General features: G+C 34.8%; 1 long non-coding RNA gene across 1 annotated transcript; it reads left to right on the top strand.

Moving 5' to 3' along the window:
• Positions 1–7,951: 7,951 nt before the first annotated feature.
• LOC130231681 (uncharacterized) lies at positions 7,952–33,844 on the top strand. Its single transcript, XR_008838068.1, has 4 exons — positions 7,952–8,060; positions 10,164–10,229; positions 12,118–12,361; positions 33,311–33,844. It is a non-coding gene; the product is annotated as an uncharacterized LOC130231681 (long non-coding RNA).
• The last annotated feature ends 21,963 nt before the right edge of the window (positions 33,845–55,807 follow it).

The raw sequence follows: 55,807 nt of genomic DNA, 5'->3' as shown, positions 1-55,807 counted from the left end.
TGTATATCATAATATGGATTTTTGAGAGAATAAACTGTATCCTTATACCAAAAAAAAACAGATATTTTTACACAGAGAGAATATATTTGCACATGCAATAAAAGATTGAAATTTGACAAAATTGAACCTAAACTCCGGGTTAAAAAATTCCGTACCCACAAAAATAGGCTACAAATGTTTGACAGTGCTCTGGTTTACCCCACAGTCCAAAAACGTGTTATGGGTGAATTGGACAAACTAAATTGGCTGTTGTGTATGTGTGTGAATGAGTGTGTATGGATGTTTCCCACTACTTGGTTGCAGCTGGAAGGGCATCCGCTGTGTAAAACATATGCTGGATAAGTTGGCGGTTCATTCCGCTGTTGCGACACCAGATGAATAAAGGGACTAATGAAAGAATTAATAATAAATATTTTATTAAGATATATAAATAAGCACATTTGTATATAGTAAACAAATAAAACATTGGGTTAAAAGAGAGTAATAAAAATATAGTAAAAGGTCCATATTGGCTGCACGGCGGCGCAGTGGGAAGCACGTTCACCTCACAGCAAGAAGGTAGCTGGTTAGAGCCTCGGCTGGGTCAGTTGGCGTGGGTTTCCTCTGGGTTAGGGTTAGCTTTCCCCCACAAGTCCGAAGACATGCGGTACAGGTGAATTGGGTGGGCTAAATTGTCCGTAATGTATGTATGTGAATGAGTGTGTATGGATGTTTCCCAGTGGTGGGTTGCAGCTGGAATGGCATCCGCTGCGTAAAACAAATGCTGGATAAGTTGGCGGTTCATTCCGCTGTGGCGACCCCAGATTAATAAAAGGACTAAGCCGAAAATGAATGAATGAAGATCAATATTGTTAAATTAAACAATGTGGTAATAAAGCATTAAATTAATTAAAAATATATACTATATTAAAATTACATTTGCCTTTGTTTTTTCCCCTAAACACCCAAGTAGCACTGAATTCTGGCCCAGATTTGGCATAAATCTGGCCCAGCAGGCATTCATCCGGCACTGGCATACATCATGTGGGCCAAACATTGCTCTGGTTTGGCAGAGGCGGCACAGAATACTTGGGATGTAAAATGTAGTAATTGGCCCAGATGTTAATAATTGATATGTGGGCCATGTTAAGTTTAGCCTATCTTGACCCACATTTAAATACATTTTTATTATTTTCAAATAAAGAAAAAAAAAATTCTACCATTCAGTTCGCTTCAAGAAAAAGCACACCCATAGCACGCCTAAACTGCAATGAATCATGGGTTTACGAATTTCATTGCAGTTGTGAAACACCAACATATCTGGCCCAGTTCATGCTCAGTTAACTTGGCTTCCAGACTTCCAGTCATGTACCGTAATTCAACTGTGGCATGTGGGCCAAGTAAAAAATAATTGTGTGGGCCAGAGCCGGCCAGAGATATTTTGCTATGTAGGTAACAGAATTATAATTTCGGTTTAGTACCTTTATTCATGAGTCGCCACAGCGTAATGAACTGCCAACTTGTCCAGCAAATGTTTTACACATATACACACTGTTATACCCACACACACTCATTCACACACACATACACTACGGCCAAATTAGTTTATTCAGTTCACCTATAGCACATGTCTTTGGACTGTGGGGGAAACCTGAGCACTCAGAGGAAACCCACGCCAACGCGGGGAGAACATGAAAACTCCACACAGAAATGCCAACTGGCCCAGCCGGGACTCAAACCAGGTTGCTGTGAGGCGACATGCCAACCCTTAATTGTAAATGGTCCGGAAAAGATTAAAATTATGTAACCTCAAAAATTAAACCTCAACTCAGTGAGAAAAATTACGTGACAACAAATGAAGAAGGCTACAAATCAATAGCAGACAGATGTTTGCCTCGGATTATTTATATGTAAATTACAAGATGTTGTTGCATAAATAACCACCAGACGGCGACATAACATCACAGTTTAATCGGTTCTGATCTCCACCGCTTTATTAGAACGTTAAAACCGTTAGATTTTGAAGCACTTTGGCGTCTTTCGTTGTTCAATTTCAGTTTAAAATAGTGTTCGAAAACAGAAGGTAATTATTTCGATATAAAAGCCCGCGAAAATTATGTTTAATTCTGATTAAACTGGCTTTACTTGAATTATCATCAGATCATTTAAGAAACCAAAACCGTTTTATTGTTGAGGGGAAAACGGGTCATTACGGATAAGTATTCGATAAAATGTTATATTTACTGTGGCTATTTTGGGGTAGGACTAGCCTGTAGTGTTTTATACGTAGGTCTAATTATCACTATCCGGTTCATTCATTCATTTAACATGCTTTGGATGTGAAACAATACTAGGACTGACCGCAAAATTAGAATATTCGTTTTGTGATAAATTGACAAGTAAATATGTAAAGAAAATGAATAGGCTATTATGAAAACGTAGACATAACCTAGACATAAGTCAAATGAACGCAACAATTTTCAAATGTGTAAAATCGACTTAGCCTATATTGAGAAAAAGTGAAACAGAAAATGTCAATGGCTGATTTTGCTGTATCCTCTTTACATATATTTTATATATAAATGCTGTTTAAATGCTGGTGAAAAATTAAGAAGCATTAAATAAAATGCATAAATTATTGCGAATCTTTTCGTTGGTTTTTTTCGCAAAATGATTTGAAATTAGGATGTAAACCAACTACAAAAAACCTAACATTAAAATCCATGCAATGAAAATAAATAATCAAATAAAATCCTACAATAGACTATAACTACACAAGCAAGATTAGACTGAAAAGACATTTGTTACAAAAAAGGGCAAAAACCCACTTTTAAAGCAAGAGAGTTCAGCCAAATAGGAAAATTTGTCACCAATTACTCGCCCTTCACTTGTTCAAAACCTTTGGAGTTTCTTCTGTTGAACACAAAAGAAGATATTTAGAAAAATGCCCCACCCATCACCCATTGACTTCAATTGTGGTCAAACGATTTAAACCACAGAATAACTTGAGGTGATTTTCCTCTTCGTGTGTACTATGTCTTTAAGCTTGTAGCTTTTTATTAGCCCAAATTTAATGATTGAAAGATTACTTTCATAAGCCCGTGAATTACCTGAATATACTATATTTTCAATTGAAAATACGTCAGTATCTAGGCTACTACACGGCAGCGAAAATATGCTATTTTAGACGTTTTCAATGTATAATAATACACACAAACATGAAAACTGTAAGTTTTCACTCAACTCAACCTAACCCTTTCAAGTAGAAACTTGTGTACAGTGTAAAAAAATCCACTTAAACGCGAAAATCTACCGCTAGGTGTCGCTGTTGTCAACACTGTATGTTGCAGACGCTACATGCGCTTCATTCAGCGTTTCGTTAAACTTGCTCACATGGTTACAACCGGCCTTGCAACATTTTGTCCACATGTCTAGATAATGTAAGCAGCAATAGGATAGACATATATTTTTAAGTCTTAAATAGGTTCACGCATTAGCATTCGTATAAAAGCCTATGTAACGTGGAGTGAGATGATTTAAAAATGTAATAACTTAGCCACTAGCCCATATCTTTCAAAGTCAGAGAATATATATATTTAATTATTGTCATTAATACTGTATGCAGTTTTAATATGTCAGAAACGCTCATCTACGGTTAATGAACTGACTTAAAAATACTATGGCAATGTAGTAGTCTTAATAGGCCTAGTATAGTATTTAATATATGGGCTAATTAACTATAAACACAACACAGCACTAAACTTTCGACAACTATAGGGTGTTATAGCGAACACACCACAGTAGTAAAAACAGGCTACAGTATGTTTATCAGTTATCGGTGTCATAACAGTTTAAGGGATAGTTCACCCAAAACTGAACATTCTGTCATCATTTATTCACTTGTTCCAGCCCTGTCTGTATTTCTTTTTTCTGTTGAACTCAAAAAGAAGATAATTTGAAGAAAGTTGGAAACCTGTAACCATTGACTTCCATTGTATTTATTTTTCCTCATATGACAGTCAATTGGTACAGGTTGAGCTTTCTTCAAAATATCGTTTTTACACTTGAGGGTACAATGTAGGCTAAATAGTGAGTAAATGCATTTGTTTTTGTAAAAAAATCCCATTAATATAGCCTACAGTGTGCTGTGTAGCCTTCATCTACAATGTGTTGTAAAGACTATCCTATATCACTCTATAAATGCCAAATATGGACGAACCCAGTCGTTTGGTTTAAAAGTGCCAATATATAATTAATAAAAATTAACTCAACGATGAGTTTGTCCATATTTGACCCAACTTGGGTTGCAACGGCAAATTTTTGAGTAATATAATACACTTTACTGGTATGATTTAAAAGCAATAGTGTGCTTCTTATGTTGGAAGGCTCGTTGTCTCTCGTCAGTGGTTTCAGAAAAACATGACAGCGATAAGTCTATAATGCATGACATTCACAGCTGCACGACACGAGACAATTCGGTCAACAGAGTCACAGGACATTCATTTAACCCGAGTGACCTTTGTGAATGATGAGAGTGGACCCTTCACTTAAAACGCACTTCATAACGTGTGGCGGGGTCAAGCAAATAACACCATTTAGGCTCCATCCGCTGTCGCAGTGGACATTAAGCAATCAGATGCACACATTCATTTTTCATTGACTGATTTATAGCGAGATAAATATGTGTGCGCGCGCATATCATTAGGCTACTGTGAAGTTATTTTAATTTAAAGTGTTATAAAAAAGGATTGCTTTTAAATTATCTTATAATCGGTATAAAAAAATGAGATCCTGATAAAACTATATAGGCCAATAGTTGAAGTAATAATTTAACAACAGTTCTTGGGTTATAAGAATTGGCGCTCAGAATGCCACATTGCACAAACAATAAGGTAGATAAAATTGAGGAATGAGGAACAGAAATGAAGTGCGTATTTGAAATATATTTGTCCAACGTGTAGCAAAAAAAAAATACACATTCCTTCTTAAAAAGGGGGAAAAATAAAGCATCGATGGTGCAGCACCTTTAACATCCACAAAGCCTACAGAAAATCCTCTTTGGACACTCTTCGGAGAACTTTTCACTAGAAGGTTTAGAAGGTTCTTTGGTGGACCAAATGATGCGATTCTTCAAGGCACCTTTATTTTTAAGTGTTGACCAATCAGAGCACAGAAATGCGGTGGATTTTATAAATTGGTTATTTTGGCTAAGCAATTTCCAAATGAATGAAAATACGCGCACCATAATTAATAATCCGAAAATCTACACTCTCAAAAATAAAGGTTTCAAATTGGCGTTCAATATACAGAAGAATCAAAGTTTGATAACATTATTTAAAACCCTTTATCTTTGTGCAATGCCAATAGATGCTTTTCGTGCAATCATCAATGCACCTTTATTTTTAGGTTGCGAATCAATCAGAAATAAGCTCTTTAGCAATACAATATCTAAAATATCTGCTTAAACTGCATTAAACGGTAAAAAATAGTGATGCAATTTAACAATAAGGAATGCACTTTTCTGTTAAAGTACAATGCAACGTTTTTTTTTAATAAGACTTTATGTCAATTTGTCCAAAAAGGTCGTCAGAGGCAGAAAATATTATCATCATTGTATATCAGCATTCTCCTATAACAATATTAATCACAAAATAAATATCATATATAGGTCTATACATATTTTTTTTATAAAGAACCATTGTACATACACTCCTTTATTTTAGGCCAAGATTCAGCTTTATGACACTTTTTTTCACACACTTGATTTACAGAAACTTCAGCGCGAATTAAGGGACACATAATAGCATGTAACAGATTGCATGATCCGCATAATGAGTTATACCGATTATATATAGCTAGATTTGTACGAATATAACAGCTATATAATACTCTCTCTTGTCTCGTTTCTTAAAATGTAATAGCTAAACCTCTTACTCGTTTTACTTATTTTCTTTAACTTGCTATTTTAAACATACAGATATGACTTGTAACTCATTTTTAGGTTACTATAGGAACTCTGCAACATATAGGCGACACTCTGGCGCGCGCGCACTCGGTAAACCGAGAAAGAGAGAGGAGAGAGAGAAACGGAGAAAAGGAGCACGCGCGTGTGCTTGTGATTGGCCGCTCGGCTGCCTGCTGCTGGAGTGACGTCACTGCAGGAGAGAACTGCCAGAGGAGGATGCATTTAGTCAGAAACTAGACTCTCTCGAGCTGGAGAGAGACAACATCGCATCCACAGAGCGCGCAGGAGGCAAGGGAACGAGAGCATCGCGTGCAGGTCACACTCGTGCGCGGTTTTCATAAAGTAAAGCACGCGTCAGTGCGCGCACGAACACCGTAAGCATGCTTTTCAAGGGATGAAATCCCCATCTTGGAAATTAAACTGCCCGTTCCGTTCTCTGGATGGCTGAGACGCAATATTCGATGGCCGAATACTTGAGGACTGCGAGTTTTTGAATGGGAAAACGCGTCGCCGAAGAGATGCACTGAAGAGTTTGGCTTTTGGCTATAGATGTTTCCAGATTTTTTTAGCGTCATGTTCTTGAACGGGAACCTCTATTTGTCCCCGACACACGGCCACTCGTAGTTTTACTTTCTGACAGAGAGGAATATGTGCGTCAATTGTTAAAAGTAAGATTTTTAAATTACCTAAATGATTTCTATCTATATATCTTTGTGCGTTTGTATTATTATTATTATTATTATTATTGTACATGAACTGACTCGTTTAACTGTTGTGGTCACAATAACTTATTGCAATTATAGACAGTAATCATTAAGATGACTGAACGCTAAATATATTATGCGTATTTGTAAAAATGCATGAATCTAATGTTTTACGGGAACTATTTATAACTGACCCTATGATAGACAAGGCCATGTTCAGTGGTAAGTGCATGTGGCCCTCTCAACACTGTCTATACACTTTGTACACTCTCTCAAGGTGAATCTTTAATATCTGGAACATTTTAATGAAATGCATAGCATGCGTATATGTTCAACAGTAATATGACTGCGATATAGAAGCTATATAACCTATAAGAAGTTATTTTGTGTTATATAAACTATACACGTGTTTTGTAGATCTAGATCTTAAAATTTAGAGGTTTGTATTTTATGCTGAAGCGTAATCTGTTTATTGCATTACTGTTGTTTAATCTGTGTTTATTGGACAATGGATGAAAATTAAGCCTACATTGCGCGTTTATATTTTATTACATGATACATGATGAATATACTTGTTTAAAAAGCGTAATATGAGCTTTTTTGAATACAACAGCATGTAGATGAAGTAGATGAAGTAATATGACAGTAGATGAAGTAATATGACGTCACTATACGTGAGGGAAACGTGGGCTCAGTATATAGCCAACTTTCAGAAAAGTAAACTATTGAAATATTTTCCAAACGTTCACCCTGGTTAAATATCAAGTATTATTAATATTTTTCTTCGACTACTTGGGTATTAAGGCGAATAATTATGCGGGAAATAGGGTACAAAGAGTTGGACGAAAGCCCTTGTTGCAGTCTACGGAAATATAATTTAAAATGCACGACTTGAAGATATATTTATGCATGTGGAGGCCTAATAATGGCCATTATTATATCTATTATTTTTTTAAGATTATGAATAAGCTTAAGGGACATAATCCCTTTTAAAATCTGGTTGATGAATGAAAACCCCGGCAAAAACCCCAACTGGAAAAGCATCCAGACGGAACCCGCAACTTCAGGCCTGCTATTGTGGATTTATAGTGTCTTCTTCAGCACGTGCTGAAGAGCTGGGGAATCTCTCAAGTCCATTCAGCACTTGACTTGTTAACAGCATTTACAAGACTATTAAAAGAGTGACTGTAATTTATTTATTGCGCATTAACCCTGTTTTCGTTTATCAGGTCAACTTTATGAGATGTTCCACTTTTTAAAAAGTTTTGACAGGAGGTAGTTGCTATCTTTGGTTATCTAGCTGTATGAGTGTTTATCTGCCTTCATAAAGCTAGATAACCGAAAGTAGAAACGTCCTCCTTAACTGCATACAAGTTGAATGGGAAGCAATGATCGCAGGGAATCTGCATGAGGTAAGCAAGGCCTTCTGTGTGAGTCATACAGCCAGTTTAATTCGCTGCAATGTAAAGATCGTGTGTGTCTATAGGCCACAAGGATTGTTTCAAGTTTAATCATTTTAAATGCACATTTTGGACAGGCGTTTGTTCGTGGACATATGTAAGATTGCAATACGAGAGCATTTGTTAAATATAGCGCCTCTATAATTAACATATTATTTCCAAATATGATATTAATGCTTGGTTTATTCATTAATTGTTTTGTGAAGTTATACTTTGATGTTTATGAATGTTGGTTTTTATTTCAAGTGACTTATTTAGTCTGAGAATGAATTATAAAGGTATTAAAATGTGAGAATAGCCTAATATAATCGTCAGATTAGTAGAATAGTAGCACATTTTAATGACAAAACTAATACTGTATATTAATTGCACACAAAATAAAACTGTTTAAAATTATTCATATTTGTTTTAGACTAAATTGTTTATATATGTGTTTTTAGTTTCGTGTAAATGAAAATATATTTCTCTACATGACAAGCATTGTTAATCTTTATAAAAAGTTTAGGAACTTTCTAGCTATTTCCCAAACCTTCTTCCACAAATCCCCATATAGACTATCTTTACCTGACACAGGTAAAAAGCCATTGCTGCTGTTATCCAGCCTCTGACGCGGGTAAACGAGGCCTCTTTTAATACGCCTAGCTCGATCTCGTTTTGATCTATTGTGTATTTTGAAACTATTCGATAAACATTCGAGGATAAATGAGCTCCTAAATCAAACTCTGCTGACAATTTCTTCATCCAACACGACTGAGAGGATGGAAAGATTAAATGTTTTTGTCATGAGTCAACAAAATGGTTTTCTTCGTGTTGGTGCTGTTCACACTTATAAGTTCGTTTACCGACAAAAAGGCAAAAGGGTTTAAATCGTTAGCTTTAGTATTAACATCAGATCTTGAAAACTTATATCACTACTTTTCGTGAGGCTTACTTTCTCAGTCTCTTTACTAGACAGACGTTTTTTAAGCTACCAAAATTTCCAAGTGTATTTAAAACATAAGATTAATCATAGTTTATTTAAATAAGGACACGTTTAAATAATTTGCATGAAGTTCCTTCTAATTCTAATTGCGGCTTGAACACCTTCGGTCTGGGGAACAAACAAATATAATAATACGTGACGTCATTGACGGAATCACAACGCCTTAGCAATGACATCATGCTGAAGCAGCTTCATTATGATTGGCTAAATTAATCTGGCTGTACAAATCAGAGATGAAGACAAGAAGCGGAATATGCTAATTTTGCATGTGGCCTTTTGTGGCATACTTATTATGAAATAGCACCACCATTCCACTGTAATAATACAAAAACAAATATTATGAAAGCGTTTACAATTCAAAATCATTATAATCATTATTGACAATCATTATATAACGTTTATGGAGCTCTGCGACACACACACACACACACACACACACACACGCACACGCACACACACACACGCACACACTTGTTATGCTCTTCAGAAATATATCAAACCTTTTTTTCTGTTTATCTTTAAATTAAACAATAGCATAAATGTTTCTGGAAACAATTACATAGTATTTAAACAATTACTGAAATAAATGGTGTGTGTACATGAGGTGTAAGCCAATTTAATCTAAAACTGAAGTCTTTTTTTTTTTACTGGTAAATGCTATAAATGCATGCACTAAATACACAAGATGCAAAGTTTTATTTTCATAGAAAGGTGTCCAAGCCTATAAATAGAACAACAGGATATGCAACTCCTCTAAGAGTGCCAATTAAAATTAATGAAGAGAGAAGGAAATAGTGTTCATGAGCTTAAACATTATTTAAATAAAATATGAATAGCAAAAAGAATGTTTCAAGCGCTGATTTAGCATTCTTTCCATCATTAAATAAATATCTCACATGCCATGTGTGACTTAAAAGCGCAAATTAGTCATTTCCTAAGCATTTCAATCCAAGGCTCAATATATGGCTGTCATTTATTTGTTTGCAAATCGCCAATAATTTGAATGAGTTTGTAAAAGACCCAAAAATATTCTGATAAATGTAATTATTTTCATTTCTTTCAACTTATTGTAGCCTCTCAGACTGCAGTGTCTTTGTGAGAGACAGGAGGACTGAAGTTAAGGGAGAAAACGCCATCTGGTAAGTGCAATCAAAGCAACATTGTAATTAGAACAATTAGTTGTATAGAGTTAATCTGATTCAAACACACAGCAATTCATGAAGTATATGCTAATGAATGCATGCACTTGAAAGCAGCCAAATGCAAATAGTAATCCCCAATCAAGCCCAAGACACATGCATTACATAAATCTTTAATTGGAAAATCTATATATCGGTTTATATGGCTATACAAGCATGCATATTTATAAAAAGCTTTGTATTGGTCGTTTGCATGACCTATAGATGCTTTTTATATTTTTCCACAAGTGGATTTTTATCTATTAAAATGCCAAATATCTTTATCTGAAAATCTAAATATCGGTTTATATGGCTATACGAACATGCATATTCATAAAAAGCTTTGCGTTGGTCATTTGCATGACCTATAGATGCTTTTTATGTTATACAAGAGTGGATTTCTTCTATTAAAATGCCAAATATCTTTATCTGAAAATCTAAATATCGGTTTATATGGCTATACGAACATGCATATTCATAAAAAGCCCTGTGTTGGTTGTTTGCATGACATATAGATGCTTTTTATGCTTTTCCACAAGCGGATTTCATCTATTAAAATGCCAAATATCTTTATCTTAAAATCTATATATCGGTTTATATCACTATCCAAACATGCATATTCATAAAAAGCGCTGTGTTGGTCATTTGCATCACCTATAGTTGCTTTTTATGTTATACAAGAGTGGATTTCTTCTATTAAAATGGCAAATATCTTTATCTGAAAATCCATATATTGGTTTATATCGCTATACAAACATGCATATTCATAAAAAGCTTTGCGTTGGTCATTTGCATGACCTATAGATGCTTTTTATGTTAATTCATGAGTGGATTTCTTCTATTAAAATCCCAAATAAAGCTATAAAAGGCTAATATTATTTTCACATTTGTGCTTTAGCTAGCTAACACTTTCTTTACAGCAAAGAGCAAGTCATAATCTCTTTAAATTCCGTTATGCTCTATGGCTTGTTTATTTTTGCTGTTTAAATCATACAGTATTATACAGATGTTGTGCATTTCCAAACAATCTGAAATTATATATAAAGAAAAGCTTTGCTACAGCTGTTAACCACAGCAAATAAAAAAAGCAAAGCACATAATTATCTCAAGAAAAATCTCTGAAAGCTTTAAACACGACCTGCATAAAAAGAAAGAAAATAAATCTAAATCAAAACCCGTTTCAACATGGCTGGGAATATGTGGTTAGCATGACTCCAGGACATTAGGCCAAAGGCTTCAATGCGATAAATGATCGGAGAGAGGAAATTATATGTCCGTCTCCATCTCGATAATGATACGAATGTATGGGCCACTATCACATGGCATATTACTTTATGTAAAATTAATGCGAGCAAAGAAATTCTGTCATCATTCATTAACAATGATCTTTTCCTGCTAAACTGGTTACCTAGCCCAATCCAATAAGGGTTATTCAATGAAATTATAGGTGGACAGTAATTGATGTGGGCTGATTCGGTATACCTACAGTGACCAGCAATGGCGAAAGCCAGACCTGCATGCCTTTGGACGATTGGACTATTTACATTTCTAACACCCCCCTCTCCCGATTGTCTGTCCCTGATGAAGTTACTCAGCGTGACACTGTCGAGAAATTATAGTTGCCTGATAGCGTTTATATTCGCTAAAGAAATAATATATAGCAGTTGCCATGACATCTGCTTTGGCAGTGATAAAAGGGCCTTTTTTGTCCTTTATTTTCTTGTTTCCCCTTAGCAACTGCCAGCCATTTACACTGCCTTTTTGGAGAGAGGGAGAGGGGGAAAATGGTGCAATTGTCCAAATGAAAGAAAAGAAAAATAATAGTGAACCCTCATCCTTCTTCTACCAGCTCCCCTCCCTTCATCGTCAACGGAAGCATTTAGTGCCATCTGTGCCCCCGGAGAAAAAAAAAAAGAGGGGAAAAAAAAAGAAAGAAGCGAGAGCCTACATCCCAAGTGCCAATGGGGACAAAGAGGCTGCCAGTTGCCACGGACCACCAGATGCTGGAAGACTGAATGAGGGGTGTGCTTTCAGGAAGCCATCTTGATGGAGAAACTGGCTGCTGCTCCCTAAAATGGCTGTGTTGGCATGAGGTAAGCTGCATCGTTGCTTGTATCAGGCTAGCTTATTATGATTGGCCGGGTCGTTTGAAATGTAAAGCGACGCAAAAAAAAAAAAAAACGATTTGTTGGTAGCTTTTTTTGGTGCAACGTAAGATTAGGCCCCACATCATTTTTGCATTAAAAAATCATGCTCACATCTTTCCCGACTAATTAGCACGTGAGACGTTATCTATATGCACACACTCTGATATGCACAAAGAGCTTCTGATTTGTAGCGAGCCTTGAACGCTAATGAATCCCTGGTTCTGCTGTGTGTGTGTTTAAATAGTTAAAGGGATAGTTCACCCCAAAATAAAAATTTACTCATTATTTACTCACCCTCAAATGGTTCCAAACCTTTTTTTATCTTAATAATAATAATCGGCAAGACTTGTGCTGTTGTCAAACTGGTGTTTGCACGATTTTGTACTTACTTAATACATAACACAACTTCCAATCAATTAAAGGGATAGATCAGCCACAAATTTACTCATTATTTACCCATCCTCAAGTGGTTACAAATCTTTCTTACTGTACATATTAATAATAATAATATTAATAACAAATTGGCACGACTTGTATTGTCAAACTAGCACAATTTTGTATTTACCTAATACATAACACAACGTCCAGTCAATTAAAGGGATAGTTAACCCAAAAATGAAATTTACTCATTATTTACCCATCCTCAAGTGGTTACAAACCTTTCTTAATGTACATATTAATATTGTTAATAATAATATAAAAAAATTGACAAGACTTGTGTCATCATACTGGTCCAATTTTGTCTTTACCTAATACATAACACAACTTCCAGTCAATTAATAGGATAGTTCACCCCAAAATTAAAATGTACTCATTATTTACCACCCTCAAGTGGCTCCAAACCTTTATAAATCTACATATTAATAATAATACTAATAGTTAAAAATTAGCAAGACTTGTATTGTTGTCAAACTGGTGCACTTTTGTATTTACCTAATACATAACAACTTAAAGGGATAATTCACCCAAAAATGAAAATGTACTCATTATTTACCACCCTCAAATGGTTCCCAATCTATATTTATCTAAATAATAATGATAATTAAAAATAGGCAAGATTGGTAAAGATTGTTAAACTGGCGCAATTTTGTGTTTATCTAATATATAACAACTTCCAGCCAATTAAATGGATATTTCACCCATAAATGAAAATGTACTCACGATCGAGTGTTTCTTTCTTCAGCTGAAAACAAAAGAAGATCATTTGAAGTGTGTTAGAAACCTGTAACCATTCACAAATACTATGGAAGTCAATGGTTACAGGTTTTGAGCATTCTTTAAAACATCTTTTGTGCTCAACAGAAGAAAGACGTTCAGGTTTGAAACAAGTGAAGGATGAGTAAATGTTGGGTGAACTATCCCTTTATTTGACTGGATGTTGTGTTGTGTGTTTGGCAAGTACAAAATCATGCAACCCAATACCAAATTTGACAATAACACAAATTTGTATAATTTTTTTAGATGAAACCAAAAAGCAAGAGCTGCTTGAACTCACTCGAGAGACTAAGTTAATTGACATACAGCGTCCTCTTGACCAATGCCACAGAGTCGACCTGTACTGAAGAGCACTTTTGTTTCTCCAGCTTAATGATACGCCAAATTACTGGCACAAAGGTGCCAAGTGCCCCTCACCATGCTTACAATAGCATGTGCTCTGCCCTGCCCAACTTTAATGTTAGAGAAGAGGTCTACCGGCTCCCACACTGTGCCATGCTTTAATGATGTTTGCTGCCTCTTAAAATAGCCACAGTTTGTATCATTAGCTGGTCAAAAGGCGAGAGGTGCAAAACATAACATTGCCCGCTCGGTTCCCTAGGATGTTACGTGGTAAACGGAAACGTACACGCAGGCCGCTTGGTTGCAGTGAGCTGCGTGTTATGTCATTGAAATGGATGGAAGATGCTGAAATGTACTTCACAAAGGTGACTGGTTGCGTCATAATGGATTGCTGGTGATATGCAGAGCTGTGCTGCAAGGAAAAATGATTCGAATAGGTGGAACACAGGCAATCGGAAAGCATATTTGCTCTAGGATGACAAATTTGCCTTGCTTTTTTGCGCTTAAACCAAAACAACACGAACGAACAGAGCGTAAATATTAAGAGAAATGCATTGAAATGTATTAAAATGCGAAGACGAGACAAATGATGCGTCATCTATTGAATATTTAAAGCCACTGAATCCTCCTCGTAATAACAGAAAACCGTTTTTGCATACTTACTGAGCGTGGAAACCCTGCGTGCCTAAAAGACCTCGTTGTCCATAAATGAGCATTTAAAGAAAAAAGAAAAAAAGACTGACATTTTATCCTAAAAGAGGAGGCTTGGCAGAATAGCCCATCAAAAAAGACGCGTAAAAAAGATCACTGGAGTACGGAAGGTGCCCGTGGAGCTTACAAATAAAGGAAACAATGATGCAAGCGCCTCTGTTAATGAAAAAGACCAGACAAGCTCTGCATATTAACATAATTGCATAGGAACAAGCAGCGAGGACTGAGCCCCCAATTAAAGGCACAGCAGCGCTTTAACAACGGCACGTGGCAGCCTTCTATATTTCGAACGTTTGCATTTAAATTTGAATTCAAATATTTGTATTTCAAAGACACTTTGATGTCGTGTTCTGTCTGTGTTCGCAATTGCTGTTTATTCCTGAAGAGAATTATGCAGTCTTTGTATGCCTTCTAGAAATTTCCAAGGGATGAAGATGCACTCAGAAACAAGTCTGAATGCAAACACGTGATTTTGGAGATATTTAAGCAGAATTTAAGCTTTTTCATGTTTGCGAATGACAGACAAACACAAATGCTGTGCATATGTTTAAAGGAAATAGCTAGAGGTAGTGTGATTTAGCATTTCTCACAAGCCTGTAATAGCAAAGAAATAAATAAATAAATAAATAAAATAATAATAAGATTACACACAGTGAACTTGCTGAAGATGTAAGATTTAACACAGCACATTTGTGTCAATACATAAATAATATATGGAAATGTTTATATATATATATATATATATATATATATATATATATATATATATATACACACACACACACACATACATACATACAGTTGAAATCAGAATTTTTTAAACCTCATGAAATATTAGCCCCCGTTTATGTTTTTCCCCAATTTGTTTAACGGAGAGAACATTTTAAACATAATAGTTTTAATAATTCATTTCTAATAACTGATTTATTTTATCTTTGTCATGATGACAGTAAATAATATTTGACTAGATATTTTTCGAGAGAAGTCTATACAGCTTAAAGGCTTAACTCAGTTAATTAGGTTAACTAGGCAGGTTAAGGTATAATGATGGTTTGTTCTGTAGACCATCAAAATATATATATAGCTTAAAGGAGCTAATAATATTGACCTATCATTTTAAAAAAATAAAATAAAAATAAAACAAGTAAGACTTTCTCCAGAAGAAAAAATATTATCAGACATACTTTGAAATTTTCCTTGCTCTGTTATACATCATTTGGGAGATATTTAAAAAAAAATAATTTAATAATTCTTATTTCAACTGTACACATATATTTATTTTCTTGTAAATACACAAAGCACAACCTATTATTCCAGACAATCAAAACTGAAGGTCTCCATATTTTTAATAAAAGGCTCAATTTAAACTCGTCCTTGTACAAAATAGTAGCCTGGAAATGAGAAGCTGTACCTTTAATAGAGAATTTCTAATTAGGCTGTTGTATCTTGCTGTGAGGGGGAGGGGTTTCCTCTCTCTTCATCTCTCTGGGTTTTATGTAAAAGACCTTCAGTGCTTAAATATCTCAGATAGGGACACAAAACTCGTTTTTCTTCCCCCTTTTTCATCCTTGAGCAGAGAATCTATTGCAATACTCTTACACAACATTGCATTCGCCCCAAAATGCACATAATGGTTTAAGAGATGTAGACGGTTTAACATGAAATGTGCTCTTTGCAAATGTACAGAAGCGAGAATAAATGTTCAGGTTTGCATTTATGTGTTGCTGTTGTGTGTGTGTGTGAATATAAGCGGTCGAGCAGGGGGAGTGGATGCTTGTCAGAGCATAATGTGACTGCTGCAGAGCAGTGGCTGAAAAGTGTTAATTATGCCGCTTGGCACGGTGCCAAACCCATACCAGATTTTTCCAGTTTTCAATATGCAAATCATGCGCTGAACTGTGTATTGTTTTTGTGGTTTACCAGTTCTTTGTGTTTTCAGTCAAACAGAACGCATACGGTTTGAATCCATATGCATGTACGAGTAAAATTAAATATTTGTTCTGTCTGCACCGAGCAGAAGAGAGAAAATAATGCTATTATAAATTCAGTTCAAATGCATACTTGATGAATACCTCCAATTAAAATAAATATTACTTTAAGCACTTAATGCACGTTGTGGATGTGCAGTTTTACTTCGCTATGACTATAATAATATCTTTTTTGCCAAAAAAAAAGGCAGAAAGACCTCTTAAGGTGTCTGGTACAGCCATCACTTCCACATGAGGTCATTTGCATCTCAGTTTATTTATCATATTAAAACATTTTATTTTTGACACGTATCCAAACATCGATAGCAATACCCCAAATGCTGAATTCTCATAAATCTTCCGCTGTGTGCTCTGTGTTGGTAAACAGTTTGATAGTGCCCACATTATTATTCCAGACCCCTCTCCTCTTCTACAATGGCAGCATTGTACGGCGAGCACTTGACGTGGGTTCGCGGTCCCCCCTGTTTCCCACCATTGTCTGTATGGATGGAGTGCCAGAGACAGCGGAGGGTAATAAGCTGAGAAAGATGCTCAGGCCCAGACAGGGCCAGATGCCTAAATTAGCACCGAAACCCTAAGAGACTATCCTCAGGGAATGGCTTTATTTCGTGCGGCTGCGTCGAGAGTGTTTTAGCACCATTGTACACTTGTACGGTCAGGAATCGCCCTCATGCAGTAGATGTGATGTATTTTTGTGGTGCATACTAGAGCGGTTATACAGAATATTCACCAGTCGTGTGATGCAAGGGAAGCATTTTATGTTGGATCACTTTTAAAAAGAAATAGTTGGTTGCTTAAACTTGGTTGTTTAAAAGTTTACGGGTTAATCTTTTAAATAACATTTTTAACCCAGCCTACATGAAAAAATACTATAGTAATTTCTAGTAAATATGCAAAATCGTCACTGGTTGTTTAATATAAGAAAAAGCATTTTATGTTGTATATCTTAGTGTGTGCATTTAAAAAGAAATAGTTGGTTGCTTCAACCCAAAATTTAAGGGTTAATCTTTTAAAATAACATTTTTAACCCAGCCCACATGAAATAAATACTTACTAGTTGTAAAAGGGAAGCATTTGAAAAAAATACTATAGGAGTTTATAGTAAATATGCTAAATATTCACCAGTTGTGTAATGTAAGGGAAGCATTTGATGTTGTCTATCTTAGTGTGCACTTTAAAAAAAATATTTGGTCACTTAAACTCAAAAGTTTACGGGTTAATCTTTTATAATAAAACACTTTAATAATTTCTAGAAAATATACAAAATATTTACTAGTTGTATAATATAAGGGAAGCGTTTTATGTTGGATATCTTAGTGTGTGCACTCTATAAAACCCAATATTAAGGGTTAATCTTTGAATAACCTACATGAAAAAGTACTAAAGTTATTTATAGTAAATATACTAAATACTTACTAGTTGTATAATATAAAGGAAGCATTTTATGTTGTATATCTTGAGGGTTAATCTTTTAAAATGACATTTTTAACCCAGCCCACATGAAAAAATACAATAGCAATTTATAATGAATATGCTAAATATTCACCAGTTGTGTAATGTAAGGGAAGCATTTGATTGAATAACATTTTTATCCCAGCCCACATGAAAAAAAATACTATAGTAATTTCTATAAAATATACAAAATATTTACTAGAATAAAATAAGAGAAGCATTTGATGTTATATCTCAATGTGTACACATTGTGTAATTACCTACATGAAAAAATATTATAGTAATTTATAGAAAATATGATAAACATTTACATTGCGTAATATAAGGGAAGCGTTTTATGTTGCACTCTACATAACGCTGGGTTGCTTAAACCTAAAGTTTAAGGGTTAATCTTTTAAATAGTTAAGTACTTGAATTAATCTGTTGTGGTAATTCAATAGTTGCTATGGCAACATAACAACTATAGTAATATAAACAAATGACCCAATACTGTAGTTTTTACAACTATAGGATATATAGTTTACTGTAGTAAAAATGTAAATATGTATTAGTTCTTCAGTGCAGTAAAGTTAATACAACAATAAGCTGTAGCATTTATCAACAAAGATTTGTATATAATATAATATAATATAGGGTGTCACGGTGGCACAGTGGGTAGCACGATCGTCTTACAGCAAGAAGGTCGCTGGTTCGAGTCTCGGCTGGGTCAGTTGGTATTTCTGTGTGGAGTTTGCATGTTCTCCCCATGTTCGCGTGGGTTTCCTCCGGGTGCTCCGGTTTCCCCCAGAGTCCAAAGATATGCGCCATAGGTGAATTGGGCAAGCTAAATTGTCCGTATGTGTGTGAATGAGTGTGTATGGATGTTTCCCAGTGATGGGTTGCAGCTGGAAGGGCATCCGCTGTGTAAAACAAATGCTGGATAAGTTGGCGGTTCATTCTGCTGTGGCAACCCCAGATTAATAAAAGCACTTATATAGCCGAAACGAAAATGAATAATATAATATAATATAATATAATATAATATAATATAATATAATATAATATAATATAAAATAAAATAAAATAAAATAAAATAATATAAAATAATATAATATAATATAATATAAAATAATATAATATAATATAAAATAATATAATATAATATAAAATAATATAATATAATATAAAATAATATAATATAAAATAATATAATATAATATAATATAATATAATATAATATAATATAATATAATATTAATATAAAATAATATAATATAATATAATATAATATAATATAATATAATATAATATAATATAAAATAATATAATATAATATAATATAATATAATATAATATAATATAAAATAATATAATATAATATAATATAATATAAAATAAAATAAAATAAAATAAAATAAAATAAAATAATATAATATAATATAATATAATATAAAATAATATAATATAAAATAATATAATATAATATAATATAAAATAATATAATATAAAATAATATAATATAATATAATATAATATAATATTAATATAAAATAATATAATATAATATAATATAATATAATATAAAATAATATAATATAATATAATATAATATAATATAATATAATATAATATAATATAATATAATATAATATAGTTCAATATCTAAATGAATATACTATTTTGTTCATGTGGGAGCTGTTGGCTTTGTCAATATTTGACCGAATTTTAAGTCAAAGCAACTCATCGTTTTGTGTCCAGTTTGTTTGTTTGCTAAAATGTACGACGTGCATCACAAATTGAAAGCGTTCAAGTTGAATTTGAAGGACAGTTCCTTCCTCTCCCCCTTCTGCCAGGGCACAGCGGTTGGGCAAGCAATTAATTAAAGCTCCATTACAATATATTACCCAGTAAAATGGAGGCAGTGATACAGAAAACCACAGAGAAAGTTTGCACCACGACAGCATTTCACAGCTGTCGCAAAAAAAGAAAGGAGGAATTATTGATGTGGGATGCACTAAAAGAAGTATCTGATTGCTGAAACTGAGGATTTCTAATCTCAACACCAGCACTGCAGAAAAACAAATGGGTCGAGATAAACAACTGATGTTAAGAAATACATTGAACAATAAGATATTCAAGGACAATGTTAAATACAAACTCACTTCATTGGCAGTGCATCATCCACACACACATCTATATCTATATATATATATCTCTCTCTATATATATATACATATATATATTATATATCTATCTATATATATGTATATATTATATATCTATCTATATATATGTATATATTATATATCTATCTATCTATCTATCTATCTATCTATCTATCTATCTATCTATCTATCTATCTATCTATCTATCTATCTATCTATCTATATATATATATATATATATATATATATATATATATATAAATAATAGTATACTATAATAGTGTTTTCTGTTTATTTACAATTGTGAATTGCATTATGGGAGCTTGATCTCTGCTCTATCGATTTTGATGGTGAAAACTCAACTCTACAGTTTAACAAATTGACTTCTATTGAAATTTTAATAGGTTGAAATAATATATAACAAATAATACACAGAGAAATACATCTGTAAAATACCAGAAAATGTGCTAGCAGTTTATTACAAGATTTTTGCAGCGTAATACACAACACCAACCCAGACAACATATCACTTTAAACTATTAAAGTTGTCAATAATAGTCACTTTTTCCAACTTTTCAAGGTTAAAGGGTGTTGGAAGAAAGATCAAGGTCCCATAATGCAATTCAAAAGCATAAATAAACTAGGAAAAATAAAAAGAAGAATCACAAAATACGGAAAACTACTTATTTATGGATATTTTTGTGTGTATACTGTCCACCCTATAACACCTTAACCCTCTGATTTTGATTGTAATGTAATAACACACACTTTTATTACATTGATTATTATGAAAAGCGTTATACAATTAAGCTTGAATTGAAAAGATATGGAGGAAAAAAAAGTGCAGTTTTGGAGAAGAGCTGTGGGATGGGGGGAGGGCTTTTACTGTCTGGATCTCAGTCTGTGGCCCCATGTGGCAGTTGCTGCAGCTGGCATGTTAATATCAAAGGCCTATGGGAGGTTTGCTATCTGGGAATATTTGTCTGGCATACTAACAGTTTTCTCCCTGTCATATGTCATCTTTACGTCCGGCGTTATAGGGCTTCACGTATTTATTTTCCGAAAGAGCCAGCTCTGTGAGATTTCATTTCTCTCTCTGGTGATAAAAACTTTGTGTCAGATTAGATTTGGAAACGTATATTATATGACTGCAGCTGTAATGGAAACCGCTAGTTCTGCTTTCCAGGACAGTTCACACTTGTGTTGATATTTTTTAGGGTTTTGTATTGAAGTCAGTTCACATATGAATTATATATTTCGCTTTAAGATTAATAATACCTGTGATGTTATTATGTGTATTATTATGTATTATTATTATTATTATGTGTGTTATATAATCATGACCATACAGCGGATAATAAATGGTTGTTTAGCTTCTTGTGCTTCTTAAGTTCGTTAATAATAATAATAACTATGATATTAGTAATATTATTAGTAGTGTTTTATATAGCTTCATAATTCAATTCACCTTTATTTGTATAGCGCTTATACAATGTAGATTGTGTCAAAGCAGCTTCACATAAAAGGTCACCGTAAATAGGAACAGTGTAGTTCAGTTTGTAGTGTTTAAGTTAATAATTGATTATCATTTATGGTATTGACTGTGTAGGTAAATACCGTTATATATTGTCATGGATGGATGGATGGATGGATGGATGGATGGATGGATGGATGGATGGATATCATAAACACATATTTTGTCTATATATTTGCATGATGGGTAGGTAGGTGGGTGGGTGGGTATATGGATGGATGGATGGATAGATAGATGGATATCAAATATATAGCAGATAGATAGATATCATAAACACATATTTTGTCTAAATATTTGCACGATAAATAGGTAGATATATAGATATCATAAACGTATATACTTTGTCTATATATTTGTTTGATAGATATCATAAATATATATAGCAGATAGATACATATCATAAATTTATTTTGTCTATATAATTGTATGATAGAGACAAATGGATAGATATCATAAACATTGCAGATAGATATCATAAACACATTTTGCCTATATATTTGCATGATGGATAGATAATTTGTATATAAATTTGTACGATAGATAGATCAAACAATATTATGTAAAATATTATATATATCTAGGTTAGATAGATAGATAGATAGATAGATAGATAGATAGATAGATAGATAGATAGATAGATAGATAGATAGATAGATAGATAGATAGATAGATAGATAGATAGATAGATAGATAGATATCATAAACATATAGCAGATGGATATCTTAAACACATATTTTGTCTATATATTTGCACGATAGATATCATAAACATTGCAGATAGATTTTGTCTATATACATTTTGTCTATAACATTTTGTCTATATATTTGCACGATGGATAGATAATTTGTATATAAATTTGTATGATAGATAGATCATACAATGTTATGTAAAATATTATATATATATATATATATATCTAGGCTGTGGGTAATAAAATATTATATCTAGTTTGTGTAGTCATTTTGTGTCATGGCTTGTTATAGAATAATACTTTTTTTTTTTTTTTTTTACATTTTATTAACCCCAGGTTGATAGTGGATAGAGTTAATGAAGACACTTATCAGCAATACGTATCATTTTCATCTGTGGTCATAGCTGCGAAAAGAACAGTGGCTGAAAACCACTCTGAATCATCTCTTGGGTTTGCGTTAAAGACCATTGTGTGTGTGTTTTTTTACGGTAAAATTCCCCTTGGATACCTCAGCTGTCGATCTCGTCTTAATCTTGGGATAAACACGATTATCCGGCAAAGGGTTGTTCTCAGCTTTGTATCAGCTACGGGGGAGCTTTCAAATGGTTTCCCCCGCCTTTTTTCCCCCTCTCCCTGGACGAGTGGCCCTGAAAAGCCTGGGATTGGGATTCCCGAGCAGGACTCGGGCTGGAATAACAGGCTGCAAAAAGACCCACAGTCAGCAGAGAGCTAGATCTAAACTCAACTGTTCTGGTAATCCAGAACAACAATGGAGACACTAAGAGCATATCTTTCTGAAGCCACTGGAATATAGTTTCTTGTTTTAAGGATATGGAATCATGGAGTCCAATTTAGAATGTGTTCTAATTTTCTTAAATACAGCTAAATTTATAAATATAATTTTGCGTTAGAAAAAAAGAGAGATAATTTCACAATAAGAATGTTTTTGTTGGTCTAAAACTATGAAAAATACCTATAAGACCCCCAAAAATATTATTTAGAATTATTAATTATATTATTTAGATTTTTTTTTGTGGTCTTAAAGGTAGCAATATAAAAATCTTAATGCTTTACATTTGACTATAAAAAACTCATATTAAAAATTATGATTATGTCTTGAAGGTATTTTTCATAGTCAATATAGAATGTTTAGATCTTTGTGTGGGTAAAAAGAGAAAAAAAATCTAAATAAGAATATTTTTGGGGTCTTAAAGTTCTTAATTTGACTGAAAATTACCTTTAAGACCCCTACAAAATATTGTTATTTAAAGAATTTTAGAATGTTTAGATCTTTGTGATGGAAAAAAATAATAAATAAGAATATTTTGGGGGTCTTAAAGTTCTAAATTTGACTGTGAACATACCTTTAAGACCTCAAAAATATTCTTATAGTTTTGGTCTTGATACAAAGATCTTAAGATTTCATAATCAAATTTCGACTATGAAAAATACCTTTAAGACCCCTCAAAAAAAACTCTCGTTTACAATGTTTTGCCCGATATAAAGATCTTAATGTTTTAAATTTGACTATGATTCAGTCGTAATGGTATTTTTCATAGAATGTTTAGGTCTTTTTGTTGGAAAAAAGAGAAAAATTATAAATAAGATTATTTTTGAGGGGGGTCTTAAAGGTACATTTTCAATTTCTTTGTCTTGTTTTCCGATCTTAAAGGGATTTTTCATAGTCATAGATCATTAATATCTTTGTATCAGAAAACTTTTTTGGGGGGGGCCTTAAAGATATTTTTCATAGTCAAATTTCGAATGTTTAGATGTTTGTGATTGCAAAAAGCAAAAATTCTAAATGAAAATATTTTTGGGGTCTTAATGTTCTCAATTTGACTATGAAAAATACCTTTAAGACCCCAAAAATATTGTCATTAACTAAAATGTGTCTTGTTGTCTGATATAAAGATCCTAATGTTTTAAATTTGGCAATGAAAAGTTCCTTCAGGATCTTTTTAATCAGAAAACAAGACAAAAATTCTAAATAAGATTATTTTCGGGGCGTCTTAAAGGTTGTTGTTTTTTTTTTTTTTTTTTTCATAAAATAAATTTTAAAATGTTGAATGTTCATACATTTAAATTTAGATCTTTGTGGTGAAATAAAGAGACAAAAATTCTACATAAGAATATTTTTGGGGTCTTAAAGTTCTACATTTGGCTTTGAAAAATACCTTTAAGACGCTAAAAAACATATTGTTATTTAAAATTTGTCTCTTGTTGTCCGAAATAAAAATCGAAATGTTTTAAATTTGACTATGAAAAGTTCCTTTAAGATCTTTTATCAGAAAACAAAACAAAAATTCTAAAGAATGATTTTATGGGTCTTAAAGGGGTTTAAACACAGCTGTGTGGCAACAGTCTGAATATAACCAGCTTCTAATGGTAAACATTTTTTTTTTTATAATCACACTTGATAAAAGCTCCTGCAGCACTTTAATTGACATTCTCCCTTTGTATATGTCATTACGCTGCCTATTAGTGATGATCTCGCCATCATTATTTCTCTTGTTTTTGAATCTGCCACTATGCTGACACATTGGCATTTGTAGCTCCACCCTTTTTTGAAAAGAGCACAATCTCATTTGAATTTAAAGTGACAGTCAGCAAAATGGCACAAATTAGGGACAAAGCCTATAACAGGGCAGTTTCAAAGAGTTATAAAACATTGTTAGTGGGGTATTTTGAACTGAAACTTTACACACACACACTCTTGGGACATTAGAGGCTTTTTACATCTTTTTACAAAAAGGGGCATAATAGGTCCACTTTAAAAGGTATTTTTCATAGTCAAATTTAGGACATGAAGATCTTTGTATCAGAAAAGAAGACAAAAATTGTAATAGTTGCATTTAGAATGTTTAGACCTTTGAATGATTCAGTACAATTGACTCAATTTAACCTTATCAGTCACTATAACTTTCGTTCATTCATTCATTCAATTTCCTTTGGCTTAGTCCCTTTTTTATCAGTAGTTGCCACAGCGGAATGAACCGCCAGCTATTCCAGCATGTTTTACCTGGCGGATACCCTTCCTGTCGCAATCCAGTACTGGGAAACACCCATACACTCTCCCATTCACACAAACACTCACACACTACAGCCAATATAGTTTATTCAATTCACTTATAGCGCATGTCTTCATAAAACCCATGCAAAGACGGGGAGAACATAAAAACTCCACACAGAAATGCCAACTGGCCCAGCTGGGACTTCTTGCTAGTGCCAAACACTAAACCACCGTGCCTCCTCATTATAACTTAAATAAGAAAAACTGACTTAAAACAGCTTATATAACTAAAAACAAGTTACAAACATGACTAAAGTAATGGTTTAATAAAGATATAATTAATTTAAAAACAGAGTGTTATGACTTACTGATCATATTAATTTTTTGAAGATATGTTTTTAAAAATAAGCACATTTGGGGTGTCTTTTCATAGTCAAATTTAGAATGTTATAGCAGAAAACAAGGCTCAAGTCTAAATAAGGACTTATAAAGACTTATGCTCATATCACTCCAATCCTATGTTACTTTCTTTTTACTATAAGACAGTATTGGCTTGAAAAAATATGTTGTGTGTATGTTTAACATAAGAAAGTAAGTAGGAGAGGTTTGGATCAACACGAGGGTCAGTAAATGATGGCAAAACGTTCATTTCTAGTCATTGAAGTGTGCTTTAAATCTCAATCTAAGCCTATGAAAGAGCCCTCGTGTGACTTCAAATCAGTTTAGAAGACAAACACACTTTTTTGATCCTTATTATTCAGGTCTGTGCCATTGAAATCATCATTTCTGTATTGTATTGAGGGCGCAACCTTGAAAAAAAAAAAAAAAATTGAGGTCACTTTTGAACCAGTTCTTTCAGTGCTCTTTAAAGACTCTCCTTTTGTGGATAACAATGCAAAGTGCTAAAGATGAAGTTGGAATGACCTGAATGGAGTTGTGCTGAAAAGTTCCTGGTGATGTAATTTGTAATAAAGCAATAAAAATGAGAAGAAGCTACTCATATGCGCATCAGTAACTGTGTCCTGGAGGACGCAAGAGTAAAGGGCATCACTGAAAATTCAGAAAATTCAGAGTCAAGACCGTGCTCCCGTCATTAGAAAAGACCTTGAAATGTAATGATCGATGCTCACGTTTTGCGTCACATTTTGTCCACATTACTTCATAATGAAGGGAATTAGCAAATATAAAGGCTATATATATTTACAGTTTATTGAATTGTTATTGATCTATTGTAATTATTCTTGGTTGAATGTTAAGTACACAGTAAAAAATGCTGGGTTCCACACAATCGATTTGTGTTGAGACAACATGAAGGAATTAAACTAGCTTATTCGTTTGGTCACACTTTATTTTGATTGTCCTTTTGTTGAACTTAAGTTACATTGCATCTACATGCCAACTAATTCTCACTAAATTATAAGTAGACTGTTAGGTTGAGGTTGGGGTTAGAGTTAGGGTAAGTTGATATGTACTTGCAAAGTTTCTCATAGCCTGTAAAATGTCTGTTGAAGGAGTATCAACAGATATTAAGCAGACAGTCTAATAATACTCAAATGGAGCTTAAAGTGTTACCATTCGTTTTTACAAATTTAAGTGGATTGAACATGAAACTTGTTGTCCCCCCCACCAAAAAAAAAAATCTCAAGAACTCTGTTGTTTCAGCTCATTTTAAAATAGTAGTTTGAACAAAGAGCAAACTTAATTTGAGTGTAATGGTGGCATGGTGGCTCAGTGGTTAGCACTTTCGCCTCACAGAAAGGTCACTGGTTCGAATCTCGGCTGAGACAGTTGGCATTTCTGTATGGAGTTTGCATGTTCTCCCATTGTTGGTGTGGGTTTGATTCGGGTACTCCAGTTTCGCCCACAGTCCAAAGACATGCACTATAGGTGAATTTGATAAACTAAATTGGCTGTAGTGTATGTGTGTGTGTGTGTGCGTGTGTGTGTGTGCGTGTGTGTGTGTGTGTGTGTGTGTGTGTGTGTGTGTGTGTGTGTGTGTGTGTGTGTGTGTGTGTGAGACTGTGAGTGTGTGTGGGTGTTTCTCAGTACTGGGTTGCAGCTGGAAGGGCATTCACTGTGCAAAACATATGCTGGATAAGTTGATGGTTCATTCCGCGGTGGGGACCTCTGATGAATTAAGGGACTAGGCCGAAGAAAAACGAATGAATGAATGACTATCATTTTATGGACGAAAACGTTTTTTAAAGGACATCTTACCACATTTTTAAACTGTTTGTGTGAACAATACCTTCAAATGGAGACATGAAATGAAAATAAACTTACAAATACAAAATTGGTAGTAAAACGAACACAAAAGATATTAATTATCACCATTAAAACAACATTTTGAAGTAGATTGACTAAAATATTATTTTATTTTAAAACAGAATCTTTGTTTAATATACAAAACCTGCAGTTTACTACTTATCTCATAGATTTTTTAATATAACGCTCGTCTTTATCAAATACATTGTAAAAAAATATGACAACAAAATGTTTTTATGTTACTTTAACTTAATTTAGTAAATCAGATTTTAACAAAAATGTTTTCATTTTACAAATTTGATTTAAGGTGGCACGGTGGCTCAGTAGTTAGCACTGTTGCCTCACAGCAAGAAGATCGCTGGTTCGAGTCCCAGCTGGGCCAGTTGGCATGTCTGAGTGGAGGTTGCATGTTCTCCCCGTGTTGGTATGGGTTTCCTCCGGGTGCTCCGGTTTCCCCTACAGTCCATAGACATTCACTATATGTGAATTGGATGAACTAAATTGGCCATAGTGTAAGAGTGTGTGTGACTGCCCTTCTAGCCGCAACCCAGTATTTAGAAACTGTTTAATCAACTAAAACATTTTAGGCAGCAATAATTATTGTTCAGTGCACGCTACAGAAAACAAGGAACGGTTCAAGTAAATTTCTTAAAATAAATTATTTATAAAGGTTTTAGTTTTGGATATAGTATTTAGTAGTAGTATTAAGTGGTCTTTTTTCAATTTTAGTACAAAATTAAAATGTAGCCCTAATTAGCTAATTAAAATAAGCTAACTTTTACATGCAGAATATCACTTCATGTTATTATAAATAGTCGACAACATGATAGAAAAGCAACTAAAATGCTGTCAATAATATGCAACTTTTTGCATTTTAGTGCCCTAAAACATTTGTTGTGTGAATAAACAGCCAAAAAATGATGAGAATTGTTGCATATACAGTACATTAAAACTGTACATTGTAAAAAAATTAGATGCATAAACATTTCTTGTCACGTCTCAACTTACATCAGTCAAACTGACTTAAAATATTAAGTTAAACTTCACTCAAAGAAATGACTTTTGATATTCATTCAAACTACTTATTTCAAATGAGTTGAAACACAATTATTGCCTTTTTTGGGACAACTTAATTGTTTTACGTTCAATCCACTTAAATTTAAAAAACTTGTAAGCTAGCTTAATTCCACCATGTCTCAACACAAATTGATTGTGTGGAACCAAACGCTTTTAGCTAAATCAAATTGGTTAAAACCTGACTAACTTATTAAAATAAGATAAAGTAACAGAAACTTCTGTTGTCATGACGTTTTAATCATATAATATTTTACAGTGTTTAGATTTTTGTTACATTATTTAGTTTCAGTTAACACTTATTTAATTTAAAGTGATGAAACCATTGTTATGCTTTTACTGACGATTAAACCCCCGCTCCAATGCATATGCAAATAAGTATGAGGCGGTGTGATCCTCATTAATGCTATCAGAGTCAAGTTCAAGTTCATTGCCTGTGGGAGTCCCAGCCAGACTGGGAACTTCTTCATCCACCCCTGTGAACCAGCTCACCCCTTGTAACCCACACCCGTTCGGGCCCGTCGCTCCACCCCTGCGGCCTGCTGTCCGGCTGGAGGGGCTCTCCACTCGGGGTGGTTGCTAAGGGAGGAGAGCTGGATGCCCCAGAAATGTGCTGGTGAAAAGGCCTGTCTGTCAAAGTGTCTGAGGGAAGTCAGACTGGTTGGCTCACACACACTTATATGTACACACACAACCTGCCTGTGTGTGCGTATGTGTGTGTGTTCCGGACCCTGGGAATAGCAGCAAGCACTTTATATTCATCAGCCCCCCCTCCTCCCTGTCGCACTGACTTTTTGGTAAACAGCCCCCCTTTTCCTAAAACGTCTGGTTGAATCCCGAAGTCCTCGTTAATGTTTTTGGTTAAATTGATGCACAGCGTAAATAAACTATATCCTTCACTAAAAATATACACTGAAAAAAAATATTCAAAGATGATTTCTTGGATTTACTTAATTTTTTTACTTTAAGTTGTTGTAAACAATTTATTTAGGTTGAATTTAAACAAACAAATTAAGTTGAATTTTCTTAAATTTAATTTGTTTGTTTAAATTCAACACAAATAAATTGTTTGCAACAGTTTTGCAGACATCATTTTTTTTTCAGTGTACATTTGCAGTTTGTTCAAATTACTTACTATAGTATAAAAATAAGCTGAAACAACACAATTCTTGAGTTTTTTAAGGGTCAACCTAATTGTTTTGTGTTCAATCCACTTAAATTTGTTAACTCAATTCCTTCATGTTGACCAAACACAAATCCATTGGGAACCCAGCATTATACAGTGTTGTTTAAAAATAGTACACTTCTTTACAAAATATAAAACAAATAAAATTCAAAGATCTTTAAAGTAGCTCTTCAAGTCCATCTAACAATTTAAAGTTTTCTACAGAATTCTGTGTTGCCTCTCATTTCTGTGTAATGGTTTATAAAATTTACTAGAAATTTCTGAGAGAATATATGGAGGACACTTTATTCATTATGAAGGTTCCATAATTATCTATATCTCAGAATGTTTCCAATGCATTAAAATTCTTTGGAATGGAAAAAGATTTTATACATATATATATATATATGGCTCTATGAAGATTTTTTAGGCAATAAAATGGCGGATTTTGCAATGATGTCCTTTAATGCAAATGGAGAACCTAGGAGTAGACCTTTAAATTCCATGAAAGGACAGTAGGGAAAAGGTTCTTATATTTATTAGATTAATAAAAATGTTTAAGTGAAAAGTGTTTAAGTTTTATCTTCAAAATAATTGTTTATTCCCAATTGATTATTTATCGCCAATAGCTGGGTTTGCCTATCACTTGAGGTGGTTTTGGACTTTAGAAATAGTGTTATAATGGGAGATGGAAAGCCATTTAACAAACAATCCACCCATTACACCAATGTGACTAATGAGTAGTCTCCATAATGGTTACTTTGTTTACCAGGCTTCCAATAATACAATTCATCTTTATTTCTATAATGCTTTTACAACATAGATTGTGTCAAAGCAGCTTAACATTGCAATTGAAACTGTGTCAGTCCAGTTTTCTGAGTTGAAGTTCAGTTTAGTTCAGTTCAGTGTGGTTTAAATTTCACTGCTGAAAGTCCAAACACTGAAGAGCAAATCCATGGATTTGCAGCTCCACAAGACCCAAACCATGCAAGCCAGTTGCGCGAAACAAACTTCAGAAAAGTTCTTCAGTTTATCAAAATGTTCTTCAGACCAAGAAAAAAACATCAAGAGTTCCTCAAAAATGGTTCTTCATGGATCACCACGAAAAAAAAATCAGTGTATAAGATTTTAGAAAAGGCCCAATCATCATCTTAGACTCTTAAAAAAGGAACAATAGTTTTGAGACTGTTGTGATTTGCTTTATGGGTGGACAGTTGCAAACATATTAGGTAAACTTTATAATATGATTACAGTTCTGCTATAACCATCATAGTTGAGGGTTGTGGTAAATAGTGCATTAGAATGTCATAGAGGGCTCTGTTCCCATTACAGTAGTGTGTGTGAGTGAGTGTGTGTGTGTGTGTGTTTTCTTGAGGTCTCATTCAAGGCTGAGGACGAGAATTGAGAATAAAAGGCCAGTGATTTGCATAAGCTGCATGCTGTCTGAGGGGTTTTTTTGGGTGGGGGGGAGCTAGAGGAGAAGAAAAAAAAAAGATATGTGGAATATAAAAAAAGAGACAGAAAGAAACCCCACATTGTAGAGGCACAGAATGAGAGAGGGGGTTTGAATGAAGCAGAGGGTGAAAATTGACAGAGAAAAGGGTCTTGCCAAGTCTCCTGCAGGGATTAAATTGTCCATAAACCTCTCTACATATAATTTGGGAAAACTGGTAATGGCGTTGGTACACATCGTACACATATTCGAAGGGTGACGGGATATAGAAATGATTCACAACACTTTTGGAAGCAAATGAAGAATGAGGGATTGAAAACAAATATGGGGGATGAATGAAGAAGGGTCATGAAGTTGTGTGCGTTACCTTTTACTAGATAACCGATTTTCTTTTACTGACTGCGTTATTTGGAGCAATATAAAACACTCAAAATGATCTCGAAATCCCATCGTCTTTAAGACTATAATGGCCGCTCAGCATAGTAAACATGATGCAGTAAAATTGTACAATAACACAACCAGCAATTTAGATTCTTGATTGTTTTCATTAAACTCAACAAATGAAAAGCCATCAAAATGGACTCTGGCCTTTCCACAAATACACTACCTTTAAAACTTTAGGAATATTGCAAACCTGTGAATCCACTTTTATCATTTGTGGTGAAACACAGAGCCATTAAAATGGCTGAAAATGTATGTTTGCGTCGTTTTGCGTTTCAGATCAGCGTTTTCAAAATAGCAGAACTGGATGATCATTGAAGATTAGTAGATTCATCTACAGTACATTGACGCACAGATAGCAGGGCTGTCATTTGCATTTCAGTCAATCAGATATTTTGAGACACATTCAAGACATTGCAAACTTCTAATTTGGCTCACAGGAGTCTTTCATAGAGTATTTTTATTCTTCTTTCAACACTGCAAAAACAACTTCTGACGGGTTATTTAAAAATAACACAAACATGCCTGCAACTTTAGATATTTGCATCTCTTTCTAATGTTGATGGATGAAGATGTTTTTTTTATATAGGTTACATGAAAATGCTAAATATAATGAATATCACACAGTTTAAATTGATTTACAGAAAACCTACTAAAATAAAATGTCATTCAGTGTACTTTATACACCAAAAAAACCTCGACATGCTGCGTTTAAGTCCTCCAGGGAAGTTTGTACAGGTTAACAAGGCGTAATTATGAAGATAGGTGCGTTCAAGTCACTTTCGTCATCACAAGATGCCGGTGTACCTTCTTTTGGTAAATTACAAGAGCAAAAAGTGTTGTTTGTTACCTATTTAATAAACAAAAATGCTTATTTATGTGAATAAAGCGCCTAGGAAGCCTCACAGACACTGAGTCTATCGATTTCGCCATGCTTCACATGGACACGCCCTCAACTCTTGGTTTCTTTCTCGTAATAACGACTGTGTGGCATCGTTCGTGTACTTTTAACTCGTAAATACGTTTGTAGATGACATATCAAAAGGCTCTATTTAATGATCACAGTGCAGCCCCAAAATACTGACTCGTTATCAGGTTAAATCTTTACTTTGCCACTGTCATTCAAACTACTAAGTTTTACTCATTAGTCAGCAAGAAGTTATATTTTAATAAGTAGGCTTTACGGTTTCAGTTTTACAAAAATATTCATTACACTGAATGACAATTACACTTGATTTTACTTGAAACACTTTTCATGCATTTAATGTTTTCTATAAATATAAAACGACTATAATTGATTTCATTTTTCACATTGTTGTTGGTGCCCGTATATATTCTTATATTTGTCATGACAGCAAGCCACGTGATATTAATCTTTTTCTTTTTCTCTCTCTCTCTCTAAACAGGCTCCTGGCATGAAATACTGTACATAAAACCACAGTTGTCATCAGCTGCTGGAGATACTGAAGCCATATCCTGCTATGTTTGACTCAAATGGTCAATCAGATCACCTCAGGAATCCAGTGTCCGGCATCTTTTCCAGACGGCGCTCTGTGGAAATTAAACAAGCAGACGTGAGGGATGGATTTAACATGTGAACTAATTGATTTATCTAGAAAGCAGCCTTCAGACAATCACTAATAATTGTAATCGGAATGATTTGGGCTGTTAACCCATTTAGGTTTTTTAAATTGTGTCATATCAATTGCTCAGCAATGTGCCTTAATGTGTGAAATGTTTACAATGAAGTTTGCCAATGCTGCAACATGACAGTGTCTGAGAATTTATATGTATTCAATGTTTTCTTGTCTTGTATACATTAGTGAACTTTCATGTTAGATACAGTAGTGTTGGTAATGTAACTACAGCATAATATCTAGACTTTTATCTGATTTTGTTATGTCTAAATGTCTGTACTAATAAACATGCATTAAATATGAGTGTTTGTTGAGACTGAAAATCTATTTTGGGTTCTGCTTCCCATAAAATGACAAAAAATAAATAAATAAAAGGGTTTTTTCTTTTCTTAAGAGTCATTTTGGTCCTCAAAACAACACATTTCTACAGTTGATCCTTCAACTATTGATAATTTTAGGAGGGTATAGAAATACAGTAAGGATATTGGCTTACATCCTGGATATAAATAGCTGGATATCAAGCTATTTTGTAAGCTCATAGTTCTGAGAGCAATGATAAACTGAGTAGCTGAAAATAACCTGCAATGAATCACTTCATTTGATGCAGGACTCACAAAAACATATGTGCTGATGCAGAATGAGTCAGCTGGGTTGGTTCAAGGCTTAGTGTGTTTGTAAATCTTTGGAAAAGAGATCAAATAATTGGATTTGCTTGATTGGCAGACTCTCTTCAATAATTGTTTCAATTTACTGGGATTAAATAAACGTGAAGCGTACATACCTTGCATGATATTTTCTTAAAAATATGCATGAGCTGGAATGCTCATTCAGCACTCCGACAGCTGATGAGGAATATGCCTGATGTAAAACATCTTAAATTACATTAAGCCACAGAAGTAGGATTCACACACCTCTCAAGTGAAGATGGATGTCTTGCAAATGTCTCTGCAAACCTGACAAGATTTATTCTTCAAGTGAAATTTAATTTTAATAGGATTTTCCTCTGAAGTTCCACAATCACAAAATAATCTGAAGTTTTGAGTCCTGCTAGTTAATCGTTCCTTAAACGCCAAACCTTTATAAATGTAGTGCAAATTAGCGCTATCTTGCGCTTTTATATTGCCCAAGCTTCGAGTACCATTTGTTTTATACCCGTTCTCTATAACCTGCAGCCTATTTCTGTACCAAAGGATAAATAAAACAAATATCATTAAAAATACATTGAGATACTTTTGATTATATAAAAATTAAATAATACACAGCATTTTCAACGAGAGCAAAACAGATTAAAAATAGTTACACATTTTCAGTACCATGCAATCGCTAATGAATGTTCAATTATTTGAGAAAAAACACGACAATATAGCCTAGGCTATACATTAATATTCTCTTTACAAATGCTAGGGTGCATTAACCCAATGTTGGGTCAAAATATGTATAAACCCAACCGCTGAGTTAAAAAAAAGTAATTTAAATTAAATTGGAAAAAAATGAATAACGTTTGGGTTTGTCCATTATTTGACCCAACGTTGGGTTAATACAACCCAGATTTTTTTTTTTATTGAGTGTTTCAACCTTTTTTTCTTTCGTTCTTTTTCTTTTTTTCTTTCTTTCTTTCTTTCTTTCTTTCTTTCTTTCTTTCTTTCTTTCTTTCTTTCTTTCTTTGCTTTATAGGCAAACTTCTCTCCACAATGAAGCTCCTTCCCAGTAATGTATGTAATATTTTTAAAATTATTACTGCGTGATAGACTTGCATCAGTTAAATCAACGTAAAATGGAAAAACACAAGGTCTGACGGAACAGAAATCTTTAAGTTTTTCTTGGAAAACACACACACACACACACACGTGACACGACCATTATATAAACATTTACTGTAAGCAATAAACAACCTGTGTGTATTAGATTTGTAGCAATCTAAATCTAACAAACACAGCGCTCATATCTGGATGAGCCTGTGGAGAAAGAGGAGACTCATTAGTCGTTCGGATATCAAGTTAATACTGTGGGAGAGACTCTGGACTGCTGTAACACGGGGTAAGATTGTAACACCATTAGTTTGCAATTAGAAATCAGCTACAGGGGTAAAATAACCATCATACATGAGCAGCATCATTTTTAGGAAGTTGTAAGACTCTTGTGTAAGAATAGAATTAACAAGACAATTCGGAGAAACTAAGTTCACGTCTGCTTTATAGTTCGATGGGAGAAACAATGTTAAACGCTAGGAGGACGTGATCAGCAGTGCCTCGTTTTATCTAAATAAACACATGCATTAAAATGTTCAAAATCGAAACGTTACGCCTGATTAGACGTGAATGCGTATAACACCCTTAATAAGACTGAGCACAGCCACACAATGTGAGAGAACGACTTAACTCACACTGCACAAATGCTTTTAGAGCTGTTAGCGTGTTAAGTGTTTGCTCCCAAATGCATGTTCTGTTTTACTTAAAGTGTTTTCCTATATTAGGCTAAATTAAATTGTTTAAATGTTTACGTCTTCTAATAATGTTTCGATCTACAACGATAGCACTCTTTTTACTTGACAATGATTCTCACAATTTAGGTTGTACATTTCACAACTTTTATACAAGAAAAGAGAATTGTTTATGTGCAAATTAATTGGTGAATGCAACTATACGGACATCGCATACATTTGTTTTTTTTAGCTACATATATTTAGACATTTTATAACGTAGCCTACTGTAAATACACTCAAAAATATCTTGCTGAATGTTCAAAGTAGGCTATTTATTTAAAATGAAATGAAAAGCATATTTATTGCGACTTTATTTGGGGAAACTTAATTCTTTTTACAAATTTAAGTGGACTGAACACAAAACAATTAAGTTAACTTAATCGATTTGTGTCTGAACAACATGAATGGATTGTGTGGAACCCTGTATTTATTTTTACAATGTACATAACAGAGGATTCTGGCCTATTTTATTTTCATTGTCATGTTTCACTCAAAATCTGTCTCCAAAACATGGTTATGTCAACGCAATCTCACAGTAATCCTCACTACAGCCTGTCTGGGTTAACCTTTGAGGTTTAGTTATAATAGAAAAGGGTTGTGACCTCTTGTTATAGTAGACCAAAGGGTCAAACTGATTCAGAACTGACCGGACATGTGTCATTTGCACTAAACAAGCCTCTTATAAAATCATGATTATAATATATCAAATGACTATGGTATTTGGGGAGGGGGGAATGTTATTATAACCTCTAAAGTAACATCTTTTTTCATTTATTAAAAAAAAATGTGTATCTTAAAAAAAAAAGTGATATTACAAACATACAATGAAACACACAATGAAATCAGTTATATTGAGCTGTAAGTGCTATGATGCTAATAATATTATTTAATCCTAAACATTTTTTATTTCTTTACAAAAATATTAATCAGTTTGCATTCCTGCAGTCGGAAAAGTTGACCTCATTGATGCTCTTCAGTGCCATATTTGAAGTTGATGTCAACACTGGTCTCTTGAGGACCAGCCACAGATGACACAGGGGTCAGAGGCGATGTGCTGGGTTCAAGTGGTTTGTCCAGTTATTCCCAAAGGGCCAATCCAATGATCTAAGGGGAAAGAGATGACACGATTTTGCCCCGTGTGCCCCACTAATAATTCATTTGACTTAATTCTACTTACAATACATCATTTTTAGTTGAAATCATGCAGATATAAATAAGACTTGGGCCTTTAGATAATTCCAGGCTATCGTGGCAAAACACGGATTTATTTTCTGTTCTGATGCGCGATTAATGCTTGAACAATGAAACTATATAAAGGCGCGTCGAAAGCTTAGTGAATTGAATTAAACGTCGATTTACAAAAAAAGTCCAAACATTAGAGGACGTGGTTGTGTGAACTCAGATGTACATCCTTGCCTCAGAATCTCACTCTCTTTTTTCTATGTTAGATGGAACTACTGTTCTATATTAAATGGAACTACTGTTCTATATTAAATGGAACTACTGTTCTATATTAAATTGAACTACTGTTCTATATTCAATTGAACGCTCAATGGAACGCTTGAGAACGCAAAAATGCCGGAAATGGCCCACCAAAGTGCGCGCGCTAACTGCAGGTGTTAAGTCACGTGGCGCTGTATGATCGTTTGTATTCATTCATCAATTCTGCTCGGATTTTCTGCTTGTCATAAGCAGATAAATAGCAACTATTGTACAAAGGGGCACTGAGGGTTTACATATTTAAAAAGCACTGAGAAATTAATCTTTAGCTCTGATGTAAAAGGGACAAAACTAAACTCTTTTTTGTTTGTAATGTTAGGAGTTTACGTTTAACCGATTAGACACCAGCTAATGAGCACCACTGTCTCTCAGTGTAAAATAAAAAGGATTTAAGGAAATAAAATAAAATACACTCTTAAAAATAAAGGTTATTTTTAGCACCCATGGTTCCATTAAAAACCTTGAACTTTCATAATCCTTTAATTACACAAAAGGTTCCTCACAGTGGAAAAAGTTAAATTGTTAAAATGCTTTTCAGATTTAAAAAAATATATAATTTTAATGGTATTATTGAAAAAAAACTGAGACATGCCCACACTATCATTTTTTTTTTTGAGATAGCATGATTTGCCTATGTCTACTTTGCCTACTATATGCTTGTACAATTTTATTTGCTTAGATTTAATGTATTTTTACATTTGTCAATTTTAATACGTAAAAAAATAAGAATTGGTAGTGATAAAATAGAAAATAATTCTGATTACCACACCAAAATTGTGCAAGGAAATGTAAAGCGTCCGTGTTTTCAATTGGACGACAAAGCTACTTGACGGTAATTAATCGTAGATTTAAAATTAATGCTGGGATTTTACATTAACATTTAAGAAACACACCGCACAAAACAACGCAGTCACAGATACAGAAAACGTGTTGCAACACTCCTCCTTTTCTCCTATACACGCGGTCTCAAAACACTGAAAGATTCGCGGATGGGAAAAAGCTCAGTCTTTCATTAACAGCCAGACGAGCAGCAATTAGCAACAGAGCAGCTCAGCAAAGCCAAGAGCGCCGGGATTATTGTCCAATCATTTATATCTTCCAAACCAGTAAGCATTAGACTCTGTATTGTAAGTTTGCATAAGAATAGGAACAGGTCCTGTGAACTTCCCCGACCTTCTGACCCTCTTTTCCCGAGATGAATAGCACCACTTTCAGACACCCCAGCCTCTTCAACAGGCTTGAACCATGCCTAAATTCCCAATCATGGTAATTTAATATATCTTAAACCCCCCCGGCTGCTTGAGTCCAGTTTTTCTATAGTTTGACGCAGGCATCTATGTCGCCTCACCCTGTCATTAGGGCTCTTATTTGTGGACTAGATTTCTCTCGTTACCCTAAAAAGCCATTGTGAATGATGCTTTTTGAGTATCATTTTATATAGCTACAATATACACCTTAACATCAGGAAAGATGCACCCAAAATCGTACACAACATAAATCCGATAAGCACTTAATTTTCTTTGTAAAATCAAATTATTTAATGTATTTTTATTATTATTTGGACGAAATAGGGTAAAGCAACTTAAAATAACTTAAATGCCAAGTTAAAGCTCATGACTGGTTCTCCCAATGACTGGCACGTTTGAGGCATTGGGCGCGTGCGCAGGACTCTAACAAAATGCCCCTGCCTCTTTGATGAATGGCGAATATCTAATGAGGCAGATGGGCACCTACTGTACTTTTCATTGTTTGCTGATAATGCATCGATTAAAAAGCCCGGACACGTTTGATTTAAATGTTACATAAATGTTTATTAATGGCTTTCCAATAATAATGAGACATTGAGGATGGAAGAGCTCGATTTTTTTTTCTTTCCTTTTTTTGCCCGTCAAGCGCGCGCGCCCCACGCGAACTGCCTATTCTGTAGTACCAAAGGAAAAAGGCGACATCTTTTGGCTGGAATACCAACAATAGCAGACACAAACCCGCCGCATCCTTTGAACAAGGCATTGAACAAGCACTTGAATTCACCCTGAAATAGATGCTTGCATGCTATTATGAAGAACTAACAATGAAAATAAACCCTAAATGATCAATAAAGTATTAACAGCCTACCCCACAATGATCTACGCCTCCATCTAGGGGACGTGCGTTGGTGTACGCAGCTGAGTGGATATTAAACTGTGTGAACATCAAGGCATCAACAACATTAATTATCGCGAGTTAATTTATGCATAGGCTAATTGTGTGTGATGTCACGTTGCACCTCGCTGTATCGCGAGAATAAACAGGCCTTTTAGTCTCGGTGCTGCTTCGCGGTTAGTGGTAGATGTCAGCCTAAATTCATATATGAATTTATAACATATAATGTAATAGCCTACATAAAAATAAAAAACATTTAGCAGAGATGGAAATTATGAACACACACAAAAAAAACAGAAAAAAGATTTAAAGGGAAATTTATTAACACGAATGCACACATTGCATTATAATTAACTATAATTCTTAACTTGAGCTGGTTCCACTTTTAAAAGAGGGCGTTAACAACGCGTTAATGGCTTATTGTCCAATAACTTTAACATCTTAGAGAAGAAAGGGAAAGGTTTTGACGAAAGCAAGGCCTATATAAATACATGCAGCTTTGCGGTTCATGAGGTCTGCTGTTGTAATTCCATTTTGACTTGGCTTTTAGTGCTTGTGGTGCAGTGTTCAGCACACAGAACAGACCCTTTACACATAATTACAGCTAATGTAACACTTGGCAAGAGGAAGGTGCCACATTTGGCGCGTATCCAACACTAAGAGCTCCAGTACAAAAGCCCGTCATGATGAATGCATACGCCGTTAATGAAAATGCACACATATATATATATGCCGTTTTATTGGCGACCGACAACATCCATAAGTTTAACAAACATTTGTGTTATTTATTAGATCATGCATGTAGAGAGAATATATTAATCAAGGTGTCTAACTATTTAAATGGACACAAACTAAACTTGCTTATCAGAAAAACACCCCGAAAGAACAGTATTAAACAAGATATCATTCATTCAGAAATATATTACTGTACAAGCATCGTTCGTCTTTTTATGACTACTGCTATTTTAATAGAGGGATTAACGTGTACGATTAGATTAAATAAGCAAATCACAAGGGGAAAATCGAGCATGACTGAACAGCACTGACTGTAACTTCACCGAATGCAACAAATATCCATTGACCTGTTTACAAATATTAAATTAGCTCTTTAAAAATCACATTCAGCACGAACTAAATTACTAAGACTTTTCGGAGCGTTTCATTTTTATTGTAGGAGATGTGTAGTGTTTTTTTAAACAGCTTCATTTTTATCAATTTCACCAACACATAAATTGGTGTTTGTTCTTTAAATATTATTTTAAAGTAAACGCTTTAATGCAGTGCTGTGCTTTTCATTCTAATAGGAACTACAAAGCTGTTTATTTGAGATGAAAACACATCTTTCGTTCTCATTGAAAATCTCCACTGTTCGTGATGCAAATATTCCCCTAATTTGGCGCACTGCCAAATGGGCCTCTGGTTAATTGCACACTTGTATTATAGTCTGTGAGCCTTTGTTTCACACATGAGATCAGAAATGTAGCTTAAGCATACACGTAGGATATTTCGAGGAAGCATCTTCCTTTCCGAAGAAAACAAAAAATAATGCATTAACTTTATCCAGTGATCAATCAATATTAATCTGAAATTTCTACATAAGCCTTCTACATCCCAAAGTGTGTTTTGAATGACCGAAATAAAGATAAAGCTAAGTCGTGCTTCGACGAAATACGTTTATAAGCTTCGAATTTAATAGTCTGTTGTTATTATTCGTGGTTATTATTATTATTACTATTATGCTTTCTAAATTAGTATACAACAAAGTCTCCATTATTGTCACGTTTCTACAAAATTTACAGTGCATTATGAGCATATCCACTTAATATTACTAAAGCATCAATACCAGTCATAATGTCTCATTATCGCCTCAGAAAAATCTGAACTGAATCCGCAGGGACAAAAGGAGCAGGCATTCTGTGCAAGTGAAAATCTTTTTATCCATAACCTATAGACATATTTGGAGTCGGTCTAGATTTGAGATTTTTCTCTAATCTCTGAATTTAAACATGTATTATAATAACAATCACCAATATTTATTATTATAAGTAGTGTAGTAGTAGTAGTAGTATTTGTAATAGTAGCAGTAGTTGTTTATTGCGCTTATGCATATATTGTACATTATTACATAATAAAAAATAATAATTATTACTATTATTATTATTAGTAGTAGTAGTAGCAGTAAGAGTAGCAGTGTTGTTTACATTTTTATATACGTAGAACATAATCAATTAGCTTTTTTACTTGCTGATAATGATAATTATTACTATAATTAGCAAGATTAGTAGTAGCAGTGTTGTGTATATACGTTTTTATAATATATAAAATATTATTCGCCTTTTTATTGGATGATGATTAATAATACATAGTATTATTATCATAGCAGTATTGTGTAGCACATATAGGCCTACCTGTATTTTATGTTAACCAAAATATTAATTGCGTATTTCTAAAAAAAAAAAAAAAAAAAAAAACTCTGATATAATCATGTCGTATGTGCATTTATGTTTAATAATAACTACAAAAAACAAGCATATAAAGGATTTTTTTTTAAATCCAGTTTCAGTTCAAGTTCATAAGTGTAAACCTGGGGTGTCCAAACTCGGTCCTGGAGGGTCGGTGTCCTGCTGAGTTTAGCTCCAACTTGCTTTAACACATCTGCCAGAAAGTTTGTACATCTTAAGAGGTTGATTAAATGGTTCATGATGTGTTTGATTAGGGTTGGAGCTAAACTCTCCAGGACACCGGCCCTCCAGTTGAACACCCCTGATATAACTAACGTAGGATGCTGTATCAAAATGTACTTTTCCGACTTCCTATCGTCTCATAACAAACTCGTCACAAATTTCTTTTTGCTGTCTGTATAGTGCAAAACATGCTGAAAACTACTCGTGCGGCATCTAGTGCCAGTTAGAGGATCACCAGGAAAACAAAACGATAAAACTCAACGACATGAGTACATACGCGATCAGATTTGAGACTATTTGAGATTATTCCGAATAATCAACAATAACCAAGTGTCTTGACATCTCTTGAGAATTAGACATAAATAGCATAAGGGAAAAAAAAAAAAATATATATATATATATATATATATATATATATATATATATATATATACGTGTGTGTGTAAAATGTTTGAGAAAGGTGTCCTTTATTTCCATTAATTTAAGCTTGCTTCATCAATCATTTAAGTACGAGATGGCGACGACCAAGAGGAAACCTGAAAAGTTCATCCATTTAGGACAGATTAATTTTGTGTGTGCGTGGCGAGGGAGTTTTTACTTGTCAAAAGAGGGAAGTTAAGAAAGAGGAAGTCACACAGTGGAGTCATTGTCTGTCAGACCACCACACTCTTCCAGAGATTCAGCAGGGTCTTTCAGGTCCCAGAAGCCTGCGCAGGACTAACGCTGAATCTTAATGCGCTCGGCCCGTTGTGAGAGCAAGCGCACACTGCTGTGGCTCTTTTCACATGCATAGGGGACGTTGTGATTTGTTGACTGTTTTTTTTTTCTTCTCGTCCTCTTCTTCCTGTGTTGCATTGAGTAAAGTTTAGCCCATTGAAAAAGGGACTGCAATGAAATGTGTTTTTGGGGGGATGGGGGGTGGTGAGATTCTGGAGACCCCCTGAGAGGTCAGTTAGTGCCACCCAGGTATGGGGTACGCTATGTTTCCATGCTATTTTTGGTTTGTTTTGACAAAATATACGGGTTTTGAAAACAATTGTTCAGGTTCTGATTTATTAACTAGATTTGTAAGGACACAAGTTTCCTATAGAGGTTGTAAAATATATATATATATACTAAAAAATAAAATATAACAATATTTAAATATATTTGAAGCTTTCTTGTCAAACCATTGCTGTCGAATTGGTTATTTTGGAAATTATGTTTATAACTTAAATCTCTATATTTCACACCATGTACAAAACCATTGCAGCATTCTTAAATGAAATATCTCCCTGAAAACTCAATACTAATAATGAATAAATCAAGATCATAATAAATAAGTGACGTTTTAAACTGTCAGTTTCACTTGACACAATTTGTCACTTGACAATTGAGTATACAGCCCGTTTTGAAAATGAATGTTTCTATTCATTTCTCAGTGAATACAGCCAACGTATTTTGGTGCATTTAAACAAAACAGATTTATTAAAACAGATATATTTATTAAAATAATATTTTAGTCACAAAACATATTTAGAAATTTCAACAACATTTTAAAATATTTTTTTGCATCTCTTGATTTTTCCTCTTTTTTAAATTTGTATTTAATGTTTTTCAATAACATATAAATTTGGCTGTACTAGTTTTTGGACTGTTACCGTAAGTTATTCTCTTAGATTAGCTCCAGATTTGGCTTCAGTATTGACTAATGTACTGACTAATAATGCATATTCACAAATATAATACTGTACAGCTTCCTATTAAAAATATGAATTTAAAAGATAGATTTGTGAGGGGTGTACTTATATATGCTGAGCACTGTATATATAGTCAAGCCCGAAATTATTCATACCCTGGCAAATTATCACTTAAAGTTCTTGTTCAATAGATGCCTCTTGTACATCATTTGTATATAATCTTATAATCTTTAGGGAGAAGCCTTTGTCATATATATATATATATATATATATATATACACATATACATATACATATACACACACACACACACACACACACACACACACGTAGATATACACAGTTGAAGTCAGAATTATTAGCCCCCTTTGATTTTTTTTTCCCCTTTTTAAATATTTCCCAAATGATGTTTAACAGAGCAAGAAAATTTTCACAGTATGTCTGATAATATTTTTTCTTCCTGGAGAAAATCTTATTTGTTTTTTTCGGCTAGAATAAAAGTCGTTTTTAGTTTTTTTAAAACCCATTTTAAGGTCAAAATTATTAGCCCCTTTAAGCTAAATTTTTTTCGATAGTCTACAGGATAAACGATTATTATACAATAACTTGTCTAATTACCCTATCCTACCTAGTTAAAGCTACAGGTTTTAGGCACTATATAAAAACGCTGTATAATGAGGAGGATGCTTTGTCTAATAAATTAGGCAAATGTGAACTGTGGATTTATTTTCATATAAGGATCTCTCTATACTCAATTTTTCCACATTGCATTTAAGTGCAGAACGCTTGTGCAAACACCTGTAGTGAGTTCTTCTTGAAAAACAAACAAACAAAACAACTTTGCATAATACAGCAGGGCTGTGTGGTAAAGTAGGTAAATAACTACAAATAAAACAATAAATGCAATTGCTGGTGCCCATCTCTGGCATCACTGTGGCACCATCTTGTGGCAACGGGGGCAGTCAAGCTAGTAATGGCAATTCCATCTTGCCAGTCAGCAATCCTTTTCAAACCTATGAGCAATATCCCACAATTCAGAGAGAGCTGACCTGAAAAAAAAGTCTGGAAACGCGTATAACAAGATCTGCACGGTTGGTTTGCAACAACGAATGAATACAAGAAAACAATTAGTAATCAGGAGGCAAAATCATTTCTTTCTTTTCCCGCTGTTCATCCCGAGCAAAGGCCATTGTTTCAAATTATGGCCAAGTCCAACAGCCTTTGAATGAATGAGGTGGACGAGGCTTTTCACAAGCTCTGTCCTGCAGCAGAGAACAAGGAGTCCAGTCAGGAGCCGAGATGCACCTCGCAGCCCAAGCAGCGTTTACCCCCTCGCTTTGTACGCCACCAACAAAACACTCTCCTCGCTTTGCCCATTTGAAGCTCCCAATTAACACTGAATGTCCTTGGAGAGATCAGATGCCCACAATTATCTGCTTGTGCTTTGATGCTGCAGACTCGCCATCACTTCCAGTGGATGCACATTAAAAACAATCTTTGTGGGTCCACACACGGCACAATGAGGCAGGACAGTGCTGCGTGCGGATTCTTCCGCTGGGCAACCCACAAGTAATGAGTGCTCGATTGGAGGTTTGGGTCATTTCACTCACATTCCAGGGCACAATGCTGCCAGGGCACGGCTAATGCCCGTCAGAGGTTTGCTGCGTTCAGAAGGATGACGGTATAGGGCATGTTTTGGCATCCTCCAAAATACGATGCTATCCGTGCATGAAGAAATAAGCGTTCAGGCTCTTGAAGGACTGACTATGGGAGCAAGCAAACAAACAAATGCACACAAACCTTGTCTGTCCGTCCGTCCATCCGTCCGTCCATCTATCCATCTGTCTGTCCATCCAAACAAACTCTTACAAACACTATTCACTGGCTTTTACCATAATGCAAAGGCAAACATATCTCATACCTGCAAAATCAGTCAAAGCAATGGACTGGTTTCCATTTAAGGTTCCCTTAATACTGACCCTCGGCTGGGTCAGTTGGCATTTCTGTGTGGAGTTTGCATGTTCTCCCCGTGTTCGCGTGGGTTTCCTTTGGGTGCTCTGGTTTCCCTCACAGTCCAAAGACATGCGGAATAGGTGAATTGGGTAAGCTAACTTGTCTATTGTGTATGTGTGTGAATGAGAGTGTATGGGTGTTTCCCAGTGATGAGTTGCAGCTGGAAGGGCATCCGCTGCGCAATAATTATACTGGATAAGTTGGCAGTTCATTCTGAATAATGGCGACCCCTGATTAATAAAGGGACTAAGCCGAAAAGAAAATGAATGAATGAAGGTTTTACAATAAATAAAGGTTTTACAATAAACCCCAATACCCGAAACTTACCCCAGGCAGGTTGGGGGGGGGGGGGGGGGGGACGATAATAATAATAATAATAATAATAATAATAATAATAATAATAATAATAATAATAATAATGACTCTCAGTAGTGATTATTAAACCACACTGAACTGAGCTAAACTGAACTGAACTTAAACACTACAAACTGAACTACACTGTTCCTATTTACTGTGACCTTTTATGTGAAGCTGCTTTGACACAATCTACATTGTATAAGCGCTATACAAATAAAGGTGAATTGAATTTAATTGAATAATAAATGTAAAAAAATGAAATCTAATCAAACACCAATTCACATTTCCCAACTTCAGTCTTCCAAAGCTTCTGCAATATCTGTAATATTCACAAAGTTCAAAATCACCTCCCAGATATCCCCAAACTCAGAGGATTCATTTTTTATTACATGTATAAGAGCTTTTTAAGAGCCAAACGTGTTATTAGGTTCCTCAACAAAAGTCCAATGGAGGCACGATTAACATTTTTCCAACACAAACCAATACAAGGTCTTGCTTGTATTATGGCCCGTTTCCACTGTGTGGCACAGTACGGTACAGGTCACCTTTATCAGGCTTGCGTTTCCACTGGCAAAACGATACCAATGGTACTCTTTTGGTGGGCGTGGTGTACGACAGAAAGTGCTGGGTACCCTTTGCAAAGGGTACCTAAAAAGAGGTATTGTACGGTTCGCTTTTTGGTACCTTTTGACAGTGAAACAGCCATAAAAACGTACCGTCCTGAACCTTACCATACCACTCAGTGGAAACGGGCCATTAAACATTAAATTCCACACCGCATTTGAGTGCAGAATGCTTGCAAAGCACCAGTAATTAGTCCTTAAAATCAAACAAGCATCCATCCATCTATTACATAAACACCCATCAGTTTCCCAAAGCTCAGGCCTAGTATCAAAATAAAATGCAAGTCTTGGCAGCATGTTTCAACTGACAGAAACTTGCACCGACTAATATTAAATATACCAGTGCCTTTGTTATGTTGCAGGATGCAAGATTTTGAGAAAAATGAATTAAAGGAATAGTTAATCGGAAATTAAACCATGATTTATTCACACTCAAGACATCCTTGGTGTATGTGACTTTCTTCTTTCAGATGAACAGTGGGAGTAGTTTTATATTTTATCCTGCCTCTTCCATGCTGTATAATGGTGTTGGTAGTAGCCCCTTTTTTGAAGCTTCCAAAAACAAATGAATCTGTTGTCAAACTAACACATACGCCACCAGAGGGTTAACGCAAGTCTTATGAAGTTGATCGATGAGTGTAACAAACATATTTCCTTTTTCCTTCGGCTTAGTCAATTTATTCATCTGGGGTCGCCACAGCGGAATGAACCGCCAACTTATCCAGCATATGTTTCACACAGCAGATGCCCTTCCAGCTGCAACCCAAAACTGGGAAACATCCATACACACTCATTCACACTCATACTGTCTCGACCACCAGCGATCTCTATGTCACGATCACCAGCGATATATACAACCAGAGATCACTGGTAAATACACTCACATTCACTAAACAGATAACAAGACTCAGCAACAGTGTGTGTGTTTGAGCAGTACTTATGGTCCATGAATCAGTCCTTGAGCAGCTTCAGCTGTGAGAGTGTAATCAGTCAGGATCTGGAACCAATTGTGAGTGTGTGTTGCATGGCTGGGTGTTGTAGTCCATAACATGGCGGATTTGTAGTTCATGTGAATGCGAGTGTATTTACCAGCGATCTCTGGTTGTAGATCACTGGTGAACGTGACACGTACACTGCGGCTAATTTAGTTTATTCAATTTATCTATACCGCTTGTGTTTGGACTGTGGGGGAAAACGGAGCATCCAGAGGAAACCTACACAAACACGGGAAGAACATGCAAACTCCACACAGAAATGCCAACTGGCCTAGACAGGACTCAAACCAGTGACCTTCTTGCTGTGAGGCGACAGTGCTAACCACTGAGCCACTGTGTCGCCATAATTTTTATAATCTAAACTCAAGTTAGTGACTTTTGGTGGCTGCTGAATAGACATTTTTAGTAAGATGCATTCATAGCGGAAGCTCTGGACAAACCATTTCAGTTCAATAACTAATCCTAATGAGTATGGTGAACTTAATCCATTTGAGTAAACAAAGCAATTTGAGCAAAGTAAAACCCAATAAATGAAGAGAACTCAAACCAACTGAGTACTGTAAAACCCAATAGCTTAAGGCAACTCAAACTGTTTGAGGAAACCAATTGCTACAAACCATTTGAGTCAAAAACTAATCTATACGAGTATCGTGAACTTACTCTATTTAAGTTGAAGTAATGATGTATTTAATTAACTCATTACCTTCAACCCTGAGTTCAAAATTCTTTTCAAATGAGTAGAATTAACTTTCAGCATATTTTGAGTTAACTACACTCATTTCATTTGATAAAGTTGACTGTTGGGTTTTACAGTGCAGAGTTTTTTTTTTTTCAGAAAACGATGACAAACAAGAAATTTAGTTGGCTTGGCATTACTGTATAACATTATACAGTATATTACACTTACAACATTCCTGGAGATTTGGCTACAAATGGCACACTTTCAGCAGTTGCATGAAGTCAGTGATTTGAGTTCAGAATTCAAAAATTTGAAATATTTCTGTTACAAAAACCCATTGATTCAATTCATAAGACATGTGATAATGCCCTGGTGGCATATGGGTCAGTTTGATGACCGATTCAATAGTTTACACTTGGATAATTTGACAATAATAGCAGGTTTGGCATGCTGTCCCGGGAGAGAACCCTGAACTCTGAGACAGATAAGCCCAAAGTTGCCGCCTGGTCAATGAGCATTAGGAGGGTACGAGATCAGGTATTTCTCGAGGCCCCATTAACAAGGATACATGCATGAAACCATTTAGAACATTTTGGGCACAAATGGGTTAATTGTCCTTCCTGAAGTATGGACTAATCCTGACTGAGTCTGCCTTGGCTATGAAACCAGGAGTTAAAAGGATAGTTCACCTAAAAATAAAAATCTACTCACTAATTACGGTCCCTCAAGTGATTCCAAACCTTTATGAGCTTCCATAAAGCTTCTTCCTTCCAATAGAAGATATTTTAAAGTAAACAATAAAACTTGGCTTAACTTTAAGTGCCAAGAAAAATTATTTTTGGATTGCATTTCTTAACTTATATGTCAGTTTATGGTAAAAGTACCAGAATTAATACATCTACTATGAAAAAAAAAAAAAAATATGAAGTATAAGACCAATTTATTTAAAAACAATGAAAATAAAAAATTTTGAATACTAAATCATCTTTAATTTTTGACGTATGCTATAAAATATTTCAGATTATTATTTAACACGTTTTCTTGTTTCATTTTTACAACAAAACCAAAATCAAGTGTAGTAGTGCAACGGGATTATGATTTTTTTTGTAAACCAACAATGCTGTGTGTAAACCATTATTTAAAGCAGTCATTCTTTAAATTACTTTAACAGTCATTATTTAAAACAATCAAAATATGGTCAACCATTTGGTAGAGTAGGCAGTTAAAGGGCTAAAACCGCTGACTTTTATAATAGGAAAACTAATACTATGGAAGTGTATGGTTACAGGTGTGAATGATGACAGACTTTTACTCTTTGGGTGAACTATCCCTTTAAATATCTATAGACCAATAATACCAACTGATTAGTCAATAGATTAATCTAAAATATTTAACATTAGTGACGTCCCGATCAGGTTTTTTTTTTTACCTCGAGTCCGAGTCCAACTCATTGAGTAGAGTATCTGCCGATACCGAAATCTGATCCAATACTTTAATGCATAAAAAAAATTTCAAATAAAGAAGAGCGATGAAACAGATTCAGGATATTCCTTATTTTTTATTAAATTCACCTCATTTTAACATTCAACAACTCTGTTAACAAACAGAGCACTTCTGTGAGATAGCTTGAGCAATCATATAATAAATAAATTCTTCATCTTTGGACTTTAGTGCAACAATGATAAAAAAAATAAATAATCTAATATAAAAACAAATAGCACCACAACTTAAAATACCGGGCAGGCAATCCCAAGTTTTCATATCTCACAGTTTGCTATGGAAATGTTGTCGTCATCAAATCAATACCTGGAGACCACAGACATACTCGCGATTTACGCTTCCAACTGCTTCAATGATCTAGTTTCCCGTCATTTAACCAATAGCATCTCTGAAACAAAAATGATGTCATGCCGCATGAATTGCTGTTTCTGTGTAAAGTCAAGAAAGAGGTTTAACTCTGTGTCCCCACATAACTATAGATGTGTTAAAAAATAATGAGAATATGTATATGTAGAATATATATATACTGTTGAAGTCAGAATTATTGGCCCCCCTTGAATTTTTTTTTCTTTTTTAAATATTTCCCAAATGATGTTTAACAGAGCAAGGAAATACACACATATACAAATTTCTGGAGAAAGTCTTATTTGTTTTATTACACCTAGATTAAGGCAGTTTTAAATTTTTTAAATCCATTTTAAAGGTCAAAATTATCAGCCCCTTTAAGCTATTTTTTCCGATAGTCTACAGAACAAATTATAATTATACAATAACTTTCCTAATTACCCTAACCTGCCTAGTTAACCTAATTAACCTAGTTAAGCCTTTAAATGTCACTTTAAGCTGTATAGAAGTGTCTTGAAAAATATCTAGTCAAATATTATTTACTGTCATCATGGCAAAGATAAAATAAATCAGTTATTAGAGATGAGTTATTAAAACTATTATGCAGAGAAGATTTTGAAAAACTGAAATTAAACAGAAATTTGGGAAAAAATAAACAGAGGGGTTTTTAATTCTGACTTCAACTGTGTATGTATGTATATATAGGCATCATGAAAGTATTGATAGCGCTTCAATTTTTCCACATTTTTTTATGTTACAGCCTTATTCCAAAATGGATTAAATTTATTTATTTCCTCAAAATTCTACCCACAATACCCCATAATGACAATGTAAAAAATTTTTTTTGAAATTGTTGCAAATTTATTAAAAATAAAAAACCTGAAAAAAAAAAAAAAAAAAAAAAAAAAAAAATCACATGACCATAAGATGTTTCAGCAGCTTAATCGAAGTTCACCTGTGGTAAATTGAGTTGATTGGACATGATTTGAAAAGGCACACACCTGTCTATATAAGGTCCCAGGGTTGACAGTCAAAGCATGTCAAAAGCACAAACCAAGCATGAAGACAATGGAATTGTTTATAGACCTGGGAGACAGGATTGTCTCGAGGCACAAGGCTGGGGAAAGTTACAGAAAAATTTCTCTTGCTCTGAAAGTTCCAATGAGCACAGTGGCCTCCATCATACGCAGGTGGAAGATGTTTGGAACCACCAGGACTCTTCCTAGAGCTGGCCGGCCATCTAAGCTGAGTTATCGAGGTAAAAGGGCCTTAGTCAGGGAGGTGATCAATAACCCAATGGTCACTCTGTCTGAGCTTCGGCGTTCTTCTGTGGAGAGAGGAGAACCTTACAGAAGGACAACCATCTGTGCAGCAATCCACCAATCAGGCCTGTATAGTAGAGTGGACAGACTGAAGCCACTCCCCACCAGGAATTTGCCAAAAGGCATCTGAAGGACTCTCAGACCATAAGAAACAAAATTCTCTGGTCTGATGAGACTAAAATTGAACTCTTTGGAGTGAATGCTAGGCGTTACGTTTGGAGAAAAACCAGGCACTGCTCATCACCAGGCTAATACCATTCCTACAGTGAAGCACGGTGGTGGCAGCATCATGCTGTGGGGATGGTTATCAGCAGCAGGAACAGGAAGACTAGTGAGGATAGAGGGAAAGATGAATGCAGCAATGTACAGAGCCATCCTGAATGAAAACCTGCTTCAGAGGACTCTTGACTTCAGACTGGGGTGACGGTTCATCTTCCAGCAGAACAATGACCCAAAGCACACCGTGGCTTCTCAACAACTTGGTGTATGTCCTTGAGTGGCCCAGCCAGAGCCCAGACCTAAATCCTATTGAACATCTCTGGAGAGATCTGAAAATGGCTGTACACCGTCGCTTACCATCCAACCTGATGGAGCTTGAGAGGGACTGCAAAGAGGAATGGGCAAAAAAATCCCAAAGACAGGTGTGCCAAGCTTGTGGCATCATATTCAAAAAGACTTGAGGCTGTAATTGCTGCCAAAGGCGCATCAACAAAGTATTGAGCAAAGGCTGTGAATACTGATGTACATGTGATTTTTCAGGTTTTTTTATTTGTAATAAATTTGCAAAAATTTCAAAAAATCTTTTTTCACATTGTCATTATGGGGTATTGTGTGAAGAATTTTAAGAAAATAAATTAATTTAATCCATTTTGTAATAAGGCTGTAACATAAAACAATGTGGAAAAATTATTGATAGAAGCACTATCAATACTTTCCGGATGCACTGTATATTCGAGTCCTGGTCGGGAGGTAATATCAAATTCTGATAAAGGCTGAAACTGCATAATCGGGCTCGATTTCTGATCATGTAATCGGATCTGGACATCATTATTTAACATGTATTAATCCATTCACAGATTTATCAATTGATCTAATCATGTATCTAATTAAACATCTGTCTGTGATATTTAAGAAACCCAAACCCTTACCCCTCAAAAGAAAACACATGGCCTTTTATGTCCACGAAGGGAAGTTTTGCCACATTTAACCAATGTGTAAGGATCATTTTGTCCATCACACACACACAGACACACACAGAGTATCTTTGCCAGCAGCGAGGAGGATCATTCTTGTCCTCTTTTTTGATGTCCCAATACAAGCCTGCAGTTACAGAACTGAGAATATAGTAAATCACAGGGGTACAGTGTCTCTCTGAGGGCAGGGCTGTTTGCATTTGGACATCACTATTTGTGGGCTCCTGACAAGATGTGACAGCCCAACTATAACTCACCAAACCCGGCATTTTGGTGCATTTTCCAGCATTACCCATTTACAATGGTTCAGTGGAGATTTCTTTATTTCAGCACAGACAATGGTCCCTTTCTTTAAGGCTGCCTCGTTCGCTCTTTCTCTCTCTCACACACACACACGCACATACACTCGCGAGCAGACTCACACACTCTCGCTCGCTGTCGCACGCATTTTGATGGTAATTAATGACATCACTGCAAAGCGAGGGGAAGAAAAGCTGAGGTGCGTTTGTTTGCTGTGCGGACCGTGGGAACCCCGAGCCTCTTGAGAGTGGCGAGTCAGGCGCTGGGACAATACTCACGCTGTCGCCTCTCACCCAAACACCCCCTCACACACACACACACACACACACACTCCCAGACCCTCACGGTGCTCCTCCTCCACAATGATCGACCTCTATTCTGCAGCGCTGGGCTAGGAAGCGGCTGCCCTCTTTCTGCCTGGTGCTGCAGCGCAACATTTGGCCTTCATGCACATGTGAGGAGAGAGTTTGATATGAATATGAAGAAACAAGCCTTTAAGCTCACTCTAGAGCTGGGCCGATAAACAATATTATATCGAATCGCAGTAAATTGATGTCAATAACAATGATTAGCTCTGGACTTTCTTATTCTACATTGATCTAAGAGCCAATTACAAAGCAGAAATGTGCAACAATGGGATCTAGAAGTAGGCATGGGACGATAACCATTTTCAAGGTTTACCGTGATTTGAAAAAAAATCAAGGTTTTAAAACCACTAACATTTGCTGTTATACTGTTTCTAGGGTATGGCGCAATCCCAATTCTATTTTTGTACCCCTACCCCCTTCCCCTTGGCCCTTAAAACCGAGTGTTAAGGGGAAGGGCTTCAAAATTTACCCCTAAAAATTGGAACAGCACTACAGCACCTGCTCACATCATCATATATCATCGTGATCTCTTGCTTCATATGAGATCAGACGATCACGACTGCTGTAGTTATTCCAGTTGTGTTATTTTTTGGTATTTATCTTCAGGAAATCACTGAAGGCATATATTATGTTATCTTAACGATATAACGTGGCAATAAGATCGTAACTATCCTGTGCATTTACACAGTGGCCATATTAATCTATGTAAACATCCAAAAAACAGCATTAACATTATAGCAGACACTGTAAAAAGCTCATTCCCAACCACTTTTCTGACAGGGTATTCGAGTGTCATCGAGTCTCAGAATGTTGTGGGACTGCTGTACAGGAGTTATTATTATAGATTATAGATCATGAAATTTAGTGGTTTTTATTTTAGCAGTTTTTTGAAAGGCATAACGGTAAAACACGAACGCGGTTATGAATATATTAAAGCACGTGCTTGTCAGCGCCAGTGGTGTAGTGGTTAGTGTGTTGACACATGCACTCCGGTGCTCACAGCGACCCGAGTTCGATTCCGCCTCGTGGTCCTATGCCGATCCTTCCCCTCTATCTGCTTTCCTGTCTATACTGTCTTACTGTACTATCAAATAAAGGGGAAAACCCCCCGAAAAAATAATTATAAAAAAAAGAAACAAACATGTGCTTGTTTGTTGTAAAAATTCATAATTCAAAAATTTGTAAATGACAAAAATACTAATTTGTGGATCTTTTTACTTCCGGGTGCAGCTGTCGCTGGTGTATTCTGGGAAATTTTCTTACCCCTTGGTTTCGAGTGTGGTCTTGAAAAATCTTCAGTTGAAGGGGTGTATACCCCTTGCCCTTAGCCCTACGCCTTCAAGCTAAAGAGAAATGGGACACCACTACCCCTTCACAGGAACGCCCAAAACAAGGGGTAGGGGTAAGGGGAAGGGCTAAGGGGTAGAATTGGAATTAGGGCTAAATACAAGTTTGTTTGTTTGTTTGGGGGGGATTTTTTTTACGTGTTTTTAGAACTATTTTATTTAGTACAAACTACAAACTAGGGCAACAGTATCTCCAGCACAAAAGGATCCTCCACATCAAAAGCTACTGTTCCAAAATACTTAAAACGTTTTTTATAATAAAAATTCAAATTTTCCCCAATTGAACATAAAATATTTTAACTCAGAAAGAACATATTTTAGAAAAGTAATTCCATTACCATGATACCATGAAATTTTATTCAAGGTTACCATACCATCAGAATCTTATACCGGTCCATCGCTATTTAGAAGTGTGCTGATATTAGAGATGCACCAAATGTTAATCGGCCACTGAAAATAGCTTATGCCATTTAATGGACCCTCTAGTTTGTGGCTTCAGTCATTGTTGAGATACTCTTTAAAATCTGGAAGAATTAACAAGTGATATCGAACTATATATATTGTTATTGTACAATATGCAAAAGAATAAATCGAGAATGTATTTTTGCCATATCGCCCAGTCCTGCACTCTACCATGGAACCTCAATAAGGAAAGCATTTTTAGAAAGGTAGAAAGAAGTTGGGGGTTGGCACTGCCCCACTTTATGTATTACTATGGGTCATGTAACATTGAAATAA

Source organism: Danio aesculapii, chromosome 7, assembly GCF_903798145.1.
Source record: "Danio aesculapii chromosome 7, fDanAes4.1, whole genome shotgun sequence".
In the NCBI taxonomy this organism is placed as follows: Eukaryota; Metazoa; Chordata; class Actinopteri; order Cypriniformes; family Danionidae; genus Danio; species Danio aesculapii.
Note: the sequence above shows the minus strand (reverse complement) of the source record. Positions and strands in the feature narration are given on the sequence as shown.